The sequence below is a fragment of the Oncorhynchus kisutch genome, linkage group LG29 (assembly GCF_002021735.2).
Source record: "Oncorhynchus kisutch isolate 150728-3 linkage group LG29, Okis_V2, whole genome shotgun sequence".
Lineage (NCBI taxonomy): Eukaryota > Metazoa > Chordata > Actinopteri > Salmoniformes > Salmonidae > Oncorhynchus > Oncorhynchus kisutch.
Window position 1 is genome coordinate 5,743,645 of NC_034202.2, and position 72,089 is coordinate 5,815,733.

General features: G+C 42.1%; 1 protein-coding gene and 1 non-coding gene across 2 annotated transcripts; one reads left to right on the forward strand and one right to left on the reverse strand.

The window, feature by feature from the left end:
• The first annotated feature begins 15,952 nt into the window (after positions 1 to 15,952).
• On the forward strand, positions 15,953 to 52,690 carry LOC109873941 (tumor necrosis factor receptor superfamily member 10A-like). Its single transcript, XM_020465636.2, has 10 exons — positions 15,953 to 16,222; positions 34,649 to 34,820; positions 36,060 to 36,191; positions 39,685 to 39,796; positions 44,847 to 44,980; positions 47,058 to 47,150; positions 47,255 to 47,313; positions 47,624 to 47,929; positions 48,369 to 48,405; positions 49,818 to 52,690. Exons 1-10 carry the CDS (start codon positions 16,190 to 16,192, stop codon positions 50,117 to 50,119), a joined length of 1,380 nt encoding a protein of 459 aa, XP_020321225.1. The 5' UTR covers positions 15,953 to 16,189; the 3' UTR covers positions 50,120 to 52,690.
• A 3,452-nt stretch (positions 52,691 to 56,142) lies between these two features.
• On the reverse strand, positions 56,143 to 56,214 carry trnaa-ugc (transfer RNA alanine (anticodon UGC)). Its single transcript has one exon. It is a non-coding gene; the product is annotated as a tRNA-Ala (tRNA).
• Positions 56,215 to 72,089: the final 15,875 nt, after the last annotated feature.

Below are 72,089 nucleotides of genomic sequence, written 5' to 3' on the forward strand. Positions count from 1 at the left end.
CCTGCAACATCCTCCAGCATGACCAGTTTGGCGGTGGGTCAGTCATGGTGTGGGGTGGCATTTCTTTGGGGGCCGCACAGCCCTCCATGAGCTCGCCAAAGGTAGCCTGACTGCCATTAGGTACCGAGATAAGATCCTCAGACCCCTTGTGAGACCATATGCTGGTGCGGTTGGCCCTGGGTTCCTCCTAATGCAAGACAATGCTAGACCTCATGTGGCTGGAGTGTGTCAGCAGTTCCTGCAAGAGGAAGGCATTGATGCTATGGACTGGCCCGCCCGTTCCCCAGACCTGAATCCAATTGAGCACATCTGGGACATCATGTCTCGCTCCATCCACAAACCCCACGTTGCACCACAGACTGTCCAGGAGTTGGCGGATGCTTTAGGCCAGGTCTGGGAGGAGATCCCTCAGGAGACCATCCGCCACCTCATCAGAAGCATGCCCAGGCATTGTAGGGAGGTCATACAGGCACGTGGAGGCCACACACACTACTGAGCCTCATTTTGACTTGTTTTAAGGACATTACATCAAAGTTGGATCAGCCTGTAGTGTCGTTTTCCACTTTAATTTTGAGTGTGACTCCAAATCCAGACCTCCATGGGTTGATAAATTTGATTTCCATTGATAACTGTTGTGTGATTTTGTTGTCAGCACATTCAACTATGTAAAGAAAAAAGTATTTAATAAGAATATTTCATTCATTCAGATCTAGGATGTGTTATTTTAGTGTTCCCTTTATTTGTTTGAGCAGTGTATATACGTTTGCTATATAAAAAGTCAGTGAAGCCATTTGAAACAAATTGTTTTTCTTCAAGGTCCCTAGCATTGGTAAGGAAATTAGCTTTAGTATGCATATTCTATGGAAATTGAAATAATTGCAGTTACGTGTGTGTCTAACCACACATCTGCCACTCCCAAGGACCGGCGTCAAGTCGCATGCTTTGAATCACTGTACATTTGTGCCTGGTAGAGAGTAACTAACTGCCTCTCGCTGGATCAGACAGAGGCTGACGCATGGTTCCTCCTCCAATGTGTCTGTTTCTCTCTCACACACTTTCTCACTTTCTCTTCCCTATTTTTCCTTGTCCTCGTTATCTCCCTCTCTTCAAATGTTTCATTTTGTTCTTTTTCTCTTTCACACTTTCTTTCTCCCTTTCTCTGCCCTCGTTTTCCTTCTCTGTTCCTTCTCTCTCTCACTCTCCAAATTGTTCTCTTGTCTCTCCATTAAACACTCACATACTGTACATCTACGTACTATGCACAAACACCTGAGAACAGGCTCATTTCCCACCATATTCATGGTGTTAATCCTGTGGTGAGCTGAGGCAGTCTCCCTCTCCTCTGATTGGTTTGGTTAGGGAAAAAGTGTCAGGTGACTAATCAGGCCACATTACTATAATGTTTGATCATGACCTCCTGACTGCCTAGCTCTGAGCGTGTGTGTGTTTGTGTGTGTGTGTGTGTGGCTGGCTGGCTCCTTCCATGGAATCTGCAGAGGTGCCAGGGAAACACCATGATGTCACCGGCCTGCTCCAGGACCCTACAAAGAGAGACACATTCCTCTCTGTCAGATCTGAGCCTTCACCATGTTAACACTGACTGTGCTGCACCGACCGACCGCAGCCAGACTGAACCAGTCAGGAGTCTCCCTCTTACATTCCCGCTCTCGCTCTCTGTCTCTCTCTCTCTATCTCTCTCTCTTTCTTTTACCAGGCCCCAACCCACCTACGCACGCCTGTTTTAGATCTACCGCTTCTGTGTGTGTGTGTGTGTGTGTGTGTGTGTGTGTGTGTGTGTGTGTGTGTGTGTGTGTGTGTGTGTGTGTGTGTGTGTGTGTGTGTGTGTGTGTGCACGCGCTTTCCCCTAACCCGGTGAGCAGCGGAAAGATACGCACTAATCCCCTGCCTTTCCGGCCTTGACCTCCATCTCAACAGAACACACACCCCGACGATCCCTGACCTTTGACTGTAAACAGACTGGTCAGCTTATCCGGTTGTTGCCCTTAAGCTATCTCACTCTGCAGGCACTCCGTGCAGCTCTTAAAGCACCCCTGTCCTTAAAAAAACACTTCCCAATGAGTGTTTGTGAGATAGTCAAGAGAAGAGCTCCTCTAAAACCGTTGTATTGAATTCCTAAATGTGTGTTACAGGTTCAAGAAAAAGGCCCCTTCAAAGGAACAATTCAAGATTTTGGGAATGAAGCCTATTATCTAGTTCCCCAGGGTCAGATGAACTCGTAAATGTAATGTTGATGTCTTGCGCTAAGCTAGTTAGCATTGGCTTGCAAAACTACTTCTAACTTCATAAAAACATAACATTTTTATCCACTAGTACGTTTGATTCTGGCGAAGTAGATAAATGGCTTCATTGCCAAAATCACGAATTATCCCTTTAAACATTGAATTCCCAATGTGTGTTTGTTAGATAATGAAATTCTTCTTCCGTATGCTTGTTGTAATGTTACCAAGAATTGCAGCACTACAAGAGTGTGGAGTGTGGCGGCTGGCTTCCGGGTTAAGCGGGCAGTGCGTCAAGAAGCAGTGCGGCTTGGTTGGGTCGTGTTTCGGAGGACGCATGGCTCTCGACCTTTGCCTCTCCCGAGTCTGTACGGGAGTTGCAGAGATGAGACAAGAACTGTAACTGCCAAATTGATACCACGAAATTGGGGAGAAAAAAGGGGTAAAATAATTTTTTCAAGTGTGGAGTGTGTGTACCACAGGAGGTTGGTGGCATCTTAATTGGGGAGGACGGTCTCGTGGTAATGGCTGGAGCGGCATCGGTGGAATGGTGTCAAACACATCAGGTTTCCATGGTTTCCATGTGTTTGATGCCATTCCATTTACTCCGTTCCAGGCATTATTATGAGCCGTCCTCCCCTCAGCAGCCTCCACTGGTGTGTACACTGACCTCTGTAGTCTGTACTGCAGGGACATGTACAGTTTCTATGGCTGTATTGTTCCGTGTATGTCAGGGTGTTGACAGCCGAAATGCTGTGAATGCATGGGTCATGTGGGTGGAGGCTGGCGTGCACAACTGCTGTGTACTAAGTCATGATCCCACTGTCTGCTTTGTCAGTTTGTCTCTGCCGTCAATTAGTGTCATTGAACAACTCACTCTCACCCAGTGTCAACCCACCCTGACATAGTCTGACAAGATAAACTGGAGGTGACTTATCAACATTGTCATCCTTTCCTGGTGCCTATAAGGTCATTACAATGCTGCATAGGGAGACAACCATGTATACAAATGTTCCTGTCTAAGTCAAGTCTGTCAGCGAATGCTTTGGATGCTGTAGTAGTGGTCACACTTCTGAGAAGGTTACTGTTAGTCTGTGCAGATTGTTGCATCATAATTTGAACCCCAAAAAATGTCATTGTGTACCGGTCACACGTGTTACCACTTAGTGTCTTGTAAAGATAAATCCAAAGGGGATTTAGAAACTAGGGCTAATGTTTCGATCGAAGAACATGATGGAAGTGATCCGATGTTTAGCATTCATGAGGATAAGACAGTTGTGTCCGATACAGGGAACACTGTAAATCAAAGTCTTTCAACTCAGTCTGTTGGAAGAGCAGAGCAGATGTAGTCAGGGGCAATATCATATTTTCATAGAACTGCACAGCCGGTTGTTGATTAGCCCTTGGATACTCTAGAGTACCACACCCTAGCAATTAACATGCGATTACTGCCACATTATCATGTTTAGTGCAACATGAGACATCTCTATATCTGTCTGTTCAATCTGCACAGTAAAGTATTTAATGCAGTAATTCATGCATTTCATGTAGTAGTTAACGCTCAGTAAAACAGAGTATGTGGTGTAGTCTTTCATGACATAGTTAATGCTCAGTAAAACAGAGTATGTGGTGTAGTCTTTCATGACATAATTCATGCACAGTAAAACAGAGTATGTGGTGTAGTCTTTCATGACATAGTTCATGCACAGTAAAACAGAGTATGTGGTGTAGTCTTTCATGACATAATTCATGCACAGTAAAACAGAGTATGTGGAGTAGTCTTTCATGACATAATTCATGCACAGTAAAACAGAGTATGTGGTGTAGTCTTTCATGACATAGTTCATGCACAGTAAAAAAGAGTATGTGGTGTAGTCTTTCATGACATAGTTCATGCACAGTAAAACAGAGTATGTGGTGTAGTCTTTCATGACATAGTTCATGCACAGTAAAACAGAGTATGTGGTGTAGTCTTTCATGACATAATTCATGCACAGTAAAACAGAGTATGTGGAGTAGTCTTTCATGACATAGTTCATGCACAGTAAAACAGAGTATGTGGTGTAGTCTTTCATGACATAGTTCATGCACAGTAAAACAGAGTATGTGGTGTAGTCTTTCATGACATAGTTCATGCACAGTAAAACAGAGTATGTGGTGTAGTCTTTCATGACATAGTTCATGCACAGTAAAACAGAGTATGTGGTGTAGTCTTTCATGACATAATTCATGCACAGTAAAACAGAGTATGTGGTGTAGTCTTCATGACATAATTCATGCACAGTAAAACAGAGTATGTGGTGTAGTCTTTCATGACATAATTCATGCACAGTAAAACAGAGTATGTGGTGTAGTCTTTCATGACATAATTAATGCACAGTAAAACAGAGTATGTGGTGTAGTCTTTCATGACATAGTTCATGCACAGTAAAACAGAGTATGTGGTGTAGTCTTTCATGACATAATTCATGCACAGTAAAACAGAGTATGTGGAGTAGACTTTCATGACATAATTCATGCACAGTAAAACAGAGTATGTGGTGTAGTCTTTCATGACATAATTCATGCACAGTAAAACAGAGTATGTGGTGTAGTCTTTCATGACATAATTCATGCACAGTTAAACAGAGTATGTGGTGTAGTCTTTCATGACATAATTCATGCACAGTAAAACTGAGTATGTGGTGTAGTCTTTCATGACATAATTCATGCACAGTAAAACAGAGTATGTGGTGTAGTCTTTCATGACATAGTTCATGCACAGTAAAACAGAGTATGTGGTGTAGTCTTTCATGACATAGTTCATGCACAGTAAAACAGAGTATGTGGTGTAGTCTTTCATGACATAGTTCATGCACAGTAAAACAGAGTATGTGGTGTAGTCTTTCATGACATAATTCATGCACAGTAAAACAGAGTATGTGGAGTAGTCTTTCATGACATAATTCATGCACAGTAAAACAGAGTATGTGGTGTAGTCTTTCATGACATAGTTCATGCACAGTAAAACAGAGTATGTGGTGTAGTCTTTCATGACATAGTTCATGCACAGTAAAACAGAGTATGTGGTGTAGTCTTTCATGACATAGTTCATGCACAGTAAAACAGAGTATGTGGTGTAGTCTTTCATGACATAGTTCATGCACAGTAAAACAGAGTATGTGGTGTAGTCTTTCATGACATAGTTAACGCTCAGTAAAACAGAGTATGTGGTGTAGTCTTTCATGACATAGTTCATGCACAGTAAAACAGAGTATGTGGTGTAGTCTTTCATGACATAATTCATGCACAGTAATACAGAGTATGTGGAGTAGTCTTTCATGACATAATTCATGCACAGTAAAACAGAGTATGTGGTGTAGTCTTTCATGACATAGTTCATGCACAGTAAAACAGAGTATGTGGTGTAGTCTTTCATGACATAGTTCATGCACAGTAAAACAGAGTATGTGGTGTAGTCTTTCATGACATAATTCATGCACAGTAAAACAGAGTATGTGGTGTAGTCTTTCATGACATAATTCATGCACAGTAAAACAGAGTATGTGGTGTAGTCTTTCATGACATAATTAATGCACAGTAAAACAGAGTATGTGGTGTAGTCTTTCATGACATAGTTCATGCACAGTAAAACAGAGTATGTGGTGTAGTCTTTCATGACATAATTCATGCACAGTAAAACAGAGTATGTGGAGTAGACTTTCATGACATAATTCATGCACAGTAAAACAGAGTATGTGGTGTAGTCTTTCATGACATAATTCATGCACAGTAAAACAGAGTATGTGGTGTAGTCTTTCATGACATAATTCATGCACAGTTAAACAGAGTATGTGGTGTAGTCTTTCATGACATAATTCATGCACAGTAAAACTGAGTATGTGGTGTAGTCTTTCATGACATAATTCATGCACAGTAAAACAGAGTATGTGGTGTAGTCTTTCATGACATAGTTCATGCACAGTAAAACAGAGTATGTGGTGTAGTCTTTCATGACATAGTTCATGCACAGTAAAACAGAGTATGTGGTGTAGTCTTTCATGACATAGTTCATGCACAGTAAAACAGAGTATGTGGTGTAGTCTTTCATGACATAATTCATGCACAGTAAAACAGAGTATGTGGAGTAGTCTTTCATGACATAATTCATGCACAGTAAAACAGAGTATGTGGTGTAGTCTTTCATGACATAGTTCATGCACAGTAAAACAGAGTATGTGGTGTAGTCTTTCATGACATAGTTCATGCACAGTAAAACAGAGTATGTGGTGTAGTCTTTCATGACATAGTTCATGCACAGTAAAACAGAGTATGTGGTGTAGTCTTTCATGACATAGTTCATGCACAGTAAAACAGAGTATGTGGTGTAGTCTTTCATGACATAGTTAACGCTCAGTAAAACAGAGTATGTGGTGTAGTCTTTCATGACATAGTTCATGCACAGTAAAACAGAGTATGTGGTGTAGTCTTTCATGACATAATTCATGCACAGTAAAACAGAGTATGTGGAGTAGTCTTTCATGACATAATTCATGCACAGTAAAACAGAGTATGTGGTGTAGTCTTTCATGACATAGTTCATGCACAGTAAAACAGAGTATGTGGTGTAGTCTTTCATGACATAGTTCATGCACAGTAAAACAGAGTATGTGGTGTAGTCTTTCATGACATAGTTCATGCACAGTAAAACAGAGTATGTGGTGTAGTCTTTCATGACATAGTTCATGCACAGTAAAACAGAGTATGTGGTGTAGTCTTTCATGACATAGTTAACGCTCAGTAAAACAGAGTATGTGGTGTAGTCTTTCATGACATAGTTCATGCACAGTAAAACAGAGTATGTGGTGTAGTCTTTCATGACATAGTTAACGCTCAGTAAAACAGAGTATGTGGTGTAGTCTTTCATGACATAGTTCATGCACAGTAAAACAGAGTATGTGGTGTAGTCTTTCATGACATAGTTCATGCACAGTAAAACAGAGTATGTGGTGTAGTCTTTCATGACATAGTTCATGCACAGTAAAACAGAGTATGTGGTGTAGTCTTTCATGACATAGTTCATGCACAGTAAAACAGAGTATGTGGTGTAGTCTTTCATGACATAATTCATGCACAGTAAAACAGAGTATGTGGTGTAGTCTTTCATGACATAATTCATGCACAGTAAAACAGAGTATGTGGTGTAGTCTTTCATGACATAATTCATGCACAGTAAAACAGAGTATGTGGTGTAGTCTTTCATGACATAGTTCATGCACAGTAAAACAGAGTATGTGGTGTAGTCTTTCATGACATAGTTAACGCTCAGTAAAACAGAGTATGTGGTGTAGTCTTTCATGACATAGTCCATGCACAGTAAAACAGAGTATGTGGTGTAGTCTTTCATGACATAGTTAACGCTCAGTAAAACAGAGTATGTGGTGTAGTCTTTCATGACATAGTTCATGCACAGTAAAACAGAGTATGTGGTGTAGTCTTTCATGACATAGTTCATGCACAGTAAAACAGAGTATGTGGTGTAGTCTTTCATGACATAGTTCATGCACAGTAAAACAGAGTATGTGGTGTAGTCTTTCATGACATAGTTCATGCACAGTAAAACAGAGTATGTGGTGTAGTCTTTCATGACATAATTCATGCACAGTAAAACAGAGTATGTGGTGTAGTCTTTCATGACATAATTCATGCACAGTAAAACAGAGTATGTGGTGTAGTCTTTCATGACATAATTAATGCACAGTAAAACAGAGTATGTGGTGTAGTCTTTCATGACATAGTTCATGCACAGTAAAACAGAGTATGTGGTGTAGTCTTTCATGACATAATTCATGCACAGTAAAACAGAGTATGTGGAGTAGACTTTCATGACATAATTCATGCACAGTAAAACAGAGTATGTGGTGTAGTCTTTCATGACATAATTCATGCACAGTAAAACAGAGTATGTGGTGTAGTCTTTCATGACATAATTAATGCACAGTAAAACAGAGTATGTGGTGTAGTCTTTCATGACATAGTTCATGCACAGTAAAACAGAGTATGTGGTGTAGTCTTTCATGACATAATTCATGCACAGTAAAACAGAGTATGTGGAGTAGACTTTCATGACATAATTCATGCACAGTAAAACAGAGTATGTGGTGTAGTCTTTCATGACATAATTCATGCACAGTAAAACAGAGTATGTGGTGTAGTCTTTCATGACATAGTTCATGCACAGTAAAACAGAGTATGTGGTGTAGTCTTTCATGACATAATTCATGCACAGTAAAACAGAGTATGTGGAGTAGTCTTTCATGACATAATTCATGCACAGTAAAACAGAGTATGTGGTGTAGTCTTTCATGACATAGTTCATGCACAGTAAAACAGAGTACGTGGTGTAGTCTTTCATGACATAGTTCATGCACAGTAAAACAGAGTATGTGGTGTAGTCTTTCATGACATAGTTCATGCACAGTAAAACAGAGTATGTGGTGTAGTCTTTCATGACATAGTTCATGCACAGTAAAACAGAGTATGTGGTGTAGTCTTTCATGACATAGTTAACGCTCAGTAAAACAGAGTATGTGGTGTAGTCTTTCATGACATAGTTCATGCACAGTAAAACAGAGTATGTGGTGTAGTCTTTCATGACATAATTCATGCACAGTAAAACAGAGTATGTGGTGTAGTCTTTCATGACATAGTTCATGCACAGTAAAACAGAGTATGTGGTGTAGTCTTTCATGACATAGTTAACGCTCAGTAAAACAGAGTATGTGGTGTAGTCTTTCATGACATAGTTCATGCACAGTAAAACAGAGTATGTGGTGTAGTCTTTCATGACATAGTTAACGCTCAGTAAAACAGAGTATGTGGTGTAGTCTTTCATGACATAGTTCATGCACAGTAAAACAGAGTATGTGGTGTAGTCTTTCATGACATAGTTCATGCACAGTAAAACAGAGTATGTGGTGTAGTCTTTCATGACATAGTTCATGCACAGTAAAACAGAGTATGTGGTGTAGTCTTTCATGACATAGTTCATGCACAGTAAAACAGAGTATGTGGTGTAGTCTTTCATGACATAATTCATGCACAGTAAAACAGAGTATGTGGTGTAGTCTTTCATGACATAATTCATGCACAGTTAAACAGAGTATGTGGTGTAGTCTTTCATGACATAATTCATGCACAGTAAAACTGAGTATGTAGTGTAATCTTTCATGACATAGTTAACGCTCAGTAAAACAGAGTATGTGGTGTAGTCTTTCATGACATAGTTCAAGCACAGTAAAACAGAGTATGTGGTGTAGTGTTTCATGACATAATTCATGCACAGTAAAACAGAGTATGTGGTGTAGTCTTTCATGACATAATTCATGCACAGTAAAACTGAGTATGTAGTGTAGTCTTTCATGACATAGTTCATGCACAGTAAAACAGAGTATGTGGTGTAGTCTTTCATGACATAATTCATGCACAGTAAAACAGAGTATGTGGTGTAGTCTTTCATGACATAGTTCATGCACAGTAAAACAGAGTATGTGGTGTAGTCTTTCATGACATAGTTCATGCTCAGTAAAACAGAGTATGTGGTGTAGTCTTTCATGACATAGTTCATGCACAGTAAAACAGAGTATGTGGTGTAGTCTTTCATGACATAGTTAACGCTCAGTAAAACAGAGTATGTGGTGTAGTCTTTCATGACATAGTTCATGCACAGTAAAACAGAGTATGTGGTGTAGTCTTTCATGACATAGTTCATGCACAGTAAAACTGAGTATTTTCAAGCATGAGAGCACTGAACCACATGAGGTCTCCCCTGGAAGTAAATTTCTAAGTGAGTCCTCCAGCCAGGTGCAAAGAGAACCACTGTTCCCCCCCCCCCCCCCCCCCCCCCCCCCTGTTCTCAACAGGCAAACTGGGCATTATACCAACATCTCCCGTCCAAGCTCAACAGCCCGAAGAAACAATACGCTGCAGGCGTCACAAGATAAGTTGTTGACGCTCAGGAAGGTTTTCCTTCCCTTTATTTTTGGTCCCCTTTCCCTCCACAGGTCAGTGCTGGTGTAACAGCCAACCCCTCTCCCCTCCTCCAAGTGGAGTCCTCCTCTATCTGACTTCCCATCCGCCCACACAGGAAACACAAGGTTACCACGTCAACTAATGAATCTAATGGAATCACTGTATGAAAATGGTATTTATTCACGAAATTGAGGTAGATAAGGGGTTGGAAATGTATATTACTGTTCAATAGCAGACAGTAATGGATGATTTTGAGGTGAATTCTTAAAAAATAGGAGCAGACATGCAAACAGTGCAAGTTTTTGAGAGCTAAAATTAATTGAGTACATACAGTTCCATCTCCTGTGGCCAAACTAGTCGGTGTGTAACAACAACTTCAAGCTCTATCAGGAGAGGCCAGAGAGGCTTGTAAACAAGCCTATCACAACACTTCCTGTTGTTGAGCACGTCGTCAAATGGCCTCACCAGCAGCACCAGAAGCAACACAGGAAGTGATCCGAGTGGAAGAAGTGGTCGCCAATTATTTCCTAGATAGTACAAAAGCTGAAACACATGTTTATTTTATGTGAAATGTTTTGAATGGGGATGATGCATCTGTTATTTAACTTGAACTCTTTTGCCATGCCAAAATTGTGTTAGGTTACGTCATGTTTATATCTTTAACCAAACTATGGTAGTGAGAAATGAGGGATTTGGCAGAGAGTTTAGACCTAAGAGAACTAATGATGGAAAAATATTATTTTCAACACTTCCTTTTAGTATTATGCTGTGAATGGACCCAGTGCACATTATTACTCTTTTCTCTTTCCCTCTGAATTGCAGTGTGGATTTCATTACTAAAGCCAAATAAAGCGGTAGTGTGAGTAAACTGCATCTCTATGTAAAGAATGAGATGTTTAAATTCGCCAGGATTAGGGTTTCCAAAGGCAAGCCACAAGAATGAGTCACGGTCCCGTGTCAAGCCCTCTACAGTTTGATGGTTACCCACAAGTCTCACTACAGTGTTTTTCTACTTTGTTCCTTTTCACAACAGAGGTCAAAATCAAATAAAAGTTATTGGTCACGTACACAGATTTAACAGATGTTATATCGTGCGCAGCTAAAGGATTTTGTTAATAGCTGCTAACAGTGCAGCAAAAATGTCAAACAAGTACACAAATAATAATCAAAAACAAGAAACAAGACTGTCAGAATGAATACAGTTGACAACCCAAACAACAATGTGTCAGTAATCTGGATGTAAATACACCAAAAAGATACACTTGATATGTACAGCAGTAGATGTATTACAGTGAGCTATGTCGAGAATCCATTGTATACATTTACAGTGTACCAAAATACAAAGTACAGTAGTAGATACATTACATGACCAAAAGTATGTGGACACCTGCTCGTCAAACATCTCATTTCAAAGACATGGGCATTAATATGGAGTTGGTCCCACACTTTGCTGGTATAACAGCCTCCACTCTTCTGTGAAGGCTTTCCACTAGATGTTGGATTATTGCTGCAGGGATGTGCTTCCGTTCAGCCACAAGAGCATTAGTGAGGATGGGCACTGATGTTGGGGGATTAGGCCTGGCTCGCAGTCAGCACTCCAATTCATCCCAAAGGTGTTCGATGGGGTTGAGGTCAGGGCTCTGTGCAGGCCAGTCAAGTTCTTCCACACTGATCTCAATAAACCGTTTCTGTTTGGACCTCGCTTTGTGCACGGAGGTGTTGTAATGCTAAACAGGAAAATGCCTTCCCAAAACTGTTGCCACAAATTTGGAAGTGCAGAATTGTCTAGAATGTCATTGTATGCTGGAGCGTTAAGATTTCCAGAACCATGAAAAACTGCCACAGACCATTATTCCTCCTCCACCAAACTTTACAGTTGGCACTATACATTGGGGCAGGTAGCGGTCTCCTGGAATCCGCCAAACACAGATTTGTTTGTCGGATTACCAGATGGTGAAGCTTGATTCACCACTCCAGGGAGCTTGTTTCCACTGCTGCAGAGTCCATTGGCGGCGAGCTTTACAACACTCCAGCTGACACTTGGCATGGTGATTTTAGGCTTGTATGCGGCTACTCGGCCATGGAAACCCATTTCATGAGGCTCCCTACGAACAGTTATTGTGCTGACATTGCTTCCAGAGGCAGTTAGGGTCTTGGTGGAGAGTATTGCAACCTGAAATAGCCAAATCCAGTCATTTGAAGGGGTGTCCGTCCACATACATTTGTATATATAGTGTACAGTACATTAGAATGAGCTATGGGAAGAATACAGTATATAAATACACATTGTGAAAAACAGTATAAAAGAAACAGTCTAGTGTTTTATGTCTCTATATACATGGGGCAGCAATGCTGATTGTGTGTGTGTGTGTGTGTGTGTGTGTGTGTGTGTGTGTGTGTGTGTGTGTGTGTGTGTGTGTGTGTGTGTGTGTGTGTGTGTGTGTGTGTGTGTGTGTGTGTGTGTGTGTGTGTGTGTGTGTGTGTGTGTGTGTGTGTGTGTGTGTGTGTGAGTCGGCATTGATGCATCTGTACTTTCTCTTTCTGCTAGATGGTAGTGGAGTGAACAGACCGTGACTCGGGTGGTCCTTGATGATCTTCTCGGCCTTCCTGTGACACTGAGAGCTGTAAATGTTCTGGAGGACAGGCAGCATGCCACCGTTGGGCTGACTGCAACACCCTCTGTAGAGCCATTCGGTTGAGGGCTGTGCAGTTGCCGTACAAGGCAGTGATGTAGCCCAACAGAATGCTCTCAATGGTGCATCTGTAGAAGTTTGTGAGGGTCTTAGGGGTCAAATGTCTTCATCCGCCTATGGTGTCAGTGTGGTGGAACCATTTCAGGGCCTAAGTGATGTGCACTCTGAGGAACTTGAAGCTTTTGACCCTCTTCACTGCAGCACCATCAATGTGGATGGGCTCCCTCTTCTGTCTCCTGTGGTCCACAGTCAGTTCCATTGTTTATTTTACATTGAAGGAGAGGTTCCTCCCTGTAGCTGTCTCGTTGCTGTTGGTAATCAGGCCTACCACTGTCATGGTTAAAAGGGAGTACAAGAGGGGGCTGAGCACACACCCCTGGGGGCCTACGTGTTGAGGATCAGCGTGGCGGAAGTGTTGTTGCCTACCATGACCACCTGGGGTCAGCCTGTCAGGACATCAAGGACCCAGTTGCACAGGGATGTGTTCAGACCCAGTGATAAGCTTGGAGGGCACTAAGGTATTGAAAACAGAGCTTTAGTCGATGAACAGCATTCTCACATGGGTATTCCTCTTGTCCAGGTGGGATAGGGCAGTATGCAGTGCAAAGGCAATTGCGTGGATCTGTTGGGGCGGTGATATGATACTTGACTCTCAAAGCACTTCATGATGACAGAGGTGAGTGCTACCGGGCACTAGTAGTCATTTAGTTCTGTTTCCTTAGCTTTCTTGGGTACGTGAACAATACTGGACATCTTGAAGCAAGTGGGGACAACAGACTGAGATAGGGAGAGGTTGCAAATGTCAGTGATGGCCATATTTTACCAAAGAGAACCGTTTTAGTCAGAGAGTATAAGTGGTCTTAGTTTGTGTAGTGGGTAACAGGACATTCCTTCACTCTCTCCATGTCTTTTGTCTATGGAGCATAGTTGGCATACCAGTTGTCAACATGGACCCAGACACACTCATACATATGCTGCACAACTCAGGCAAAACTGCATGCTACATACAATACGATGATCAAGCTGCAATATAGTCTTGTTCACCATCTGGTTAAGTTATCATAGAGAACCTAGCCTAGCAAGGGAGGATGTCAATGTGACCGATATTAACTCTGTAGACCTGTTGCATCTGGTCATTCACATAGGAGTGAAGTTTGGAGCCTACAGTGTTCTAATCATACCTACAGATGTGGCATTACCCGTGGAACTACAGCTCATTTGCATCTTGGGTTGCTTGACTAAGCCTTTACCTTATTTGACACCCAAAACACATGTCCAATGGAAGCCAGAGTTTATCCAATGGTATTGAATTATACAATTACACCATTCTGGAGATGGACTGTAGATCTCCATTTAATTGAGAGTCGTAGTAAGTCCTGTGAGGTGTAAAGTTAATTTCACACAGAAAGGGCGATTCAGTGCTGTGCTGTTTTTTTTTCTCCAGCTGTGCAGTGCCAAAGCCTGGCACTTTAAATATGGTCTCAGAAAACCTGAAACACTTTACCTTGACACTAAATATGAGAAATTCATAGACATAAATAGGTTGGAATTGTTTTTAAATATGTGACAATTTGCAATATCAACCAATTTTGAGAGTCTTTCTCATGGAAATACTGTTCAAACAGATTCATTTAAATTACTGTTAAGTTAAGTTTCACTTCTTTTATTTTATGGTCAAAAATACTTCACAGACAGATAAAAGGGAAGTAAGCATAGAGGCTAGCCAGTGAACTGACCTAGTAATTCCTAATTCTTTACGCTGTACTTGAGTAAAGTCACAGGTTTGCTGATTGCACAATATCACTGTTGCCTCACTGTCTGGCACTGGCAGAATGGATCCTACGATTTAAAGGAAAGGTCTCATTTCAAAAGTTCATATTCTGTTAACTCATACCCAATTAATGTTGTTGACTCATCCTATACTGCTAATTGTGGCCAAAGCATGAATTGGAGAAAAAAACATTTTTTTAATCCCACCTCAAACAGACCATTTCAAAAATGGACTTCCTCATAGAGGACAATGTCGTCCTCCTGACGAGGATGAGCTGGCCAATCAGCGGTCGACACACGTGAATATTTTTGATGACCAGTATACGCCCACACCATTGTTGCTGGGGTACGGTCACACCATTGTTGCTGGGGTACGCCCACACCATTGTTGCTGGGGTACGGTCACACCATTGTTGCTGGGGTACGCCCACACCATTGTTGCTGGGGTACGGTCACACCATTCCAAAACAGAAAAGCTGCTTGTTAATGTACATGTACTTAATATGAAAATTTTATGGAAGGAAAACAATTTCACTCATATTGTACTTAATTATTGATTATATTTCATAGAAATCTGGAAACACTGGACAGTTACTTTAAAGAAGCAATCAAGTGTTGGAATTCCCCAGGGTGCAATTGTTTACGCCTCATGAATCAGGTGATCGAGAGCCCTATATATGGCGTATTCAGGTAGGCCTACGTTACAGAAGGTTCAGATGTAGTACACTTAATATTATTGCCAAACATTGTGATCCGCAATATATTTAACACAAAATGTTGAAATGAATGAAGTACATGGCAGGTACCCTCGTGGTTAAGAGTGTTGGGCCAGCAATTAAAAGTTATCCGGTTTGAATCCCTGAGCCGACTTGGGGGAAAATCTGTTGATGTGCCCTTGAGCCAGGCACTTAACCATTATTGCACCTGTAAATTGTTCTGGATCAGAGCGTCTGCAAATGACTCAAATGTAAAGATGTAAAAAATACTCTATCCAACGTGCATAAAATATTATTTTTATTTTTATTTATTTTATTTTATTTTACCTTTATTTAACCAGGTAGGCAAGTTGAGAACAAGTTCTCATTTACAATTGCGACCTGGCCAAGATAAAGATAAATATTGATGTCAACCTACTTCTAAGTTAACTCTTGGGAGTGACATTCTTGTTTTTTTCACTCCAAATGAAGTTATGTGATTGGTGTATGGGCATGACGTCAATGAGTATAGAGTACTGACTTTGAAAGACGTATGCCATTGGTCGTGGGACTGTCCCAAGTGAGAGTGCTCAAGGCTGACACCTCTTCAGTATCTTTAAAAAAAATGAATAACTAAATGTATGGAAACAACCGGATGTTTTAATAGCGGATTTTTTATTTACAATGTTTTTATTTTGTAAGTAGTCGTGTTTTAGAGGAAGTTTTAGATTTCATAACGAGGTTGAATTTCGGATGATAGTCGCTTGAGTTCGGGGGTTCCAAGATGAACTTCAATCTGACGTTCATCAAAAGTTCGGTAAGAAAATAAAATATTGTACAGTGCCACATAGTAAACTATGTTGTTCTATTATGTTTTGATAACACCGAAATGTGTGAGACGTGCAATCACTTTATTCGATATGTGTGTCGCCGATGATTGCAGCCTATAGCCTGTCAAGACCACTGGTTGAACTGAAGTGATTAGTTCAAGTATGAACAATACAAAGTATTTTTTATTTATTTTTACTCCGGCTGAAATAGTAGCCAATGGATGCTATGGAGATTAAATACTTTATATAACCTGTTACAAACGAAGACTTTACCCGAAGTGTATAACTTGCTCTCGGGCAAGGGGCCACGCTCAGGCAGCGGCTGCGCCTGCTGATCAAGAGAAGCAATAGGCTACTGCAATCTCAGCCATCCATTAGATAACATTTCTCAAGACTTATTGGTTAAACTATAACTTTCGGGAAGTGTCTCAAGTTGTAGCCCACGTGGAGTTGAACACCATGGCGTGATAACTGCTGCGCATTTCAAGTGGTGTGTGTTTGTTTACTGGGACACAGTATTGGAAGTTTATACTGTAGGCTACTCTACTGTACATAATTTCGAACCCTTCCCCCATTGACAACAGTCACCATCTGGTGCTGAACATGATCCCACGCTATTAATTCAGCCCCCAGGCATCAGCACTGTCTTTGGACATTGGGTCAAACAAACCAGACCCTGCTGGCATCTTCTAAATTAGTGTCTTATAACAGTTTGAAACATTGGCTAAATGGCTGTCATGATTTAATTATATGATTGTATATTATATTTTTTATATTCATGTATTGGCTAGTTATTACCTTGATGTCACTGGGGGTACGCCTACTTACGACTTACACAGCTAACTACAGTATAGCCGAAGCCTACTTTTCAATGTAAGCTACCATGTCGATCGAAACATGGTTTAGCACCTCTCTATTAGAAGTCTCAAAGTATACAGAGCCCTTGGTATGCAGAGAAATCTGGAACTGTCCTGGATTCCTAGGTCACACATGCACACAGACAGACAGAAGCGCGCGCACACACACACACACACACACACACACACACATGCCTATATATTTAATTTAGAGTTGTAGTAAGTCCTGCCAGTGTAAAGTTGATTCCACACAGAAAGGGCCATTCAGTGCTGTGCTGTTGTATTTTCCAGCCGTGCAGTGCCAAAGCCTGACACTATAAATATGGCCTCAGTAAAACCTGAAACACTTTGGATAAAAGACCATTTGGGTTTGACACTAAATATGAGAAATTCATAGACATCAATACGTTGGATTGTTTTTAAATGTGTGACGATATGGAATATCAACCCATTTGTGTGTAATGTTCATGGAAATACCATTCAAACAGATTCATTTATTGCCACACAACCATTGGTTGGAGGTATTTGCTATTTTATTGTCAGTTGGTTAATGGTTATTGTCAGTTGGGTAGGGGTAGGGTTAGGGGTAGGGGTAGGGGTAGGGGTAGGGTTAGGGGTAGGGGAAGGGGTAGGGGTAGGGGTAGGGTTAGGGGTAGGGTTAGGGGTAGGGGTAGGGGTAGGGGTAGGCAACACAAAAGGACATCACTTTTCCATTTCTACAAGTCAGCCCCAGGGGTTGTTTTGGACAGAATAGCCTAATCACCAGATCCAAGTTTGAAGTCATGCATTGCTCCGCTACTTAGACAAAAATGACTTTGCTTTCTGGTGTGGCGATGTCATTGTTTATCGTTCCTGTAAACTACAGAAACTTCTGGAGTCTTCTCACCAGTCAGTGCTTGTTGCTAGGGGACTATGGCGGAGGACTTTCAAACCCCCTTAACCCCTCTCCATTGCAAAGGACTGCAGTGTATGTGCATGTCCCTTTAGTAAATACCGATTTACGGATGGTCAGTGGCATCAATCTAGTCGTGCCCAGCCCGAGATGTTATCTGGGTTCACACAGGAAATCTCTGAGGTCAACAACAAAAGAAGACAACCATCAAGGAGTTATAGGCCTACTTACTACTTCTATATTAGTAGAAGAACAAGTTCAAGGAGTTATAGGCCTACCTACTACTTCTATATTAGTAGAAGAACAAGTTCAAGGAGTTATAGGCCTACCTACTACTTCTATATTAGTAGAAGAACAAGTTCAATGAGTTATAGGCCTACCTACTACTTCTATATTAGTAAAAGAACAAGTTCAAGGAGTTATAGGCCTACTTACTACTTCTATATTAGTAGAAGAACAAGTTCAAGGAGTTATAGGCCTACCCTCTACTTCTATATTAGTAGAAGAACAAGTTCAAGGAGTTATAGGCCTACCTACTACTTCTATATTAGTAGAAGAACAAGTTCAAGGAGTTATAGGCCTACCTACTACTTCTATATTAGTAGAAGAACAAGTTCAAGGAGTTATAGGCCTACCTACTACTTCTATATTAGTAGAAGAACAAGTTCAAGGAGTTATAGGCCTACTTACTACTTCTATATTAGTAGAAGAACAAGTTCAAGGAGTTATAGGCCTACCTACTACTTCTATATTAGTAGAAGAACAAGTTCAAGGAGTTATAGGCCTACCTACTACTTCTATATTAGTAGAAGAACAAGTTCAAGGAGTTATAGGCCTACTTACTACTTCTATATTAGTAGAAGAACAAGTTCAAGGAGTTATAGGCCTACATACTACTTCTATATTAGTAGAAGAACAAGTTCAAGGAGTTATAGGCCTACTTACTACTTCTATATTAGTAGAAGAACAAGTTCAAGGAGTTATAGGCCTACTTACTACTTCTATATTAGTAGAAGAACAAGTTCAAAAGTGTTGCTTAGGTTATTGGTCAACAGAGTGATTGTTTCTGCTACTTCACGGTAGATATTGGTCACGTGGAAAACATAGGCCTATTTTCTGGAACCGCATTTTAGAATATGTCTCTTTAACACGAGAACCGCTGGGCCTAGAGGGACCCCCCCCCCTTCAAGCTAATGAGCAGTCATTCTGACTGCGAAAATTCTAAGAGTGTAATAAATGTCATATATACTGTGGCAAAAATAATCATTTGGTTGTGTTTCTGAAGGTAACACAAAAGCATTTAAGGATTGTATTTTTGAATACCATCTCTGGTATAGTGAAATAGAATGGTACCAGGCTGGCACCTCTTACATTCCACTGCAAGCACCTGCATGGATAAAGTAGAGAAGTCACATGCAGACTACAGCCTACATTACAATGCAACCCCAGTGCAAGCATTGTAATAAGAAGGCAGGTGTCAACATTCACTCACACGTCTCTCTGTTCTGTTGTCAATTAGAGTTCATATCAAACCTCAGAAAGTAAGAGGAAGGATGTGGGGAACAGCTGTGACGGTGTCAAATGTCATTTCACACTATAATTTCTTTCACCAAGGACCAGAACAAAGGAAGTGATGCTTTAATATTTACGCCATTGAAGAGACATTCTACCTACTTTTGAAATTCATTCTACGTTACTCAAAATTCCTAATTCAAAGTTGTTGCTAAGGAGTAGTGAAGGTGACATGTTCCTTTATTGACTCAACCACGGGTTCCAGGCCGTCAAAGATCTCAGCCACTTAATAGCCTTTGACAAAGACTTGTTTATCTGTTGTAAATGTTAGATTGACGTCATGTGTTCACCAAGATTTATCAGGAAATACACCTGTTGCCCACACCTTATGTATGACTCAGTTTCCTGTGTACTGTAGCTCCTGTAGACACATAGAGCAAGAGAGAGAGACAGACAGACAGACAGACAGACAGACAGACAGACAGACAGACAGACAGACAGACAGACAGACAGACAGACAGACAGCTGGCATTTATGACACCCGCTCAAGCTGAGGAACATGCCAAGACGTGTTTGATGTATTTGAAGTTGCTCTTATATTCTAAAATTGCCTTCACTACAGTAGACCGATTTGTTTGATGCAGTTGTCATCCACCAATGACCTGTTACTCAGGATACATACACTGGCCAATTTATTAGGTACACTCATCTAGTACCGGGCCGGACCCCCCTTTGCCTCCAGAACAACCTGAATTATTTGGGGCATGGAAACGTTGCTCAATCAAGGTAACTAACGTGTGCCAGGAAAATGTTCCTCCATACCATTACACCACCGCCACCAGCCTGTACCGTTAGCACCAGGCAGGATGGGGCCATGGACTCATGGCTGCTTACGCCAAATCCTGATTCTGCCATCAGCATGACGCAACAGGAACCGGGATTCGTCTTGCCATTCTCTACCTCTCTCATCAACCAGCTGTTTTTGCCCAGAGGACTGCCACTAACTGGATGTTTTTTGTTTGTCGCGCCATTCTCAGTAAACCTTAGACACTGTCATGTGTGAAAAACCCAGGATGCCAGCCATTTCTGAGATACTGGAACCTTGCGAGCCTGGCACCGACAATCATGCCACGCTCATAGTCGCTTAGGTCACTCGTTTTGCCCATTCTAACATTCAATCTAATAGTAACTGAATGCCTCAATGCCTGTCTGCCTGCTTTATATAGCAAGCCAAGGCCACGTGACTCACTATCTCGAGTAGCAAACCATTTTCGAGAACGGAATGGTGTCCCTAATAAACTGGCCTCTGAGTGTAGTTAGTGAACCTTGTACTTTATTTCATGGTACATCAGTTACCAGGTATTTATTAATAAATAACATAGTCAAATGGAAACTACGTGGTTTGTTTCTTTGGGGATTCATTTACCATCACAGTGCTTTACAGTGTAAATAACACATTTCTCTGACTGTATTAGTAAAGTATAGATCTTCTGAACTAGTAAAGTAGCCTACTAGTTCAAACCACAGCTGAATTCAAGAAAACTCAGTTTGTGATGACAGAATTATGGGAGGGCATATGCCATCATTGACAGTGGCCACACTTCTGTTTAAAATTTGAGTTCAAACTGTCTCAAAGGTGTCTCGCAACCCTGTCATAGTTCTCTATGTATTTTTCCCTCCTAGATCTTAGACCCCAAAAATGCTCAAATGTTCAGAGGATGTTGAATGAGACCCAACCTTTGTTACTTGGGATAGTGTTTACAAAGACATAAATCACACGTTGAGATAGTCACTTAGGCCCTGTAGATCTGTTGGCCCAGACACATAGTCTGAATTTTTCCTCTGATGTGTTTATGGAGAAGACTATAAAGTGTCCAGGGGCTTCAAATAGCTTTTTACTTGGAGACACCCCTGTTAAGGAGCTAATGTGATTGTCTTTGGAGCAAGTTAATGGATTCTCTAAAGAGATTTCTGAGTGAGTCACTCTTCTCTTTCTCTCCGTCTTCCCATCTTTCTCTCTCTCGCGCCGCACTTTCAACAGCCTACCTATATCTGTGTCATTCCTTTCGAACTCGGACAAATTTGATATTACACGAGTTAAAAATAACATAACTCTGCTCTAAAATGAAGGCAAAAATGGGTCAACTCAGTCTAATAGGTTGAGTTGGCTAAGTATGGTGTTACCGCGAAGCTAGTTTCACAGAAAGTCCAACTCTTTGTCCGTAAAGAGTAGTTAACTCTATGGAACACCTGTTTGAGTCTCCTTACCACAACTCTTAGACATTACAGTGCACTTCTTTCTCACACTTCATCGAGTCAGACTTCTTGTGGTCACTCAGAGTCTCATTGTCAGTCATGTCACCAACCACAAGTGTTTGGCTTTGAGCAGGAATTTCGTCATAACTAACGTCACAAATGTTGTTGTTTACACCTCGCACTGAGGTGAAAGCCAACTAACCAACTAACCTAACCTGTCACTCACTGTAACCCAGCGTCACACACCCAGCGTCACTCACAGGCACACACAAACACAATGTGCTATGGTACAGTAATCAATTAACCCTACCCCCATGAGAAAATGTTGTGTGTGTGTGTGTGTGTGTGTGTGTGTGTGTGTGTGTCTTCCCTGAGTATAAATAACTGCCGGAGCGGATACGGCCCAGTGGCTCTTGGGCCCGGCCTTGACTAGAAGGACTAGAGAGAGGGAGAACGAGGGAAAGAGAGAGAGAGAGAGAGGAGCTGAACCCGGCATGAAGCCTCTGCATTGTCTGGGCCTTCCTGTACTCCCTGGGAGGAGGGGGCCCCACCGTTTCACACGCTCCCTACTGATACGCTGTGCGTGTGACTGGGGAAACTGAATGTGTGTCATTGTATTTTGCCGGCTTCGTGTAATGTTTTTTTGTGTGTGTGTGTGTGTGTGTGTGTGTGTGTGTGTTGTGGTTATTGTTGTGTCTTTTTGTTAGCTTTATGTTCTGCTCCATATTTGTCTGTGCTGTTTCTCAAAAAACTAAGTCAAACTTCCACCCCCCCCATATGTCTTTGTTACACTCTTAGAAAAAAGGTGCTATCTAGAACCCAAAAGGGTTATTTGGCTGTCCCCATAGGAGAACCCTTTGAAGAACCCGGTTCTACATGGAACCACAGTCGGTTCTACATGGAACCCAAAAGAGTTCAATCTGGAACCAAAACGGGTTCTTCTATGGGGACAGTAAAAGAACCATTTTGGATCCCTGTTGTCTAAGTGTCTGATGAAGAATAGCTGTGGTGGATGAGTAACTTGTTCTTAATGATACAAGCTGTGATGTACCATACCCCAGACCCCTACCACAGAAGAGGTATGCGTAACGCATACAGAATATCACCTGGTTTAGTACTGAAAGACATAACCAGAGCATGTCTTTTCCTCCCAGCTTTAAAAGAAAAGCAGGATTTATCTCTCAAGTAGAAGACCAGTTCACTTTCAGCATCTTGCCAGGGTTATCTATGTGGGTTTGAATGGCAAAGTAGTTTAGTATGAGCTTACTCAGAGTGACATGAGTCAATTAAATACACTCACATTCAGGAATTTCCAGATTTAAAGGAGGAGAGAAACTAAAGTAAAGGAGTGGTGTGTCATCAAAACATGAATGGATGAATTTCTTAATTCTACACTGCCATGAAAAATGTTGCTAGTGTACGTGTGTTCTCAGTCAAACGTGTAATTGATATACGGTATTGTACATTTGGCTACAAGGCAGTGTTTTGTAATGGTGTTGAAGGTTACCTAATGTTTCCATGGATTTATAGGTAGAAAAAAATAAGATAGCAAGGGTCTGAACTAGAGGTCGACCGATTATGATTTTTCAACGCCGATACCAATTATTGGAGGACCAAAAAAGCCGATACCCGATTAATCTGCCGATTAAAAAATATATATATTTGTAAAAATGACAATTACAACAATACTGAATGAACTCTTATTTTAACTTAATATAATATATATCAATCAAATACATTTAGCCTCAAGTAAATAATGAAACATGTTCAATTTGGTTTAAATAATGCAAAAACAAAGTGACGGAGAAGAAAGTAAAAGTGCAATATGTGCTATGTAAGAAAGCTAACGTTTCAGTGCCTTGCTCAGAACATGAGAACATATGAAAGCTGGTGGTTCCTTTTAACATGAGTCTTCAATATTCCCAGGTAAGAAGTTTTAGGTTGTAGTTATTATAGGAATTATAGGACTAATATCATCAACCATGTGTAGTTAACTAGTGATTATGATTGTTTTTTATAAGATAAGTTTAATGCTAGCTAGCAACTTACCTTTGCTTACTGCATTCGCGTAACAGGCAGTCTCCTTGTGGAGTGCAACGAGAGAGAGGCAGGTTGATGTTGTGTTGGACTAGTTAACTGTAAGGTTGCAAGATTGGATCCCCCGAGCCGACAAGGTGAAAATCTGTTGTTCTGCCCCTGAACAAGGCAGTTAACCCACCTAGGCCGTCATTGAAAATAAGAATGTGTTCTTACCTGACTTGCCTAGGTAAATAAAGGTATACAAAAATATATATTAAAATCGGCTATACCGATTTGTTATGAAAACTTGAAATCGGCCATAATTAATCGGCCATAATTAATCGGCCCTAATTAATCGGCCATAATTAATCGGCCATTCCGATTAATTGGTCGACCTCTAGTCTGAACAGACCCAGAACAAGATGTGGTTTGTGTCCTGAAGAACAGTCAAACTGAAAACCCGCAACAAATACCTTGTTTTTGTTGTTGCCTTTTAGTTTTGGTCTTTCAGTAATTCAAGACACAAACCACAAAGGGTCTTGTTCTTAACCAGGTACTTTGTTTAGGGGTGACTGGGATGAGTAATACTTGAACGTTGTGTCGTGTGAAGACTTATAATATAGGTCCCCAGGAAGTTGTAAAACTTGCCTAATACAGTGATTATAAGCAATTAACCCACAAGACACCATCCCTCATCTATCTATTGGCACATTTACAATGGATAAGGGACTGTTTCTGTCCAACTATATCGCAACCCTAAATAAATGGGGGTAAAATAGACACTGAATGAAATTAGGGAATTTAGACAGTTCTTATTCGTTTGCTATTAGGACATAGCTATATCTACATAAAATATGGCATGGGACGCAAACTCCTCTTGACATCACCCCGTAGCACTCACTTCTGTCAACATGAAGTGCTTTGAGAGACGAGTCAAGGACACCTCTACCTTACCTGTCGCACTAGACACACTTCCATTTGCTTACCGCCCATGCAAATGAATTCCTTCAAAATCATACAATGTCATTTTCTGGATTTTTGTTTTAGATTCCGTCTCTCACAGTTGAAGTGTACCTATGATAACAATTACAGACCTCTACATGCTTTGTAAGTTGGAAAATCTGCAAAATCGGCAGTGTATCAAATACTTGTTCTCTCTCCCCCCTGGACATAGACTTGAATTCACCACTTTAATAAATGGAACACTAGTCACTTTAAAATTGTTTACGTATCTTGCATTACTCATCTCATATGTATATACTGTATTCTATACTATTCTACGGTATCTTAGTCTACGCCGCTCTGACATTGCTCATCCATATATTTATACATTCTTAATTCCATTCCTTACTTAGATTTGTGTGTATTGGGTATATATTGTGTAATTGTTAGATATTACTTGTTCGATATTACTGCACTGTCGGAGCTAGAAACACAAGCATTTCGCTACACCCACAATAACATCTGCTAAACACGTGTATGTGACCCATACAATTTGATTTGATTTGACATCGACTTTTGCGATTTCGAAACATCTGTCAAACAATAATTTCCATGCGAAGTGTCCCTTTAAGTGTCTCTCCACTTTCTGTGTCTCTTCATCTCAGCCTACCTTCCTCTTAGCAATACTTTCCTTGACTAATCGGAACCTCCGTAACAGGGCCTGTTTCCTCCATCCGCCTGTCCAGTTAATCTGAGCGGATGGGTGTTCCGTATTCCCACTGTCACGTATTTCCCTCCCAGATAATAGATGGGAGAATAGGCAAGGCTAATGGGAAAGGCATGATTGGGATACGGAGGAGGGTCAGGGTCCCAAATCTCCCACTCTCCGGATCCAGGGGCGTAATGAGGTACAGCGTGCTGCTCCTTATATCAGATACGGCGATGATTGAAATCATCTGTCCTGTATCAAATAAAGTACATTCTCCCTTGGCCCTTCTACTGTGAGTGCATGTGTGTGTACACTGTGCTCACTTGTGTGTGTGTGTGTGCGTACGTGTGTGTCTTTCCCTCGCTCTCCCTGAGATAATGAGGCTCACTGTACGACCCACAGGAGGGGAATTAAACCCCTGTAAATGCCACATTGATAACTTGCTCCACTGAAAGGGGGTCCTGTCATTCAGCAATAAATACAATCTCAGTGTACACGGTGGCATGTGTTGAATGTGCCAGGGCAATTTGGAAGTACCCGAATGCAGTGACAGGAACTGGTTGAGAGTGCGGCTCAATGATGCTCAGATAGGCTACAGTCAGTTCATTTTCTCTCTCTCTCTCTCTCTCTCTCTCTCTCTCTCGCGCGCGCTCTGTCTGCCATGTGCAGGGCAGGATGTCTGTACAACACTAGAGTATTTAGTATTGGTGGGCTGCCAGAGGCAAGGGATTGTGGCTTTAGGACTTGGAGGGCTCTCTCTCAACACTGAGGTTGAGGTGGCCACTCTGGTCCTCTTCCTTACGAAACATATACCACATTGCAGCTGGTCAGTGTGTGTGTGTGTGTGTGTGTGTGTGTGTGTGTGTGTGTGTGTGTGTGTGTGTGTGTGTGTGTGTGTGTGTGTGTGTGTGTGTGTGTGTGTGTGTGTGTGTGTGTGTGTGACAGAGAGAGAGAGAGAGAGAGAGAATGTGGTGGAGGGGTCATTGATGTGTGTGCTGTCTAGTGTTTAGATAAGTGTATGGTGAGGGATAATGTCTTCTGCAGCACTTAGCCTTATTAGCCATTATACCAGGGTACTGTAACTACAAGGAAGTAACCAGTGTGATATGAAAAACACAAAAATATGTGTGTAAAGTGGTAAGGCCTGTAGGAAAGAATAGCTTTGTAGCTGTAATGTTGGTCGATCAGGTTTTGATGTCTGCATTTAGGACTTTATGTACTGTACAATGTGTCAGTCTACTGTCTACTCAGTTTCATACCAAGTGCTTACTGTACTTGTACAGAAGTGATTTTGTGCAGAATACAGATGTTTTCCAGTGGTGTAAAGTACATAAAAATACTTTAAAGGGGTATCTCTACTTTTCTATTTATATTTCTGACTACTTTCATTTTTACTTCACTACATATTCATAAAGAGAATATTCCATCCATTTGCCTTGACACCCAAAAGTACTCGTTACATTTGGAATGCTAAGCAGGATATGAAAGTGGTCCAAGTAGCCTAGTGGTTGGAGCGTTGGACTAGTAACCGAGAAGTTGCAAGATCGTATCCCTGAGCTGACAAGGTACACATCTGTCGTTCTGCCGCTGAACAAGGCAGTTAACCCGCTGTTCCTAGGCTGTCATTGAAAATAAGAAAGTGTTCTTAACTGACTTGCCTAGTTAAAGAAAGGTAACATAAAAAAATAATTCCCGCACTTATCAACAGATCATCCCTACTGCCTCTGATCTGGCAGACTCACTAAGCAGAGAACATCTCTTATCATCCCTACTGCCTCTGATCTGGCAGACTCACTAAGCACACATGCTTCATTTGTAAGTCATGTTGGAGCGTAACTCTGGCTATCCGTAAATTAAGAAAATAAGATAATGGCTTTGTCTGGTTAATATAATGCACCTGAATTTAACATTATTTTTACTTTTACTTTTGAGACTTAAGTCAATTTTAAACCAAATATAGACTTTTACTCAGGTAGTATTTTACTGGGTGACTTTTACTTTTACCTAAGGCATTTTCTATGAAGGTATCTTTACTTTTACTCAAGTATGACAATTGGGTCCTTTTTCACCACAGCTTTTCCCCAATTCAACACTTGAGCAGCACACCTCAGACACACAAGAAACTCTCACTCTCTGATGGCCATGGCTCAATGGGAAAATTCCATTGCTAGATATTCCTCCTCCCCATAAAGTGAACTTTCCCCTCTGTGGGGCGCCTATAAACTGCTGAGAGAAGAACAGGTTTGTCTGTGAGGATGGGATGGCTGCTGAATGGCGGAATCTAGTGATCCACAGGCCCAAGAATGCACCCAGACAGGAAATGATGTCACCGTTCAGCAGCCCTGTGTGTGTGTGTGTGTGTTCTTTCCAGTATAGACAGGCCACCTGGCTTTTGATTGGGCACATAACCATGGTTACCCTTCTAAGCAAGCCTGATTACTGTCTGTGGGATTCGCCATGGTTACAGTACTTATTTTTATATGATGTGGTTCCAATGCATGGCTCAAGCTCTCCTCTCTCTTTCCCTGGTTGTGTTTTTCTCCTTTTTTCCTTCTTTCCCTCTCACAAATTTCAGAAAATGAACACATACACTGTCATTTCCCCCACTTGCCTTCGTTTTCACACGGCCTCAGTCACACACCCAACTCTTTTACTCCCTCTATACAATCTTACAAGCTGTTATAATCCTCTCTCCCCCTCTCGCTTGTTCTCTGTTTGTGCCTGCAATCTCTCTCGCGCTCTCGCCCTTCTCTCTTTGGCTCTTCTCTCTCACAATAGCCCTATTCCCACTGCGAGATATGAAGAAGAGTCTGTGGAGTGGAGTGGTAAAAGAGATTCCCCCCACCACCCTGGGACCTGTGGTGCCACCTCTGAAATCATCATACATTGTTACAACATATCCTATTTGTATGATCTACATTTGACATGTTTTTGGTGGGGATGGGCTTCCATAGTTTTACGTGGCTCAGTGTAGCCGGCAGCTACTGTGGCAATTTCAGAATGTAACAGACTGTTACTGTAATTTCAGGTAAAAACTCAATAAAACAAGTCTTGAATGTTAGGAAAATGTAAACATTTCAGCTATTTCAAAACCATTGCTCTGCTGTGACCATTTATACTGTAGGGGTGTTGGCTCAACGAGACAATTCTGTTCACAGTGCCCTGCTCCAAAGCAAACTCCGGAGGTAGTGACCGATGCCTAGCAAGTATGCAAGTTTACATTTGAGTAATATGTGCAGTTGACTGTATTTATAGGAAAAGTGTAGTAAGTGTGAAGAGGCTCTGTGTTTGGATAAAGCTAAATGGTGTGATTGTGAGTGCTCTGCCGGTCGTCGGCCCCTCCGCTCTGCCTCCCTGTGTCTGTGGGAAGTCTGACATGAGCAGATAGAACAGGGAGAGTAGGTGGAAGGGGGGAGAAGGAGAGAGCCATCAAGAGGCGTGATGGCTGCACAGTAGGGCTGCACCGGCCAGGAAACTCCCTGTGAACAACAAGACATGACCACCTTCAAGAGAACCAAGTGAGGAGCGACAGGAGCTTAGTCAGGAGTCAACTCTGTTGTCAACATCAGCCTGTCAGTCAGGAGTCAACCTCAGTCTGACAAGAAGCAACTCCAGTCTGTTAGTCAGAAGTCAACTCCAGTCTGTTAGTCAGAAGTCAACTCCAGTCTGTTAGTCAGGGGTCAAAACCCACTAGTGTTCCAGGAATGCCCCTGGTTCACCCGGAGAAGATTGACCCCAAGAGACACATGTAAGAATTGGTGTGTTGTGATGAGCTTCTGTTGGTTGTCATAGACAAAGTGGAGTTTTTATAATACCATTGCAACCGTTGCTACACACAGGGGGAAAAAAGTGTCAGGGTTCTAAAGGGTTCTTTAGCTGTCCCCATAGGAGAACCCTTTGAAGAACCCTTGTTGGTTCCAAGTAGAACTGTTTTGGGTTCCATGTAGAACACAGGGTTCTACGTGGAACCAAAAAGGGTTGTCCTATGGGGACAGCCAAAGAACCCGCTTGGAAGCCTTTTTTCTAAGAGTGTATGTTTCTCCAGCATCTTCGTTTACCAGCTACTGCCCGTGCACACACAGACTTATGTTTCTCCAGCATCTTTGTTTACCAGCTACTGCCCGTGCACACACAGACTTATGTTTCTCCAGCATCTTCGTTTACCAGCTACTGCCCGTGCACACACAGACTTATGTTTCTCCAGCATCTTCGTTTACCAGCTACTGCCCGTGCACACACAGACTTATGTTTCTCCAGCATCTTCGTTTACCAGCTACTGCCCGTGCACACACAGACTTATGTTTCTCCAGCATCTTCGTTTACCAGCTACTGCCCGTGCACACACAGACTTATGTTTCTCCAGCATCTTCGTTTACCAGCTACTGCCCGTGCACACACAGACTTATGTTTCTCCAGCATCTTCGTTTACCAGCTACTGCCCGTGCACACACAGACTTATGTTTCTCCAGCATCTTCGTTTACCAGCTACTGCCCGTGCACACACAGACTTATGTTTCTCCAGCATCTTCGTTTACCAGCTACTGCCCGTGCACACACAGACTTATGTTTCTCCAGCATCTTCGTTTACCAGCTACTGCCCGTGCACACACAGACTTATGTTTCTCCAGCATCTTCGTTTACCAGCTACTGCCCGTGCACACACAGACTTATGTTTCTCCAGCATCTTCGTTTACCAGCTACTGCCCGTGCACACACAGACTTATGTTTCTCCAGCATCTTCGTTTACCAGCTACTGCCCGTGCACACACAGACTTATGTTTCTCCAGCATCTTCGTTTACCAGCTACTGCCCGTGCACACACAGACTTATGTTTCTCCAGCATCTTCGTTTACCAGCTACTGCCTGTGCACACACAGACTTATGTTTCTCCAGCATCTTCGTTTACCAGCTACTGCCCGTGCACACACAGACTTATGTTTCTCCAGCATCTTCGTTTACCAGCTACTGCCCGTGCACACACAGACTTATTCACAAAACTGTAACTCTATCGTTTTGAGGAAAGTCTACCTACTATTGGTACTATACAACAAAAAATAATTATAGTACCCAAAATTGTATGTTTACATGCACACTGATAATTCAATATTAAACTAATTATGTCAGTAGGCCGAGAATGGAAATAGTCATGTAAACACCTCACATAGCTTATCTTTATCGGCATACGGTCAAAATCAAAGTAAGCTCATGCCGATTAAAATTCCTGGTTTTCGAAACAATCGTTCAAATTATTAGGACATATAAACAGTTTAAATGGCGTTCCAGTGGTGTATTTGATCTGCAGCTGTGCCTCAACGGCAACACAAGTCTCCCTGTTATGCGCAAATTAGGTGAGTTTAGAGAAACTGAAAGCATCTTAGAAATAGTTTTCACACAGAAACTTTATATGTCCGATCTCAGAATCAAATTCACAAAAAATAACATGGTCACTGTGGTAGAATGTTTATTTTGATTAGGCAATTTTCTGCATTAACAAGCGTTTTTGATTTCAGACCATGTCCATGTAAACAGGATTATTAGGGAAATTGTTGTTCTTAAAAAAGCACGTAAACATTTTAAACAAACTATTAGATTAATCTGACTATCCACAATAATTCAATTATTCTGTGCATGTATCTGTGCTCCGTGACTTCCATATATCTGTGATTTAATTTGACCATTGGAAAAAAAAAAGAGCTATTGTGTAAAAATGATGGGTTCGATTAAACTGAGCCCTGTGTGCGAGGTATGGGGGTCGGAGGGAGGTTGGTTGGACAAGGCGGGGTACAAGAGAGGAAAAACTAGGCCGCTCATTTACATGGGAAGGTTCGCGTTACGTCCGAGGCGGTTCGTGGTGGTGTCGCATGTCAGCCCAGTCAAAGAGCCCGGCTTTAAGAATGTGGGTCATTTGAAGTACAGGGACTAAAGCGTGTTGTTCGGCCGTGAATAGGGCCTTCTCACGATGAAAAGGTGTGTGAACAAACACCCGTGCCCGGGGGACACGCTAAAGTCCTCCGTCGTATTCTTTTCTGTCCCTCCATCTATGCAAGCCCTGTTATTATCTAGCACATGAATGGATTTGCTGGGATGATGGGAATCAATCTGTTATCGGCAGCAAAGTGCTTTAGCTATATATCTCCTTACTAGGGAGGATCATGGTCGTCCAAGACAATAGGTTTAACCAATATGACATTTTGAATAGGTTGAAATGGTTTGGATGAGACTTGAACTCTCATAAGCGTCTGTTTGACTATGCGGGGGAAAAAATATTGGTGCAAGGAGACGGAAGCAACATTGTGACAAATGCAATCTGTTTTTAACTCCCTTCATGTCTTTCTTCTCTGAACACCAGAACAGTGATGCCACCAGGCCATTCAACATTGCCAGAATTCTACTTCAACTGTACTGAATGACTCATGCACTCCGCACTCCACACCTTAATTTAAGACCAGTACATGGTGTAAACCTGCCAGAATCCTACTTCAACTGTACTGAATGACTCATGCACTCCGCACCTTAATTTAAGACCAGTACATGGTGTAAACCTGCCAGAATCCTACTTCAACTGTACTGAATGACTCATGCACTCCGCACTCCACACCTTAATTTAAGACCAGTACATGGTGTAAACCTGCCAGAATGGACAATGACCCCAAGCATACTTCCAAAGTTGTGGCAAAATGGCTTAAGGACAACAAAGTCAAGGTATTGGAGTGGCCATCACAAAGCCCTGACCTCAATCCCATAGAAAATGTGTGGGCAGAACTGATAAAAGCGTGTGCGAGCAAGGAGGCCTACAAACCTGACTAAGTTACACCAGCTCTGTCAGGAGGAATGGGCCAAAATTCACCCAACTTATTGTGGGAAGCTTGTGGAAGGCTACCCAAAATGTTTGACCCAAGTTAAACAATTTAAAGGCAATGCTACCAAATACTAATAGAGTATTTAAATGTCTGACCCACTGGGAATGTGATGAAAGAAATAAAAGCTGAAATAAATCATTCTCTCTACTATTGAAAAACTGAATTGAAATGTATTTGGCTAAGGTGTATGTAAACTTCTGACTTCAACTGTATATACACATTTGCGCTCATCTCAGTAAATTAATCCATTGCGGAGGCCTAGGCTAAAAGCCATTGTATGCTTGATCCGAAAATGTGGATCGGAGGCATAGGCATACAGAGGCCAAATCGAGCTCTGTACCGCATCGCCATGCTCCTCCCAAATTTTATAAACATAATTTCTAATCTACAATGTTTGTTATATTGGTTATGGTAATTTCTGTTATTACATTCAGTATTATAATTCCAGTCTTCCCATTATCATTGTCGGAGTGGACATGTTGTTTTGCAGAGTGCACAACCTATGCTACACTTGTGAGACATACGTTTTGGTTTATGTAATTCCATTTATGAGTTTTGGCAATTTTGCCATTGTATTTTATTTGGAGGACTCCTGTCAATGTTGAGTAAGGATGTGCATGTATAGAAGTAGACCTATAGGCTACCTAGCCTGCGCGCAAATGTAAGTATATAATTGTGCCCATTTGGGGATCTGATAGTATTTCTGATTGGCTTAACTCACCTCCACTAATGACTTGTGGAGCTTCTCAAAGTAAGGTTTTCTTCACCTCAAACAGCAAGAAAATATCAGTTTTTACATTCATTGGGAATTATCTCCTCAATGTTTTTGAAAAACCTTTCCAGCTCTCTTCCTTTCGATAACCACTCGGGGTGAAAGGGAAAAATGTCATACCCGATCCAGTGGAAACGTCATAAAATTGGCCTACCTTATTACTTCTTATCAGTACTTGACTTGGACATAAATAGGTTCCGGTACTCATTTTGGGTGCTGGTGCTGTTAATATTTAGGTGCAGGAGCTCAAGCAGTAGAACATTTGAGGTGCTGGTACTCAGCTCCAGTGAGCTTCTGCCTAAGTCAAGCACCGCTTCTTATTCCTTGCACAAATAGCCTACAGCTGTGTCTGTCCCGAGGTCACTGGGTGGAAAACTCTTGAGGGCCCAGAATATTTTATACAATTTTGCAAGTTCGCTAGGCAAGCTTTGGCTGTACCCAATATAATAGTTGAGACAATGTTTCAAGTTCATTGCAGACAGGCCATGTGTAGCCAATGTGATTTATAGGATATTTCTTTTTATCAGGATATTTTCTACCTGCAGGCGCCAGTGTTTTTATTTGTTGGCTTTATGTAGGCTATTTTTGCACAGTTGGCAATGGCAATAGAAGTAACCTTTTCAGTTTTGTATCTTTTTCATTTAGATTTGGATAGAATTTTGATTAACCACATGACAATGGTTTTGAGATATTCTAAATTAAATTAAACTGTTTCACGAAAATGTGCATTTGAAAACCATAACTGACACGCAGATCGGTAGAAATTGTAAGATAAATTGGCATTCCACATGAGAAAGGTTGCCGACTCCTGGTGTAGCCTGTTACCGCCAACTTCAGGAGAGTAATGGCAGAATCTGCGAAAGCCAGTAGGAGAGGGAGGAGTAGTTGGGTATCTAGATCTCTGGCGGTGTCTTGAGGCATTTGTCTTATTTCATCAAACTGTAGCTTAAAGCATTAGATAAGCTCAATGCATATAGTTGATTTAATTAAAACACATAGGGTGTGTCTATATATGGAAAAATACACGTTTAAAAATGTAGACCAATCGATTGGTTGAAAGGACAGAAGACTTCGGTCGCCCACGATTTTCTGTTGTCAGGGACAGCCCTACTGTGTACATACACATGTTATGTTGTTCTGTCTCTGTTTTCTAACTCCGGCTGGCTCTCCTAATTGGCTTTCCTGTACAGATGTTCAGACCAGATAGTTCAAACAAGGGTTCTTATGAGAACATATACAGTCCTCTCTCCTCCCGCTCTCTGAATGTGGGTGGATGGGTGAGTGTGAACCTGGCAATGTGAACCCCTCCCCCCCTCCCTCCCTCCTGTTCTCTCTCTCTTTCTCTCTCTCTCTCTCACTTTCTCTCTCTCACTTTCTCTCTCTCACTTTCTCTCTCTCACTTTCTCTCTCTCTCTTGCTGCACTGGCAATCACCTCTTTCCAGGCCATCATTGTAAATAAGAATGTGTTCTTAATTGACTTACCTGGTTAACTAAAGGTTAAATAAATAAATAAAATTCTCCCCTGTCTCCCCCCTCCATTTCTTATTCACCTCTTTCTCCCCCAATCCCCTTCTCTCTCCCTCTCTTGTCTAGGTGGTGGTGTTCCTGCTGTGCTCTTGGCTGGTGTGCTGTGGGGCAGAGCTGAATGGCGTGGTGGCGACCCAGTGGTCCGGCGATGACAGGAACCGGACGCTGCAACACAAAAACTGTGTGGAGAACCAGCAGTACCTCCACCAGGGCCTCTGCTGTCTCAACTGCCAGGCTGGTAAGGAGAACCCAGTCCCAAAACCTGATCTAGAACCCAAGTGAGGATGTTGGTCTTATACACTGCCAGGCTATCAGTCAAGTCCAGACGAATCTGAGTTTCTAAAACCTGAGCCCGGAACCAGAACTAGAACCACCCCTTATGAACAGAACCTAGAACCCAATATAGAACCGGTCCTTATGATAAATTATAAGCAGGCATTCCAGAGAGAAGGTAACTCAGACTGGGTTTACAGCTTCTTTAACATGGTTCCTATTAGAGTCTGTGCCTTGGGACAGGGTCTTATAGAGTCAGAGTAATGCCAAATATGTGAGGATAGCAGAGCAGAACCCATGCCCAAGCTAGCAGCTGGGAACCCAATCCATGCTTTTTAACTAAACCCAGTAGTAAACATTCAAGGAGTAGGGTTTGTTTTAAAAGTGGAAGTAGTCCCATTAAAACCGAACCACTGCCTTACTGCTGCCAGCGCTGTGGAATGAGCCAAGGACATTATATTCTTGCTATTGCTAGGAAGCTATTGCTAACAAGCTATTACTATTGCTAGCATTAGCAAGCTAGCGAATACTTTTCTGATTAGATGACCTGTTTTGACCTTTTGGGTCAGTCAGATAAGAACAGGCAGACAGACAGATAGAGAAAGAAAGAGACAAGCCTAGGTGTAGAGATACACCCACAGTTGAAATATGTACACTAGTAAATTAGCTGCAATAAGATAGCATTTTGTCGCTAACTGCGCTGCCTCTATCTGTAGCTAGTTAGTCAGAAATGCCAATTACCTTTTCAAGCTTTCCTCTGTATATTTCTCACGCTCCCTCATTCCCTCTTTCACTCTCTTTCACTCTCGTTCTGGTGTGATAGTATATTTTCTCTGAACACATGATAATAAGGTGCCTAAAGCATTGCATGCATGAACAGAGCACAAAAAATGCAAATGTTACATTACAACAAAGAAAGTAGACACAAAACCACTACCGTAGTATTTAGTTTACATATGCCATGCCAGTTAGCAAACACACACACACACACACACACACACACACACACACACACACACACACACACACACACACACTACCATCTCAACACACACATACATAAACACACCACCCTCTGTGTTACTATGCTACAGGCTAAATGTGTCCTAAATTTGGTTAAAGGGTAAATAAAACAATTAAAAAGGCAGAGTATTTTTATTTGTGTAAACATTTTTTATTAATTGATTGGTTTATTGGTCGACAGGTACATTCATGCAGAGGGCGTGCGACCGGGACATGGAGCAAGGGACGTGCATGCCCTGCGAACATGGCTTGTCCTACACAGAACACTCCAACGGGATGAACCGCTGCCTGCCCTGCACCCACTGTCGCATGGGTAATGGAGTCCTCTGACTTTTATTTGTAGTCCTGTAACTGTTGTTTGTTGTTTTACCTTTTATCTGCCCTCTTTAGCTGTCCTTAAAGGATTGTGTCGTTGTAAGAAGAGACTCTCCATTTCACATGAAGTTAGCTATTTCTGGTCAATCAAGCAGAGTGACCCTCTCTTTTGTCTGTTGCCAATTCATAAACTATTAACCAAGGTAGACAACCATTCCAGAAGTCTTTTCATGGAGCATTGGGCAATCACAGTTTAACTTGATAGACTTCCAGAGAGGGCAGAATAATACATTGTGGCATTCTCCCTGTATGGTAATATGATCCAATGGTATTACATGGCATATGTGGGTGGGTCTTTGTTGTTTTGTTTCACACACACTGAAAGCAGATTGTTTGTTACCTGTCTCGGGAGAGTCATGTGTGTGGTTGCGTTACCTTGCACAGCAGTTGGATGTGGTTGTGTTGTATTGTCTCCCACACCGTGTGTCTTTGTGCCAAAATGAAAGGCCTGACCCAAAGAAAAGAGACTATGGAGACTACTGTTACAGGAGATTGGCATGTTTTGTTCTTCCCCACTGGGCAAAAACTAGTTGAAGCAACGTTGTTATTTCAATGCTAAAAATCAATGTGATGGTGTGGAAAACTAATTGGATTTGCAAAAAGTAATCAACGTAAGGGCTTTTGGTCATTTTTCCACTCAACTTTTAACCTAAATCCAATCACGTGGAATTTGTCTGTCGATTTCTTGTTGAATTCACGTTAGGTGACAACTCAACCAAATGTAAATCAAAACTAGACGTGAACTAACGTCTGTGCCCAGTGGCTAGTCACTGAGGTGTTGAGAAAGAGCATTATTATGTGAGTGCATCAGTGCATACACACATCAGAGTCCACACTGTAAACAGACAAATCTTTGTCTTAAAACTCTCGCTCAAAAGCACAATTGTATTAAGTTGTGGTGTAAAAAATGATGTTTCAGAAGGCTTTCATCAAATAATCTCTCACGCCGTATACAGAGAGAGCATCTAAGAAAAGACCGATTTAAATCAAACTAAGAAAATGTATCCTCCAGCTACTATATCATCTTGTTAGTCTTTTTCGTTAGCCAGCTATATTACAAAGTTACTTTCTGCAGGATTACTTAGAATTCATTTTCTTATCATTCACATGTTGTGAAATTGTTTTTATGGTTCTTGTTGGGTCATTGTTTTAATAGATTTTATGAGCGCACTATGATCTTTTGAGTAACGCAGTCAATTTAGTGGCTATTTTTGACCTTGGCATCGGTTTAGTTTATCGGTTTCGTTTATTGGTCCGACTCATGTAAAACAGTACCCTAAATTTTATTTTTCAAAATGCCTGATAAGGATATTGCAAGGTAATTAAATAAGAATAACTTAGTGATATATAGTGCCTTCGAAAAGTATTCAGACCCCTTGACTTTTTCCACATTTTGCAAGGTTACAGCCTTAAATAGTTTTTTCCCATCATCCATCTGTATACAATAGCCCATAATGACAAAGCAAAAACAGGTTTGTAGAAATTTTTACTAATACGTTTTTTGTTGTTGAAATATCACAAATATCAATAAGTATTCAGACCCTTTACTCAGTACTTTGTTTTTAAAAAAATGTTTTTTAAATCGTTAGTTTTACTCCCTTTTTCTTATTGGTAGTTACAGTCTTGTCCCATCGCTTCAACTCCGGTATGGACTCGGGGGAGGCAGAGAGCCGTGCGTCCTCCGAAACACAACCCAACCAAGCTGCACTGCTTCTTGACACAGTGCCCACTTAACACATAAACTGTATGTGTCGGAGGAAACACCATGTACGTGGCAACTGTGTCAGCATGCACTGTGCCCGGCCCGCCACAGGAACCACTAGTGCGCTATGGGACAAGGACATCCAAGCCAGCCAAACCCTACCCTAACCCGGACGACGCAGGGCCAATTGTGCGCCCACCCCATGGGTCTCCCGGTTGCGGCCGGCTGCAACAGAGCTTGGACTCTAACCCAGAATCTCTAGTGGCACAACTAGCACTACGATGCAGTGCCTTAGACCACTTTGCCACTCGGGAGGCCATTACTTTGTTGAAGCACCTTTGGCAGTGATTATGGCCTTGAGTTTTCTTGGGTATGACGCGACAAGCTTGGCATACCTGTATTTGGGGAGTTTCTCCCATTCTTCTCTGCAGATCCTCAAGCTCTGTCAGGTTGGATGGGGAGCGTTGCTGCATAGCTATTTTCAAATATTTTCAGAGATGTTCAATCGGGTTCACGTCGGGGCTCTGGCTGGGGCACTCAAGGACATTCAGAGACTTGTTCCAAAGCCACTCCTACGTTGTCTTGGCTGTGTGCTTAGGGTCGCAGTCCTGTTGGAAGGTTGAACCGTCACCCCAGTCTGAGGTCCTGAGCGCTCTGGAGCAGGTTTTCATCAAGGATCTCTCTGTACTTTGCTCTGTTCATCTTTGCTTCGATCCTGACTAGTCTCCCAGTCCTTGCAGCAGAAAACATCCCTGCAGCATGATGCTGCCACCACCATGCTTGACCGTAGGGATGGTGCCAAGTTTCCTCCAGACTTGACGCTTGGCATTGGCATTCAGGCCAGAGAATCCTGTTTCTCATGGTCTGGAGGAAGAATCCTGTTTCTCATGGTCACTCCATGCAGGCTGTCGTGTGCATTTTACTGAGGAGTGGCTTCCGTCTTGCCACTCTATCATAAAGGCCTGATTGCAGCAGTTCTGGAAGGTTCTCCCATCTCCACAGAGTAACTCTGGAGCTCTGGCAGAGTGACCATCGGGTTCTTGGTCACCTCCCTGACGAAGGCCCTTCTCCCCCGATTGCTCAGTTTGGCCAGGTGGCCAGCTCTAGGAAGAGTCTTGGTGGTTCCAAACTTCTTCCATTTAAGAATGATGGAGGCCACTGTGTTCTTGAAAACCTTCAATGCTACAGAAGTTTTTTGGTACCCTTCCCCAGATCTGTACATCGACACAATCCTGTCTCTGAGCTCTATGGACAATTCCTTCATCCTCATGGCTTGGTTTTTGCTCTGACGTGCACTGTCAACTGTGAGACCTTATATAGACAGGTGTGCCTTTCCAAATCATGTCCAATCAATTGAATTTACAACCGATGTACTCCAATAAAGTTGTAGAAACATCTCAAGGATGATTAGTAGAAACAGGATGCACCTGAGCTCAATTTCGAGTCTCATAGCAAAGGGTCTGAATACTTATGTAAATAAGGTATTTATTGATTTTTTTATACAAATTAAAAACCTGTTTTTGCTTTTTCATTATGGGGTATTGTGTTTAGATTGCTGAGGACATTGTTTTATTTCATCCATTTAAAAATAAGGCTGTAACGTAACAAGATGTGGAAAAAGTCAAGGGATCTGAATACTTTCCGAAGTGTATACCAGCTGAAAATAAACTGCTACCTGTATTATTGAATGTAGACTATATTAGTACTCTCTCCCTCTCTCCCTTCACAGACCAGAGCCAGACAGTGCCCTGTACCAGTACAGCAGACACCCAGTGCCAGTGTCAAGCGGGCACCTTCTGTGTGCCAGAGCAGGCCTGTGAGGTCTGCAAGAGATGTGCCAAGTGAGTGCCAGCTTAAACATTTACACCCAGGCCTCTAAATAAAAACAAATCAAAGTTAGGCACACAACATAACATTTAGGACCACATGAAATTGTACAAAATTGATTGAGATACAGGTTATATTGGGCCTATAAGTATTCCAGCTACTTTTGAAGCACGTTTTAGATGCGAATATGTAATGAATACGTCTGTAAAGACGTGTTTATTATAAAGCTGTTGATACAAATACCTGTCATTGAAATTACAGTCATTTTTGGGAAACTGTGAAAAAAGCACTATTTCCTATTGAGATTGTACACGGTTTCTTTAAGATAGTCAAGCTAGTGAGTGAGTGAAGACATGCAAGAGATCTGTCAGAAGCTTCTTTCTGTTCCCCATAACGTTTGGATATGCTGGTAAATTACCAGATTGTTAGCTACCTAGGTGTTAATGGTTAATGTTCCGTGAGTAGTTTTAGAACGGCCAATAACATGGTTTATGAATGTAATATCGGCCGCCTAAAGCTAAAGATGGTAGAAAAAAACCGTAGCGCTGGTAATATGGGTAGAACTTTTGAACGGTTTGGGCTAGGAAACAATAAGTTTTCTTAGGCTGGGCGGCGAAACCATGTTTTACTATACACTGAGTGTACAAAACATTAGGAACACCTTCCTACTATTGCGTTGCACCCCCTTTTGCCCTCAGAACAGCCTCATTTGTCGGGGCATGAACTCGAATAGCTGTCGGAAAGGATGCTGGCTCCAATGCTTGCCACAGTTGTGTCAAGTTGGCTGGATGTCCTTTGGGTGGTGGATCATTCTTGATACACGGGTAACTGTTGAGTGTGAAAAACCCAGCAGCGTTGCCGTTCTTGAGACACTCAAACTGGTGCACCTGGCACTTGCTACCCCGTTCAAAGGCTTTTGTCTTGCCCATTCAACTTTTGAATGGCACACATACACAATCCATGTCTCAATTGTCTCAAGGCTTAAACATCCTTCTTTAACCAGTGAAACAGTGCAGTATCACTTCAGTTTAGAGGTCGACCGATTATGATTATTCAATGCCGATACCGATGATTGGAGGACCCCAAAAATATTTTATATATATATTTGTGATAATAACGATTGCAACACTGAATGAACAATGAACACTTTTATTTTAACTTAACCTAACTAGGGTAGGGGGCAGCATTCAGAATTTTGGATGAAAAGCCAAGAAGCTAGGATATGCATATAATTGGTAGATTTGGATAGAAAACACTCTAAAGTTTCCAAAACTGTTAAAATAATGCCTGTGAGTATAACAGAACTGATATGGCAGGTGAAAACCTGAGGAAAATCCATCAATGAAGTGCTTTTATTTTGAAATTGTGTTTTTCCATTGAAATCCTATCCATCATACAAAGACTTATGACGCAGTTCACTATTCCTATGGCTTCTTCTACATGTGGCCAGTCTTTAGGCCTTGTTTCAGGCTTTTACTATGAAGAATTAGGTTCAAAACACCACGTTCAATGAAAGGACAGTGGAAATTTCCAGACACGAGTCCAGATTGTGACCGGGAGCGCACATTTCTTGTTTTTCTTTTCTATTGACAAAGCTTTTGTCTGATCGAAATATGATTGATTATTTATGACAAAAACAATCTGAGGATTGATTATAAATATCGTTTGACATGTTTCAACAAACCTTTATGGTACTTTTTTTGATTTTTTTGTCTGTCTGTTGTGACCGCGCTTTGTTCCAATGGGTTACTGAACAAAACGCACCAACAAAACGGATGTCTTTGAATATAAAGAGGGACTTGATCGAACAAAACAAACATTTATTGTGTAATATGGAGTCTTGGGAGTGCAATCATATGAAGATCATCAAAGGTAAGTGATCAATTTGAATGCTATTTCGGACTTTTGTTACTCCTCTTATTTCTGCTAACTGTTTGTAATGATTTGTCTACTGGGCGCTGTTCTCAGATAATTGCATGGTTTGCTTTCGCCAAAAGGCCTTTTTGAAATCTGACACAGCGGTTGGATCAACAAGAAGTTTATCTTTAAGCTGGTGTATAACATTTGTATCCTTTATGTATGTTTATTATGAGAATTTCTGTTTTGTTGAGTTTCACGCTCTGCAATTTCACCGGATGTTGTTTGACAGTGTTTTACTGAACAAAACATGCTAACAAAACTGAGGTTTTTGGATATAAAGAGGGACTAAATCGAACAAAACAAACATTTATTGGGTAACTGGGAGTTTTGTGAGTGTAACCATATGAAGATCATCAAAGGTAAGTGATTAATTGTATCGCTATTTCTGACTTTTGTTACTCGTCTACTTGTTACTGTTTGTAATGATTTGTCTGCTGGGCTATGTTCTCAGATAATCGCATGGTTTGCTTCCACCGTAAAGTATTTTTGAAATCTGACACCGTGGTTCGATTAACAAGAAGTTAATCTTTAAAAGATGTATAACACGTATTGTTTCATGAATTTTTATAATGAGTATTTCTGTTTTTTGAATTTGGCAATTTCACTGGATGTTGGCCAGTGGGACGGTAGCGTCGCACACCCCCTAGAGAGGTTAATATAATACATCAATAAAATCTATTTGGTCTCAAATAAATAATAAAACATGTTCAATTTGGTTTAAATAATGCAAAAACAAAGTGTTGGAGAAGAAAGTAAAAGTGCAATATGTCCCATGTAAAAAAAGTTCCTTGCTCAGAACATGAGAACATATGAAAGCTGGCGGTTCCTTTTAACATGAGTCTTCAATATTCCCAGTTAAGAGGTTTTAGGTTGTAGTTATTATATTATATTATATTATTACTATATTATTGCTAGCCTAATCTCGGGAGTTGATAGGTTGGAAGTCATAAACAGCGCTGTGCTTTAAGCATTGTTAAGAGCTGCTGACAAACGCAGTAAAGGGCTGTTTGAATGAGTGCTATCATTTGGAAAACAAAACGTTTATTCTTTCAGTGAAATACGGAACCGCTCCATATTTTATCCAACGGGTGGCAACCCTAAGTCTAAATATTGCTGTTACATTACAACCTTCAATGTTATGTCATAATTATGTAAAATTCTGGCAACTTAATTTCAGTCTTTGTTAGGAAGAAATGGTCTTCACACAGTTCACAACGAGCCAGGCGGCCCAAACTGCTCCATATACCCTACCCTGACTCTGCTTGCAGTGAGCACAAGAGAAGGGACACAATTTCCCTAGTTAATATTGCCTGCTAACATGAATTTATTTGAACTAAATATGCAGGTTTAAAAAATATATACTTGTGTATTGATTTTAAGAAGGGCATTGATGTTTATGGTTAGGTACATTGGTGCAACGATTGTGCTTTTTTCGCAAATCCGCTTTTGGTAAATCATCACCTGTTTGGCGAAGTTGAAGTAGGCTGTGATTCGATGATAAATTAACAGGCACCGCATTGATTATATGCAACACAGGACAAGCTAGTTAAACTAGTAATATCATCAACCATGTGTAGTTAACTAGTGATTATGTTAAGATTGATTGTTTTGTATAAGATAAGTTTACTGCTAGCTCGCAACTTACCGTGGCTCCTTGCAGCCACAAGGTCCTTTTGATGCCTTGTGGATTGCAATTTAATCGGCCATAATCGGCGTCCAAAAAGGCTGATTACCGATTGTTATGAAAACTTGAAATCAAAATACCACAGTCGACTGCAATTACTGCACATTTACTGCAGTTTCAAAACTGCTATCTTTTTTTGTAAGGGTGATGATGAACCGGTTTAGATTTTCTGACTTTACTTTACATACCGGTATTTAAATGTCTGGTTTGTTTAATATTAGATACAGAGTGCCTTCTGCAGGTGTTAGAAAGAGCTGGAGATACAGTGGGGCAAAAAAGTATTTAGTCAGCCACCAATTGTGCAAGTTCTCCCACTTAAAAAGATGAGAGAGGCCTGTAATTTTCATCATAGGTACACTTCAACTATGACAGACAAAATGAGAGAAAAAAATCCAGAAAACCACATTGTAGGATCTTTAATGAATTTATTTGCAAATTATGGTGGAAAATAAGTATTTGCACAATTGGTGGCTAACTAAATACATTTTTTGCCCCACTGTAGATGTAATAACTGAGTGATGAAACTCTAAATAGTACTAGACTGGTAACAGTTGAGAACTGCTAATTATTTTACAAGGGCTTCGGGTTTAGCACATGTACTTTTCTTTCTATGAATATTGCCTTTGAGGCAGCGCTGGCACGCTAGAAATCAGTCCCTTGTGGCTAAAGTAGGAACTGCCATTGAATCCATTGAAAATACATGGTTATAGATGAGAATAATAAATAAGAAAAAGAAGTGACTAATAGAGGCATACAAAGACAAAACAGATGTGGGAATTATAACAAATGAATGAAGGAAATCCAGAAATGTAAAAAGTTATTTTGGGTTGAAGTTTGATTCAACAGTATAAAACACAGAGAGAAAACCCTATTAAAACCACTTACAATGTATTTGTTGTCCACCCTAGGATCATCCACTACTCATTAAGCATATTTAGAGCTTGTATTATTCAAAAACATAAAATACTGTCAAATAGCATCATCCCGTAAAAAATGAGAAAAATATATTGTGATATGATATCTGGCCATATCGCCCAGACATATTTTCTCTGCAGTATAGTATTGGTGCAATCATGACGGTCACGAATCTGCACTCGCTTTTTTCTCTAGGGCACTTGGAAATAGTGGTACAGCGACAAATAAAAATTCCAGGTCGCACAGAAAAATATTTAGGAGCATATACAACCACAATTGTCACAATTTAGAGCCCTGTTTACACCTCCAGACCCCAGTCCAGAGATCACACCACTAGGCATACTTAACAGTAGTCTGGTCCCAGATCTGTTTGTGCTGTATAGCCAACTTCTATGGTCATTGGCATGACCATAGGAGTTGGCAAGACCACACAAACAGATCTGAGATCAGCACTGTCATATTTGAGCTAATTCTCTACTGAAGTAACACTAGCCCCATCAAAGAATAAAATACTAATTCCTCTATCTCTTTTCTTGTCTTCCCAGGTGTAAAGTGGGGGAGGAGGAGGTGAAGAAATGCACCCCCATCTCCAACACTGCGTGTAGGAAACGAGACATCTCCACTACCCTCCACCCGATTGTCATCCCCACCCCCGCCCCCATCTCTGCAGAGACCATAGGTAGGTCTATTTAAGCAGTGGTGGAAAAAGGACTCAAAGCCATACTTGAGTTTTAAGTAAAGAAACCTTAATAGAAAATGAAATACTAAAGTATTTGGTTTTAAATATACTTAAGTATCAAACGTAAAAGTATGAATCATTTCAAATTCCTTATATTATATTATATATATATAAACCAGACGGCACAAATTGTATTTTATTTCTTATAGCCAGGGGCACACTCCAACACTAAGAAATGAATTTACAAATGAAGCATTTGTGTTTAGTGAGTCCGCCAGATCAGAGGCAGTAGGGTTGACCAGGTATGTTCTCTTGATAAGTGGATGAATTGGACCGTTTTCCTGTCAAAATGTAACAAGTACTTTTGGGTGTTAGGGAAAATATATGCAGTAAAAAGTACATTATTTTCTTTAGTAATGTATTGAAGTAAAAGTAAAAGTTGTCAAAAATATAAATAGTAAAGTAAAGTACAGATATCCCAAAAAACTACTTAAGTAGTACTTTACAGTATTTTTACGTAAGTAGTTTACTCCACTGTACATAAGTCTTTATCGCTCTGTTTTATAGGCTCTGAATCATTTTTATTGAGGACCAATCAAATAAAGAGAATGAACAGCATACAATTGATGTCATATGCTCATCATGATGAGACATGATTCTAAATCGGTGGTATTCAAACTCGGGGTTGCGACCACTAGTGGAGTCTCGGGGGAATTGCAGTGGGGTCGCCCCAAACATATTTGTATTATTTTATGTACACCAAATTAAGAGTACAGATTATTGTATGGGATAATATGCAAACGTTTTTGAGAAAGATAATTTGAAAAAATACAATTATATTGAGTCAATGTATTTATTGTTTTCTTTTCATTTTGATAAGAGATAAAATGCAATGAATTGAAGGTAATTTGTTGATTTAAAATCTGAATATACAGATTTAAAGTTGTGTCATTAGATTTGGGTTGGGGTCGCAAGAAATTCTTGTCGAAAAAATGGGGTCCCCAGAATTCTGGCGGAAAAAATGGGGTCCCCAGAATTCTGACGGAAAAAATGGGGTCCCCAGAATTCTGGCGGAAAAAATGGGGTCCCCAGAATTCTGACGGAAAAAATGGGGTCCCCAGAATTCTGACGGAAAAAATGGGGTCCCCAGAATTCTGGCGGAAAAAATGGGGTCCCCAGAATTCTGACGGAAAAAATGGGGTCCCCAGAATTCTGACGGAAAAAATGGGGTCCCCAGAATTCTGACGGAAAAAATGGGGTCCCCAGAATTCTGACGGAAAAAATGGGGTCCCCAGAATTCTGACGGAAAAAATGGGGTCCCCAGAATTCTGACGGAAAAAATGGGGTCCCCAGAATTCTGACGGAAAAAATGGGGTCCCCAGAATTCTGACGGAAAAAATGGGGTCCCCAGAATTCTGACGGAAAAAATGGGGTCCCCAGAATTCTGACGGAAAAAATGGGGTCCCCAGAATTCTGACGGAAAAAATGGGGTCCCCAGAATTCTGACGGAAAAAATGGGGTCCCCAGAATTCTGACGGAAAAAATGGGGTCCCCAGAATTCTGACGGAAAAAATGTGGTCCCAGAATTCTGACGGAAAAATGGGTCCCCAGAATTCTGACGGAAAAAATGGGGTCCCCAGAATTCTGACGGAAAAAATGGGGTCCCCAGAATTCTGACGGAAAAAATGGGGTCCCCAGAATTCTGACGGAAAAAATGGGGTCCCCAGAATTCTGACGGAAAAAATGGGGTCCCCAGAATTCTGACGGAAAAAATGGGGTCCCCAGAATTCTGACGGAAAAAATGGGGTCCCCAGAATTCTGACGGAAAAAATGGGGTCCCCAGAATTCTGACGGAAAAAATGGGGTCCCCAGAATTCTGACGGAAAAAATGGGGTCCCCAGAATTCTGACGGAAAAAATGGGGTCCCCAGAATTCTGACGGAAAAAATGGGGTCCCCAGAATTCTGACGGAAAAAATGGGGTCCCCAGAATTCTGACGGAAAAAATGGGGTCCCCACTGAAAATGTTTGAATACCAATGTTCTAAATGGTTGTTTCCTCATTTCCCCTTCCCAAAAGTTACGCCATTGGTCATTCTGCTCTTGCTCTTCCTCCTCTTCATCGGGATTGGTGTGTGGCTTTGGATCAAGAGGCCATGTACATTTCGGCCAGGTGAGTAACCAAAATAAATGTTCCTTGCCACTCCTGTGTATTGAAATACATATTGATTCAAAATATTGTAGATTGGTTCTCTAATAGTTCTCTTTGTGTTTTAGTTTGTCTCTCAGGTTCAGACAGTCGCTGTGACTCCAGTGACATTGTGAAGATTGCCATTGTAAGTTTTCCCATCTCTATCCCTTTATGCTATTGGGGTTATGTTATATATCGTCAGTATAGATCAATATATGTCTGTTGGATTGATATGAATCTCTGGTGGTGAATTTTTTTAATTTGTCGTCTCAGAGTGTACTTTGATCTGCTAAGTGAACTCTCATGCTTCACACTCGCTCTCCATGCCGTCTCCTTATTTCCCTCACCACCTCTCTCTCTCTCTCTCTCTCTGTCTCGTCCTCTCTTTCTCTCTCTCGTGTGCTCTCTCTCTCTCTCTCTCTCTTACTCCCTCTCTTTATTTATCTCTCCCTCAGGGTGAGAGTGGACCCACAGCAGAGGAGAGACAGAACAGCCAGAATGCTGGCCTGGAGGGGGAGGGGGGGGAGGAGGTCCGTCCCGAGTCACGTCCCCTGCTGCAGGAGACCCAGGGCGGCCTGATCAAGGCCTCCCCTCCCCTGGGATTGGGAGAGGACGAGGACCGGGGCCTGGGCGACAGCCTGCCCAACACCACCAGCTCCTCCCAGACCAGCCTGTCGGCCCTGCCCACCGCCGGGGCAGCCTCGTCGGGCAGCTCCCCCCGACACAGCCCCTCCGCCCAGAGACTGCAGCCCACAGCCAGGGTGAGTGAGGCAGGGGTGATGGTTGGGGGTTGTGAGGTAGGAGAGCTTGAGGGATATGGGGGCAGAGGAGGTTAGACGAGGACCAGAGCCAGAGAGGGGGGAATGTAGGGGATACAGTTATAGCAGGAGGGGGGAACAGAGGGCAGGGACCCTGGGGCTAGGTTTGGCCTAGGACACAAAACCACACAAACCCTACGTGCACCAGATCATGTGAGCACAACTTCAGTTCTAGAGGGCAGAGACTGGAGTTGTGCATTCCTGCAACAGACACGTCCTAAGAAGTGGAATAACATCATCAAAGTTTTCGGTATTTTAACCAAGGCAGACTTTCATAATACTAATACTGTTTCTACACAGATAACAGATTTTTCCCTGGTGGCCCCTGGTGGTTTTAGAAGGGCTGTGGTTAACTCTTGTTTTTCCTTCTGTTGCGTTTCAGGATGATCCTCTGCAGAAGAGACTGGTGTCCCTGATAGGTAAGAGACCCCACACAGAACTGGAGGGTGGGCCGGGTGCTAGTAGGGAGGGGTTCCACACACACACCATAAACAACACATTCATCCTCTCCTGACTGGGGTCTGTTTAGAAGAGAGAATTTTTACTGAACGGTCAGATAGAAATCTATTGGGTAGAACAAATACTGTGTGATTGTCAGGTAAATAGGGTGTACTAGTTTACATTTCTATATGCAAGGTTTGGAGCGTTTCACCTCACTGAATACACCCCATAGAGATGGAATACCGTTGAGTCAAAGTTAGGCCTCAGAAAATCAAATCAATCATGAATTTGATCCATTATTTAATTATGGATTTTATATGTGGTCCTTTCATCCTACGATTTTAATTGGATGAATAGAGACTCCTATAAGGTATTTAACTAGTAGAGTGTGTGCTACTGAACTATATTAGTATGTAGTCAATGTAGCTTGGCTTTGTTTGTTTCTCTCCCTGAAGTAAATTCTGTGTGCTTATTTACTGACGGCTCCACGTTTAAACCTCGTTACCTTGTGTTCAGTGGTTGATTGCTTTATGAGTTAACTCTCCGGCACTATAAGGTTAGCAACAATTTACAATTTGGACCCTAACAAGGAGCTCTTTTGTAAGGCTGAGAAAATGGACAAAATGTGACAGGGGAAGCACACTGCCTGAACAGACCCCTACAGATAAAAAAATAAATACAAGTTTTTTATTTAACCTTTATTTAACTAGGCAAGGTAGTTAAGAACAAATTCTTATTTACAATGACAGCCTACACTGCCCAAACCCAGACAACGCTGGGCCAATTGTGCACCACCCTATGGGACTACCAATCACAGCTGGTTATGATACAGCCTGGATTTGAACAAGTGTGTCTGTAGTGACGCCTCTAGCGCTAAGTTGCAGTGTCTTAGACCACTGTGCCACTCAGGACCCCAATACACAAATGTACAGATAAAAAGGACAACTTAACATTCCACAAACATAGACCCAAAACTAGACATGACATTGGCTGGGACCAAACTTCAACATAAAGAAAAAAGATGAATAAAGACAAAACCACCAATTTACATTTCAACAAACATTATTGACCGCCACAGATTCTTAAATAGATAATAAATAATAAATAATAAAAATCTTATTGTTGTTTTTGCTGCTTACCTTTTTTAAAATGTATTATTTAAAGGGCAATAATAATTCAAAGGAAATATCATGATAAAGAGTTATGTTTTCTAAGACAATGGGTGGGAGTTTTTTTCCTGATGACTGGTTCAGGAAAAAAGTTTGAACCTTAGTTAGTGTCTATAACTAGAGCCCATATTTTCTTGGTGGTCAGGAAAAGAGGAAAAACTCCCCTATTTCTGATATCAGCAACAATGAACCAAGGTACCATTTCTCCTTTCTCTCCCCAGGGGATGAGACGTCCCTGAAGAAGAGCTTTGACCTCTTCGATGAGTGCCTGGACGTGCGGATCCACAACAAGTTTTTTCGCTACATCGGCGTCCATGACAACCACATCAAGATGGCGGAGAGTGCCCCCCCTAGCGACAAGGTGTATGACCTGCTGAAGAACTGGATGCAGAAGGAGGGCCTGAAAGCGGACATCAACTCCCTGCTCCAGGCCCTTCTCAGTCTGGACCAGAGGCGCTCCGCTGAGAGCATTGCGTTCGCTGCCATCCAGAAGGGCTACTACAAACATGCAGACATGCCCTGACTTCCCCAGCCCACTGGGGGGCGCTGCCTCAGAGACATGTGTGGATTGAGATTAAATAAAAAAACATTGATGAAAGACAACGTCAACTCTTATCGGCCTACTTGGCCTGATGTATTCTGCCTATATGCCTGTGCCTCTAAAACAACACCAATGGAGGAGTTGGAGATAAACAATGTTGTCTTTTGAATATCTGCCAATATGGTCTGGTGTATTTGGCCTAAAGGCCCGTGCTTTCTGAAACAAAATGTAAAAAAACAAAATGGAGGATTTGGGGATAAACCTTGTTTTCTTTTGAAGATAGCATTATTGGCCTGGTGTGTCCGGTCTTCATGGTGTTCTAAAACAAAAACAGAAAATGGGAGAAGAGTTGGATGTTGTTGATGGATGTTGATGTTTTCCAGTGGGTGGGTCTGGAGCTCAGCTTTGAACTCCATGATTTTACGCCCCACCCCTTCTCTCTGAGCGACTGACATGGCTTATAGGCCAATACCGAACCCTGGGACAGGGACATACACTGGTTTGTAGGAGTGGCATTAGCTTGTGCGTTCCTATGCCCAGGCGTTGCTGACGCCTGCCAGATATTACAATGCCTGGATAGGTATTTTAAGTATCAGCAAATCACAACATATGTTATACCAATCTGTCAGTCGATGACACAGTTGATGGCGTGGCACGCAACCATTGGTTGGTGCATGTAATGTCTGAGCAAGGGAACGCAACCACTATGTCACTGATACTGCGTCTACTTGATGTACTGGCCTCTGGCACGTGTAGGGTTTAGAGATACAGGTAACAAATGCCCATATTAGGCAGAAGGTTATATGTTTGAAGTACAGGTAGAGATAGGCCATTTAAGCATAATGCTGTTAAAAATTACAGTAAAATACAGACCATATTGTACTATGTTAGTTTAAAATGCAGGTTGGTATGAGTCATGACCATATTAGAAGTATTTTAGCCAAAGTTAGATATGGTCCATTTGAATATTTGTGTGTAAATAGTCCATTACTGTTACTGTTTTGTTTTTTGAAGTTTCAGAATTCGTTTATGATTTAAAACGTGCCAGAGGCTCATTTAAAGTGTATAAGTGCAGGCAAGGGCGAAGATTATTTCTAAACTGAATGTTTTATAGACTGCGTTTTTAGTTATTTCGTTTTCAGTGTTGATGCGTTCTCACACAGCACTTGTTGGAAGGAGTTTCCGTAACTATTTCTTTTGTTAGTCAAATGTTTCTCAAACATTTCCCACAAACACTCAGAGCCCTCAAGGTTTCATAGCTGTTTTATTTATTGACATATTTATTTAAAACGGATAATTACGTTTCATTATTTATTCGATTACCAACACAGCAACCCTGGAAAACTAAAGAGGGCAGTAATGTGTTGCTACGTTATCATGACTACATTTATCTAGAGGGCAACATGACTGAGATCAAATAGACAGACAGGAGTGGCTGACCTGCATTTGGGGTCCTGTCCTGCTCGATGGCGCCCCACTGATCAAAGACTATGTTCAGTCAGTGCACATACTGTCAAAGAAGTTCATAGTTACAGTATATATGCCATTTCTGGACATTATTCAGTCAAGGTGGTCATCATAAGGTCACTTTTGTAATTATGCTTAACTCAACATTTGTGGACTATTGAAAACCGTTTTTCTCTCTGCCTGATTCACACTGTACTTTTCACATTGTCCAGTATAGCTCTGCTCGGGTTTGTCTCAGTAGTGTGAAAAGGGTAATAATGTATTGATAAAAAGTTGGACTCCTTTATACATGTCAACAAAGACATGAATATACAGGTACGCAAAGCACGTTGTTTCTCATTGTTTGGCTCTGTCAAGAAGATGAAGGAAAGCTTTTCTGGGTATTTAAATCCAAGTTCTTTTTTATTTTCGGAAAAGTCCAAGTTTATTTCCTGTAGCATCCTTTGTACATACATTACCAAGAGTGGTTTTATGTGCTTCACATTATATATATATATATATATATATATATATAGAGAGAGAGAGAGTTTTATTAACAAAAAAGAAAAGCCTTAAAGGAATACTACTATATGATTACTAAGTATGAGCACATTAAACTTGGTTTAGCCCCTTTTTCCCTCTAGTCTAGTGGCTACACTTATGTAAAAGAGCGAAGAATCCTTTTTAATTTTTTTTTTTAAAGCTGACAGATTTGAAGCTACAGTGCTGGCACTGCCATCTATTGACGGACAATGAAAAAACAGCCTGCATCAATTTCTATGGACCTTTATTTTTTCTAATTCTTCTTAATGCTTTTCTACCAACATTTTTTAACACACCTCTTCCATTATAATATTACCTTTGAGACGGCTTTTGGCTCTTTTTTTCATGAACTTTTAGGAGTTAGGATTATACATTGGCGTTCATATCATGTTTGCGCTGTGGCGGTCTCACACCTCACTTCTGTTTATTTAGTTGCATAGCTCAAAAAACATTTTCTCCCTTCGATAATTGTTTGCTAGTGTCTGGATTTCAGATAAGAATGTGTCAAAGCCATTGTGTTTGTTTAATGTCCGTTTGAAATAAACATTTTGTACAAATATCCCATCTTTGCCTTATGTATTGAATCTTGTATTAAAGGGATAGTTTACCCAAATTATAAAATGACACATTGGTTTCCTTACCCTATAAGCATAAGCTATAACAGCAGTTCATGCTTTGGTTTAGTTTCCCTGGCAATATTTCCGCATGCTAACATTTTAGCACTTGTGGCACAAATCCCATTCAAGTCATTGGACTTGAAGGCATGGATTGCTGTCTTACCTTGTCCATAGACTGCTTACAGGGTAAGGAAACCAATATGTAATTTGCATATTTTGTACTTCAAAACTGAATAATTTGAATAATTAATTCCAAATGATTTTAATACTGCACTCAGTGGTTTTGTATATTATACAACAATTTGTGAAAGAATGGCGTATTAAGTATTTAAGAATATTGTTATATACTGAGAATTTATGAACTATTTGTTTCATAATTTCAATAAACTAGCTTGCTATTGTGTACTTGCTGGCGGCACAAGCAACACTGGTTAACATAATGTCCTGGACCAGCGTTAGTGTGCCAAAGAGTAAATTGAGATGGTGGGCAGATAAGATTGTCCCTTGACTAATATTTTTTTTTTTTTTGTGTGTGTGTGTGTGTGTGTGTGTGTGTGTGTGTGTGTGTGTGTGTGTGTGTGTGTGTGTGTGTGTGTGTGTGTGTGTGTGTGTGTGTGTGTGTGTGTGTGTGTGTGTGTGTGTGTGTGTGTGTGTGTGTGTGTGTGTGTGCGTGCGTGCGTGCGTGTGTAACCCCTCCCCCCCAAAAAAGCTAATACCTTACTGTTGTACTTTAAGACATGGTCAGTCAATCCGGAAAATTTCAAGAACTTTGAAAGTGGAAGTGCTGCAAACAATTTAGCTTAGAATTCTTTACACCATACACAGATGGGAGCTGTGGGTCTGATTGCAACGGATTCAAATGCATTTCAAATTGATCTTTACCACACAAGACAATCTTAGGGTCATCCTCACTGTAAACCGTCTGAGCATTAGACTCTTCAATCAAACAGAACAGTTCATCAAATGCACACAGACCACTAGTTGCCTGGCAGGGAACAAGCCTTTTGTCCACCACGATGTAGTAGTTGTCCAATCTTGCTCCGTCTTCTTCCGACGGCTAGAGGGTAAGGCTGTCGACCATCAAGATGGTCAACAAGATGGTCTACAATGCTGCAGCATGACTGCAACACAAAGGTTATTTTAAGTCACTCTCCACATGTTAAGACAAAGAGACAACCCAAAATAATGAATTACACACCAATTACTGTATCATCTTACCTTATGAAAGTGCACTAGCCTGCCCACAGCATCACTGATCTTGGTCCTCTTCCCTCCTGCTGGTGGTGGTGGGAGATGCAGCAGCAGCAGGGAGGACATATCCTTGTTCCAGTCTGAGGGCAAGAAAAGGCAAAACACCCCAAATCACAAAACAATATCACTGAGTTTGAAACATTGTGCTACTCACGAGATAATCCACTTACTGGTTTCCCTGTCATTCTCTGGCAGTTTTTCTGCAGACTTCAGGAGGCGACGCAAATCGGTGGTCATCGTCAGGGATTTTGTCTCATGTTGAGTACGACACGTTATGAACAGCAGATCAACACTTTTTTTGACCAAGAACCTGGAGAGTGAGTGACGCACAATCTCTGTTTGTCGACAGCGTTACCACTAGATCTAACTTCGGTACAATCTGTCCCATGTAGTGTTCACCAACTTGATTGAGACTCATAGGAAGACCTCAGGCCTCAGAGAATTTTCCTGTGTGGAACATTCAAACACCTAACTTTGGCACAAAATACCCTTTTTCAAATGTTGGAGAGGTGAAAATGTCTTGGAAATGACTAACAGTATGTATCAAAATGAATCCTTCTCTCTAAAAATCAGAAATGTCATATAATTTGGTAAAAGTGGGTGGAGTTGTAATGTGCTAAATTTATTTTTTTCCAGCCTCGTACTAAAATACCAATTGATGCACTGTGAATTAAGGGTAATTCACAATGAATATTGCAGTGATTCTGCAGGAGTGTGAGAGATGCCTGGGCGAGGCAGCACGAAACAAATGCTTCAAGAAAGATGTCCCCCTTGGGGAAGTGGTCAACAGTCTTATCAACCACAGTTTGATAACGATAACTGAACTTCTTTCAAGCCCCTTCATGCGCTCACCCAGGCTTCCATATGAGGTCACCCCACTGCTGACACAATTGCAGCAATTTGGAGGCAGAGTGTGAGACATCTGTGGCTAATGGTCTTATCAACGCCAAGATCTCATCAACATACTGTTGCTCATAACAAACCATACTCATTGTCGTCATCACTGTCGTCGTTATCACCATCATCGTCACCATCATCATCATCACTTTCTCAATGTATTAAGATCTCTCACCCAGGTCACTTCCAGACATGAGCCCATTTAACTGCCTATGTAACTTGTCCAAGAAAATGAGGCGCGCAGGTTTTTCTTTTTACAGATTCTCAATTTACTAAATGTTTAACCGGTTTGGTACAGCAGGATAATAATCCTGCAGCAACAGGAAATGTGAATTATTATGTGGATTATAATTAATGGACATTTTTGTAGGGGTTGATATTTTTCGTAAGGGAAAATCAAGTCTGAAATTTCAATGTGGAAACTTAAGAAGCCTTTTAAACCCCAGTACGACCAAGGAGCTGATCTTGGACTGCAGGAGAAAGAGGGGAGAGCACGGCTCCATCAACATCGACAGGGCTGTAGTGGAGTGGGTGAAGAGGGCAGGGCAGCGCCTCTTCCCTCTCATGATGCTGAAAAAATACGTATAGCAAATGCACTGCCCTTGACCGCAAAGCGCTACAGAGTGTGGTGCGGACAGCCTAGTACATCACTGGGGCCGATGTCCATCCAGCACCTCTTTATCAGGCGGTTTCAGAGGAAGTCCTGAAAATCTGGCAAAGACTCAAGCCATAGACTGTTCACTCTGCTACCCTCCGGCAAACAACTTCTATTCGTAAGACTTCTAAGTAGCCATAAGACTGCAAAATAGTTAGTTAAATGGATACCAGGAGTATCTGCACTGACCCTTTCTTGCACATACTATATGCACACTAAACTGACACTCACACAACCCCCCCCACACACACACACGCAAACCAACACAACACAAACACATAAACACGCACACAGATACACACAGATACACACACACACACACACACACACACACACACACACACACACACACACACACACACACACACACACACACACACACACACACACACACACACACACACACACACACACACACGTACACACACTTTTACACTCACCATATACTGCTGCTACTCTGTTATTTATTTTACTCTTATTATCTATCCTGATGTCTATGTATTAAATAAAAAATAAAACTAATGTTAAATGCACAATCGAAATATTATTTGCGAAATTATAAACTAAAGGAACCTTATTTTGGGGAAAAACTTTTATGGAGATGCCGGGGATTGAACCCGGGGCCTCATACATGCAAAGCATGCGCTCTACCACTGAGCTACATCCCCTTCCACGTAAATGACGTGGAATTAAGGCAATATAAATATAAGCCCACAAATAGGTAGACTAAAAGAATAATAAAAATATCCAATAATCATTCAAACTGTATCGCTTTTCAGTTGCTATTTCCCCCCACACCCCTCCCAGATATAATTAGTTGCCTACGGACGAAAACGGCAATTTTCCACAACCTTCTCCACAAGATGGCAGTAAGGCCGTTTTCTCCATACTAACGTTACATAACAACCTCAAAGATGGATTTCACCAGATATTTTACATCGGTGTTATCAAATCTTTCTGGTTAAATCAAACTATGTTTCTTCTCTTCCTCTCTAAATATATAACACAAACGTATTGTAGAAGGTGGGAAAGGTTTCTTTGGTTATTTCACTTTTAGAATGTAGAAGCCAAATGTTACCTAGTTGACCATTATTACATCACATCAATCAGGCAAATGTATTTTTATGTATTTATTTCACCTTTATTTAACCAGGTAGGCAAGTTGAGAACACCTTTATTTAACCAGGTAGGCAAGTTGAGAACACCTTTATTTAACCAGGTAGGCAAGTTGAGAACACCTTTATTTAACCAGGTAGGCAAGTTGAGAACACCTTTATTTAACCAGGTAGGCAAGTTGAGAACACCTTTATTTAACCAGGTAGGCTAGTTGAGAACACCTTTATTTAACCAGGTAGTCTAGTTGAGAACACCTTTATTTAACCAGGTAGGCAAGTTGAGAACACCTTTATTTAACCAGGTAGGCAAGTTGAGAACACCTTTATTTAACCAGGTAGGCTAGTTGAGAACACCTTTATTTAACCAGGTAGGCTAGTTGAGAACACCTTTATTTAACCAGGTAGGCTAGTTGAGAACACCTTTATTTAACCAGGTAGGCAAGTTGAGAACACCTTTATTTAACCAGGTAGGCAAGTTGAGAACAAGTTCTCATTTACAATTTTGACCTGGCCAAGATAAAGCAAAGCAGTTTGACACATACAACGACACAGAGTTACACATGGAGTAAAACAAACATACAGTCAGTAATACAGTATAAACAAGTCTAAATACGATGTGAGCAAATGAGGTGAGAAGGGAGGTAAAGGCAAAAAAGGCCATGGTGGCAAAGTAAATACAATATAGCAAGTAAAACACTGGAATGGTAGATTTGCAATGGAAGAATGTGCAAAGTAGAAATAAAAATAATGGGGTGCAAAGGAGCAAAATAAATTAATAAATTAAAATTAAATACAGTTGGGAAAGAGGTAGTTGTTTGGGCTAAATTATAGGTGGGCTATGTACAGGTGCAGTGATCTGTGAGCTGCTCTGACAGTTGGTGCTTAAAGCTAGTGAGGGAGATAAGTGTTTCCAGTTTCAGAGATTTTTGTAGTTCGTTCCAGTCATTGGCAGCAGAGAACTGGAAGGAGAGGCGGACAAAGAAAGAATTGGTTTTGGGGGTGACTAGAGAGATATACCTGCTGGAGCGTGTGCTACAGGTGGGAGATGCTATGGTGACCAGCGAGCTGAGATAAGGGGAGACTTTACCTAGCAGGGTCTTGTAGATGACATGGAGCCAGTGGGTTTGGCGACGAGTATGAAGCGAGGGCCAGCCAACGAGAGCATACAGGTCGCAAAGGTGGGTAGTATATGGGGCTTTGGTGACAAAACGGATTGCACTGTGATAGACTACATCCAATTTGTTGAGTAGGGTATTGGAGGCTATTTTGTAAATGACATCGCCAAAGTCGAGGATCGGTAGGATGGTCAGTTTTACAAGGATATGTTTGGCAGCATGAGTGAAGGATGCTTTGTTGCGAAATAGGAAGCCGATTCTAGATTTAACTTTGGATTGGAGATGTTTGACATGGGTCTGGAAGGTTTACAGTTTACAGTCTAACCAGACACCTAAGTGTTTGTAGTTGTCCACGTATTCTAAGTCAGAGCCATCCAGAGTAGTGATGTTGGACAGGCGGGCAGGTGCAGGTGGCGATCGGTTGAAGAGCATGCATTTAGTTTTAATTGTATTTAAGAGTAATTGGAGGCCACGGAAGGAGAGTTGTATGGCATTGAAGCTTGCCTGGAGGGTTGTTAACACAGTGTCCAAAGAAGGGCCAGAAGTATACAGAATGGTGTCGTCTGCGTAGAGGTGGATCAGAGACTCACCAGCAGCAAGAGCGACCTCATTGATGTATACAGAGAAGAGAGTCGGTCTAAGAATTGAACCCTGTGGCACCCCCATAGAGACTGCCAGAGGTCCGGACAGCAGACCCTCCGATTTGACACACTGAACTCTATCAGAGAAGTAGTTGGTGAACCAGGCGAGGCAATCATTTGAGAAACCAAGGCTGTCGAGTCTGCCGATGAGGATGTGGTGATTGACAGAGTCGAAAGCCTTGGCCAGATCAATGAATACGGCTGCACAGTAATGTTTCTTATCAATGGCAGTTAAGATATCGTTTAGGACCTTGAGCGTGGCTGAGGTGCACCCATGACCAGCTCTGAAACCAAATCACATTTTATTTGTCACATACACATGGTTAGCAGATGTTAATGCGAGTGTAGCGAAATGCTTGCAGAGAAGGTATGGTGAGATTCGAAATGGTCGGTTATCTGTTTGTTGACTTGGCTTTCGAAGACCTTAGAAAGGCATGGTAGGATAGATATAGGTCTGTAGCAGTTTGGGTCAAGAGTGTTCCAATCTTTGGGAAAGCAGCTGCGGTCATCCCCCTCTTCAAAGGGTTTGCTGAGTTCTAGAATGTGCACGGGTGACATTGAAGGTCAGGAGGAACCGTCTGCTGCAAGAGGTATTCAAATGTTTTGCTGCTCTAAACAGTCCAAATACTCCAAGAAATGAGTATACATGACTAGATATCATTTTATGAAGAATCCTCTTTTTCATATGTTTACTGCTTGGTTTATACTTCTTGTAAAACACAAGATCAGGCAGTGTTTAGGCCCAACCAAATGGTCAGCAGAAATTGATTTCACTGACGACCAGGGGCAGTTGGGCCCAAGGACCACTGATGAACCATTCACCATGAAGGAGATAACACAAGGTGCAGATATATTAGTCTACATGAAGACTAGCCTATTTGCATACTCACTAAGTGATTTATAAGCAAAGTCATACTAAGGATGGATGATATACTGTATATTATAGGTGATCTGGTGCTTTGCCAAACATTTACATTTGTTTATTTTTTATTTAACTAGGCAAGTCAGTTAAGAACACAGTCTTATTTACCATGATGGCCTACCAACAGGCAAAAGGCCTCCTGTGGGGACGGGGCCTGGGATTCAAAATAAAAAATCTATACAATACTGTATAAATATAGGACAAAACACACATCACAACGAGAGACAACACAACACTACATAAAGCGAGACCTAAGACAACAACATAGCAAGGCAGCAACACATGACAACACAGCATGGTAGCAACACAACATGGCAGCAGCACAAAACATGGTACAAACATTATTGGGCACAGACAACAGCACAAAGGGCAAGAAGATAGAAAAAAAAACACCTATTTACCATTTAAAGTTTTAAAATTTCTTCCTGAAACAGGATCAAAACAGAGAGAAGAAGAAATATTACAGACACTTGAAGGTTGGACGAATCAAATCAAATCAAATTTTATTAGGTCTCAAGCGCTGAATACAACAGTGAAATGTTAACTTACGAGCCCCTAACCAACAATGCAGTTTTAAAAAATACGGATAAGAATAAGAAATAAAAGTAACAAATAACTAAAGAGCTGCAGTAAAATAACAATAGCAAGACGATATACATGGGGTACTGGTACAGAGTCAATGTGCGGGGGTACCGGTTAGATGAGGTAATATGTATATGTAGGTAGAGTTATTAAAGTGACTATGCACAGAGAGTAGCAGCGGGGTAAAAGGAGCAATGCAAATAGTCTGAGTAGCCATTTGATTAGGTGTTCCAAAACAGGCATAAAAAAGCCAGACTACGGTTTGCAACTGTACATCGGGACAAAGATCATACTTTTTGGAGAAATGTCCTCTGGGCTGATGAAACAAAAATAGAACTGTTTGGAGGAAAAAGGGGGAGGCTTGCAAGCCGAACAACACCATCCCAACCGTGAACCACGGGAGTGGCAGCATCATGTTGTGGGGGTGCTTTGCTGCAGGAGGGACTGGTGCACTTCACAAAATAGATGGCATCATGAGGGTGGAAAATTATGTGGATATAATGAATCAACATCTCAAGACATTAATCAGGAAGTTAAAGCTTGGTCGCAAATGGGTCTTCCAAATGGACAATGACCTCAAGCATACTTCCAAAGTTGTGGCAAAATGGCTTCAGGACAACAAAGTCAAGGTATTGGAGTGGCTATCACAAAGCCCTGACCTCAAACCTATAGAAAATGTGTGGGCAGAACTGAAAAAGCGTGTGCGAGCAAGGAGGCCCACAAACCTGACTCAGTTACTCCAGCTCTGTCAGGAGGAATGGGCCAAAATTCACCCAACTTATTGTGGGAAGCTTGTGGAAGGCTACCTGAAACATTTGACCCAAGTTAAACAATTTAAAGGCAATTCTACCAAATACTAATTGAGTGTATGTAAACGTCTGACCCACTGGGAATGTGATGAAATAAATAAAAGCTGAAATAAATCATTCTCTCAGCAGTTGTTCTGACATTTCACATTCTTAAAATAAAGTGGTGATCCTAATTGACCTAAGACAGGATTAACTGTCAGGAATTGTGAAAAACTGAGTTAAATGTATTCATTTAAAGGTATATGTAAACTTCCGACTTCATCTGTATACAATAAGAAGTTTGAGTCTGGGAAATCACTGAATGCTGAATTCATCATGTTCGCTCGATATAACAAGAGGTGTGTGGTTGCACTGCTCCAAGTGAGGATAAATCATGCTACATTATGTTTATACATCTGCTCACAGAAGTTTTGGGAAAGATTTTTGAGTTTACTTATCAAAATATGGAGGACAGGAGTGCTTCCATCAGGATGGAAACATGCTGAGGTTTTGCCTTTTGTGAAGCCTGGTAAAGATCCATCCAGTCCTGCTTGTTATAGACATTTTTATTTATTTATTTATTTACCTTTATTTAACCAGGTAGGCAAGTTGAGAACAAGTTCTCATTTACAATTGCGACCTGGCCAAGATAAAGCAAAGCAGTTCGACAGATAAAACGACACAGAGTTACACATGGAGTAAAAACAAACATACAGTCAATAATGCAGTATAAACAAGTCTATATACAATGTGAGCAAATGAGGTGAGAAGGGAGGTAAAGGCAAAAAAGGCCATGATGGCAAAGTAAATACAATATAGCAAGTAAAATACTGGAGTGGTAGTTTTGCAATGGAAGAATGTGCAAAGTAGAAATAAAAAAATAATGGGGTGCAAAGGAGCAAAATAAATAAATAAATTAAAATTAAATACAGTTGGGAAAGAGGTAGTTGTTTGGGCTAAATTATAGGTGGGCTATGTACAGGTGCAGTAATCTGTGAGCTGCTCTGACAGTTGGTGCTTAAAGCTAGTGAGGGAGATAAGTGTTTCCAGTTTCAGAGATTTTTGTAGTTCGTTCCAGTCATTGGCAGCAGAGAACTGGAAGGAGAGGCGGCCAAAGAAAGAATTGGTTTTGGGGGTGACTAGAGAGATATACCTGCTGGAGCGTGTGCTACAGGTGGGAGATGCTATGGTGACCAGCGAGCTGAGATAAGGGGGGACTTTACCTAGCAGGGTCTTGTAGATGACATGGAGCCAGTGGGTTTGGCGACGAGTATGAAGCGAGGGCCAGCCAACGAGAGCGTACAGGTCGCAATGGTGGGTAGTATATGGGGCTTTGGTGATAAAACGGATTGCACTGTGATAGACTGCATCCAATTTGTTGAGTAGGGTATTGGAGGCTATTTTGTAAATGACATCGCCAAAGTCGAGGATTGGTAGGATGGTCAGTTTTACAAGGGTATGTTTGGCAGCATGAGTGAAGGATGCTTTGTTGCGAAATAGGAAGCCAATTCTAGATTTAACTTTGGATTGGAGATGTTTGATATGGGTCTGGAAGGAGAGTTTACAGTCTAACCAGACACCTAAGTGTTTGTAGTTGTCCACGTATTCTAAGTCAGAGCCGTCCAGAGTAGTGATGTTGGACAGGCGGGTAGGTGCAGGTAGCGATCGGTTGAAGAGCATGCATTTAGTTTTACTTGTATTTAAGAGCAATTGGAGGCCACGGAAGGAGAGTTGTATGGCATTGAAGCTTGCCTGGAGGGTTGTTAACACAGTGTCCAAAGAAGGGCCGGAAGTATACAGAATGGTGTCGTCTGCGTAGAGGTGGATCAGGGACTCACCAGCAGCAAGAGCGACCTCATTGATGTATACAGAGAAGAGAGTCGGTCCAAGAATTGAACCCTGTGGCACCCCCATAGAGACTGCCAGAGGTCCGGACAGCAGACCCTCCGATTTGACACACTGAACTCTATCAGAGAAGTAGTTGGTGAACCAGGCGAGGCAATCATTTGAGAAACCAAGGCTGTCGAGTCTGCCGATGAGGATATGGTGATTGACAGAGTCGAAAGCCTTGGCCAGATCAATGAATACGGCTGCACAGTAATGTTTCTTATCGATGGCGGTTAAGATATCGTTTAGGACCTTGAGCGTGGCTGAGGTGCACCCATGACCAGCTCTGAAACCGGATTGCATAGCAGAGAAGGTATGGTGAGATTCGAAATGGTCGGTAATCTGTTGGTTGACTTGGCTTTCGAAGACCTTAGAAAGGCACGGTAGGATAGATATAGGTCTGTAGCAGTTTGGGTCAAGAGTGTCCCCCCCTTTGAAGAGGGGGATGACCGCAGCTGCTTTCCAATCTTTGGGAATCTCAGACGACACGAAAGAGAGGTTGAACAGGCTAGTGATAGGGGTGGCAACAATTTCGGCAGATAATTTTAGAAAGAACGGGTCCAGATTGTCTAGCCCGGCTGATTTGTAGGGGTCCAGATTTTGCAGCTCTTTCAGAACATCAGCTGAATGGATTTGGGAGAAGGAGAAATGGGGAAGGCTTGGGCGAGTTGCTGTTGGGGGTGCAGTGCTGTTGTCCGGGGTAGGAGTAGCCAGGTGGAAAGCATGGCCAGCCGTAGAAAAATGCTTATTGAAATTCTCAATTATGGTGGATTTATCAGTGGTGACAGTGTTTCCTATCTTCAGTGCAGTGGGCAGCTGGGAGGAGGTGTTCTTATTCTCCATGGACTTTACAGTGTCCCAGAACTTTTTTGAGTTAGTGTTGCAGGAAGCAAATTTCTGCTTGAAAAAGCTAGCCTTGGCTTTTCTAACTGCCTGTGTATAATGATTTCTAGCTTCCCTGAACAGCTGGATATCACGGGGGCTGTTCGATGCTAATGCAGAACGCCATAGGATGTTTTTGTGTTGGTTAAGGGCAGTCAGGTCTGGGGAGAACCAAGGGCTATATCTGTTCCTGGTTCTAAATTTCTTAAATGGGGCATGTTTATTTAAGATGGTTAGGAAGGCATTTAAAAAAAATATCCAGGCATCCTCTACTGACGGGATGAGATCAATATCCTTCCAGGATACCCCGGCCAGGTCGATTAGAAAGGCCTGCTCGCAGAAGTGTTTCAGGGAGCGTTTTACAGTGATGAGTGGAGGTCGTTTGACCGCTGACCCATTACGGATGCAGGCAATGAGGCAGTGATCGCTGAGATCTTGGTTGAAGACAGCAGAGGTGTATTTAGAGGGGAAGTTGGTTAGGATGATATCTATGAGGGTGCCCGTGTTTAAGGTTTTGGGGAGGTACCTGGTAGGTTCATTGATTATTTGTGTGAGATTGAGGGCATCAAGTTTAGATTGTAGGATGGCTGGGGTGTTAAGCATGTTCCAGTTTAGGTCGCCTAGCAGCACGAACTCTGAAGATAGATGGGGGGCAATCAGTTCACATATGGTGTCCAGAGCACAGCTGGGGGCAGAGGGTGGTCTATAGCAGGCGGCAACGGTGAGAGACTTGTTTTTAGAGAGGTGGATTTTTAAAAGTAGAAGTTCAAATTGTTTGGGTACAGACCTGGATAGTAGGACAGAACTCTGCAGGCTATCTTTGCAGTAGATTGCAACACCGCCCCCTTTGGCAGTTCTATCTTGTCTGAAAATGTTGTAGTTTGGAATTAAAATGTCTGAGTTTTTGGTGGTCTTCCTAAGCCAGGATTCAGACACAGCTAGAACATCCGGGTTGGCAGAGTGTGCTAAAGCAGTGAATAGAACAAACTTAGGGAGGAGGCTTCTAATGTTAACATGCATGAAACCAAGGCTATTACGGTTACAGAAGTCGTCAAAAGAGAGCGCCTGGGGAATAGGAGTGGAGCTAGGCACTGCAGGGCCTGGATTCACCTCTACATCGCCAGAGGAACATAGGAGGAGTAGAATAAGGGTACGGCTAAAAGCTATGAGAATTGGTCGTCTAGAACGTCTGGAACATAGAGTAAAAGGAGGTTTCTGGGGGCGATAAAATAGCACTTACATCAAATCTCTGTAAATTAATGGAAAAGTTGATTGTAGGAAGATGAATCTTTTAGCTGGTGAATATTTTTTTAACTAGGGAAGTCGGTTAAGAACAAATTCTTATTTACAATGACGGCCTACCCTGGCCAAACCCTAACGACGCTCAATCACAGCCGGTTGTGATACAGTCTGTAATTAAACCAGGGTCTGTAGCAACGCCTCTAGCACTGAGATACAGTGCCTTAGACCGCTGCACCACTCGGGAGCCCAAACAAAGGGGTCTATTAACTCCATACCAGAGTGTATTCAGAAAAGGAAGGACTACCCTTGATGCATTAGCTAAAGTTAGTACTGAGGTGACCAAAGGGCAATGAAGGAAGTGGGCAATGAAGGAAGTGATGTCAACGGTATATTTTGATATTGAAAAAGCATATGATACAATGTGGCAGGAAGATCTACTGAATAAAGTGAATGGGTATTGGTGGGAGAATGTATAGCTGGATTATGAATTTCTTGTTTGACTGAACCTTCCAGGTCAGGGTGGGATTGGAGTTATCAAGAGAATATGAGGTGGAAAATGGAACTCCACAGGGTAGTGCAATTAGTCCTATCTTATTCATGTTGACGATTGATGATATCGGACAGGGTATAGGGGCGGCATTATATGCAGATGATGTTGCCATTTTTCCAATGGTCCTTATGGTGGGGTTTCAAGTTATCTTTATTTAAATCTCGCCTCTGTCACGCCTTGGTCTTAGTATTTTGTGTTTTGTTTCGGGTTGTCATTGTTTCGGGTTGTCATGTTCTATCTTTCCTGTCTGTTCCCTCCTGGTCTTGTGTTCTTCTTTCCTCTTAAATATTGCTTCCTATGCGCAAAGGTTGCTGAGGTCTGGGGAGGAGGAGGTTGGTTGGTGCAGGTGGAGGTGTGAACACATAACCCCTCATCAATTTGGGACGCAGAGGCTGTGTCAATTTGGGACGCAGAGGCTGGTATGTTGTTCCGTGGTCCTTGTTGGTCCCCGGTTTTATGGGGGGGAATGTGACGACCCTCCCACTCTGTCTGCCGTATTATGTCTTTGTTCTTGTTTCCTTATTAGGATGCCGGTGGGCGGAGTTGAGAGGGTCGTCAGCTTCATGGGAAACACCTGGGCCAGGTGTCTCCCAGGATAAATAGACCTCTTCCACATTTATGGAGGAGACTCTCTCCATGCAGACACACCTGGGCCCAGTGTGTCCCAGGATAAATACACCACTTCCACATTCATGGAGGAGACTCTCTCCATGCAGACACCTTTGTAGATTGTGTTGTGGTTCTTGGTGGCCTTTTGTTTGTTTGCTTTGGCACCTTTCAACACCCTGCATTATCACATTCATGCATGCAAAACACTCACTTACACTACTGATTACTGATTACACACACCATTGTATATTTTCCTTAGTGGCTTTAGTTAATAAATGTATATTTTGTTACTCCTTATCTCCACGTTGTCTCCCTTTGTTACGGGCTTTGAGCCGGTTCGTGACAACTTCTCACGAAATATATCTTGTCACGAAATACAACTTGTCATGAAATATATCTTTATTAACTAAAGCAACTAACTAGGCTTTTTAGGTGAGCTCTGATGCTGCTCTGTGATGAACAGCGCCCACTTTGTCAAAGGTAGGGGCACCAAATATTTAGCTTGTCGATTACCAGCGTGCCCCTCCAGGGTGCTGTTGGAGAGACTCATCGCTGCGGCTCTCCACCCACATCCCCTCAGAAAATCATCTAACATAAATCATGCTGCAGATCGAGTATGTGGCGTGATTGTTCCTGTCTTTGTGTTTGCACCAGATAGGGCTGTTTCGGTTTTACGTTTATTGTTTTTTTTTGTAAAGTTCGTGTTTCGTTATTTAATAAACATGGATTGCAATAGCCACGCTGCATTATGGTCCGATCCTTGCTACACCTCCTCGTCCGAGGAGGAGATAGAAGAAAGCCTTTACAGAATCACCCACCACACCCGGACCAAGTGGCGTGGTAACAGGCAACAGCAGCAGCAGGAGCAGCAGCAGCTGCAGTGGGAGAGGTTGCACCACCTGGAGAAATGGACATGGGAGGAGGAACTGGACGGTAAAGGACCCTGGGCTCAGCCTGGAAAATATCGCCGCCCCAAGGAAGGACTGGAGGCGGAAAAGCGGAGCGGCGCTGGTATGAGGAGGCAGCACGGCGACACGGATGGAAGCCTGAGAGTCGGCCCCAAAAATGTCTTGGGGGGGGGGGGGCTCACAGGGATTATGGCTATGCCAGGTAGGAGACCTGCGCAAACTCCCTGTGCTTACCGGGGGGCTAGAGAGACCGTGCAGGCACCGTGTTATGCTATGGAGCGCACAGTGTTTCCAGTGCGGGTGCATAGCCCGGTGCGGTTCATACCAGCTCTTCGTATTGGCCGGGCTAGAGTGGGCATCGAGCCAGGTAAGGTTGGGCAGGCTTGGTGCTCAAGAGCTCCAGTGCGCCTGCAAGGTCCGGTCTATCCAGAGCCACCTCTACACACCAGTCCTCCGGTGGCAGCTCCCCGCACCAGGCTTCCTGTGCGTGTTCTCTATCCAGTCCCACCAGTGCCAGCACCACGCATCAGGCCTACAGTGCGCCTCGCCTCTCCAGCGCTGCCGGAGTCTCCTGCCTGTTCAGCGCAGCCAGAGCTGCCAGCCTGCATGGAGCAGCCTGAGCTGCCAGCCTGCATGGAGCAGCCTGAGCTGTCAGTCTGCATGGAGCAGCCAGAGATGTCAGTCTGCATGGAGCAGCCAGAGCTGTCAGTCTGCATGGAGCAGCCAGAGCTGTCAGTCTGCATGGAGCAGCCAGAGATGTCAGTCTGCATGGAGCAACCAGAGCTGCCATTCTGCATGGAGCAGCCAGAGCTGCCAGTCTGCCAGGATCTGCCAGTCAGCCAGACTCTTCCAGATCTGCCAGTCAGCCAGACTCTTCCAGATCTGCCAGTCAACCAGACTCTTCCAGATCTGCCAGTCAACCAGACTCTTCCAGATCTGCCAGTCAACCAGACTCTTCCAGATCCGCCAGCCAGCCAGGATCTGCCAAAGCCAACTACCTGCCTGAGCTTCCTCTCAGTGCTGAGCTTCCTCTCAGTACTGGGCTTCCCCTCAGTGCTGGGCTTCCCCTCAGTGCTGGGCTTCCCCTCAGTGCTGGGCTTCCCCTCAGTGCTGGGCTTCCCCTCAGTGCTGGGCTTCCCCTCAGTGCTGGGCTTCCCCTCAGTGCTGGGCTGCCCCTCAGTGCTGAGCTGCCCCTCAGTCCCGAGCTACCCCTCAGTCCCGAGCTGCCTCAGTCCCGAGCTGCCCCTCAGTCACGAGCTGCCCCTCAGTCCAGTGGGGTTCTGGGTGAGGACTATTAGGCCATGGTCGGCGGCGAGGGTGGATTATCCCAGGACGCGAGGGGGAGGAACTATGACATTTATGGAGTGGGGTCCACGTCCCGAGCCGGAGCCGCCACCATGGACAGACACCCACCCAGACCCTCCCTATGGTTGAGGTGCGTCCGGGAGTCCGCACCTTAGGGGGGGGTGTTCTGTCACGCCTTGGTCTTAGTATTTTGTGTTTTCTTTAATTATTTGGTCAGGCCAGGGTGTGACATGGGTTATTGTGGTGTGTTTTTGTCTTAGGGGTTTTGTGGGGTGTCTAAGTAGTCTAGGGCTGCCTGAGGCGGTTCTCAATCAGAGTCAGGTGATTATCGTTGTCTCTGATTGGGAACCATATTTAGGCAGCCATATTCTGTGAGTGTTTTCGTGGGTGATTGTTCCTGTCTTTGTGTTTGCACCAGATAGGGCTGTTTCGGTTTTCACATTACGTTTATTGTTTTCTTTGTAAAGTTCGTGTTTCGTTATTTAATAAACATGGATTGCAATAGCCACGCTGCATTTTGGTCCGATCCTTGCTACACCTCCTCGTCCGAGGAGGAAATAGAAGAAAGCCGTTACAGCCACATGTCGTTCGCTAAGAAAGATTAAGGAAGATGTCAGTGTTCAATTATATGGAGAACGAATGGAAAGGGTAAAATAATTTAAGTATTTCGGGTTATGGTTTGATGAAAAGTTTACAGTACATGTAGACTTCAAATTGCATGAGACTAAATGTAAGAAAGTATTTAATCTTCAGAGAACATTAGCTGGGCATGATTGGGGGGCAGATAGGCAATCTTTACTGAATATTTATCATACTTTGATGAGGTCGTCCATAGATTATGGGTGCTTTGTATATGGTTCTGCGGCTTTTACATCGCTGTTGCGCGTTGATAGGATTCAGAACTTTAATGTCCTCAGAGAGACATTTGGCAGCAGTCATAAAACATATCACATATGAAAATATAAATATATTTTTAAGCATACAGGCAGGGTAGTTTTATAGTGCAAGTGCTAAGTGCAATTAGTCCAACATTTTGTGAAGTTGCAGAATTGCATTCAGAATAAAAGAGTACTTGGCCCACTTTTTTAAACCTTAGGGCGTCTGTACCTGAGGGAAGGAAATGGAATTCAGAGTGGCGTGGGTGGGAAGAGTCAACCACTATTTTATTCGCCTTCTGGAGTGTTCTGCCCAGGTGGATGCAAGCGAGGGCACTCAGGATGTGCAATCGTGCATTTAAAACTACACTGGTTGAGGCTTTGCAAGTAGATAATGGGGAAATGCCACTATCCCTTAGAGTTAAGCTAGCCCTGGCATACTGGGCAAGACTGAAGGGTAGTAGGGTAGACCATCCTACACTGACAGTTTTGTGTAGTTTAAGATCTGGAATGTCAGAACATGAGGATTTGTGGTTAGACATAATGATGCTGTTGTTGGGGTTACAAAGAAATGGTATTGAAATTCAGTTCTGTTGGATGCCGGCTCATACAGGTGTTTATGAAAATGATATAGTAGATATAATAGCAAAACGAGCGGTGAATATACAGGCGCAGTTAAAAGGGAAATTAAAACATAGAGTCTGAAAAATGGGTTGGATTGCTGACAGAGACAATGGGATGAAAGTAGTAAGGGCATTTTTATAGTACAAGGAAATCTGTACAGGAGATAGTGTCATATAATGGTAACAGGAGGGGTTATGTTGTGTAGGATGAGATTAGGTCATATGGGATTTAATTCATCTTTGAAATTGATAGGGAAACATGGTACTGGATTGTGTAATTGCTGTATATAGAGGAAATGGTTAACCATATTTTTGTGAAATGTATGAGGTAAAAAAGGGCCTCTCCCTTTTCGAATGGAGCTAAATACAGGCAAATCCTTGATGAGAACCTGCTTCAGAGAGCAAACGACCTCAGACTGGGATGACGATTTATGTACCAACAGGACAATGACCCAAAGCAACGCTGGAATGGCTTCAGAACAAGAATGTGAAAGTCAATGAATGACCCAGCCAAAGCCCAGACTTGAATCCCATAAAAAATCAGTGGAAAGAATTGAAGATTTGCTGTTCACCGCCTCTCCCCATCTAACAAAACAGGGCTTGAGAAAATCTGCAAGGAAGAATGGGAGAAAATCCCCAAATCCAGATGTGCAAAGCTGACACAGACATACCCAAGACGTCTAAAAGCTGTAATCGCTGCCAAAACTGCTTCTATAAAATATTGACTCAGGCTAGTGAATACTTATGTAAATTAGATTTCTGTATTTCATTCTCAAAACATTTCTAAAACTTTTCTAAAAACATGTTTTCACTTTGTCATTATGGGGTATTGTGTGCAGATGGGTGAGAAGAAAAATCGATCTTATCGATTTTGAATTCAGGCTGTAACAACAATGTGGCATAAGTCAAGGGTTATGAATACTTTCCGAAGGCACTGTTCTCCATTTGAACACTGAGCATAATATATGCAAGCACAGTACCCTCTGGGAGTTTCTCCCATTTCTTCTCTGTAGATCTTCTAAAGCTCTGTCAGGTTGGATGGGGAGCGTCGCTGCACAGCTATTTTCAGGTCTATCCTGAGAAGTTTGATCGGGTTCAAGTCCGGGCTCTGGCTGGGCGACTCTAGGACATTCAGAGACATGTCCCGAAGCCACTCCTGTATTGTCTTGGCTGTGTGCTTAGGGTTGGTGTCCTGTTGGAAGGTGAACCTTCGCCTCAGTCTTAGGTCCAGAGCGCTTTGGAGCAGGTTTTCATCAAAGGATCTCTCTGTACTTTACTCCGTTCATCTTTCCATCGATCATCCTGACTAGTCTCCCAGTCCCTGCCACTGAAAAACATCTGCACAGCATGGTGCTGCCACCACCATGCTTCACCATAGGGGTGGTGCCATCCGGGATCTTTGAACTATTGGTTTGGGAGACCGTGGAGGTACGTGTTTGGTTTGCATATTGAGTTTGATAGGCCCAGTATTGGTTGCCTGTGTTGTTTGGTTTGTGTGCTGCGTTGGAGAGATAATGGTGAGTTTCCAGGCCCTGCCTAGCCTGGAAACTCTTGTTCTACTTTCTGTTGGGAAGTCAGTCTGAGGAGGTGAGTAAATCGGCTGTGTACCTCGGTAGGAGATTTGTGTAGGGTAGTGGAACTTGCTACCGGGAGCTATAGCCTTTTTCCCCTGATAGGCTTAGCGACGTGTTTCAATTTTGGACATGTTGGGCATGGTTAAATGTTTGTTATTTTTGTGTGGTGTCTGTGGACCTAGCAGTTGTCTCAGGGGCACATCCGTGGCTTGGTGGAATTTGCCAGCATGCTGGGGAGTTCTATTTCCTTGCCAGCGGGCTACAGTGCGTAAATACCCACCGCAAATCTGCACGAAGACTAGGGTTGAGTTATTGTAGGTTTTGGGTAAGCTCCGTATCTCATCTCTCTTCTGTGGTGCTCAGGGTGATTGTCATTTCTCTGGTTGTGGTCTGATGTGCTCAGCAGAGGGGTTGAGCAAGATTATTTACTTATGACTATGGTGTCTCATGTATACAAGTTCATTCGCTTTCCATCAGAGGACCTGTTAGAATTATGTACTAAAGAACAGCTGTTGAAGATCGCTGAACACTACAAGGTTAAATGATTGAAATTAGTGAAATTCTGTTTCGTTGGAAGTGACTATGAATCGTTGGAAGTGACTATGAATCGTTGGAAGTGAATATGAATCGTTGGAAGTGACTATGAATCGTTGGAAGTGACTATGAATCGTTGGAAGTGACTATGAATCGTTGGGAGTTGTAAAAATTAAGAAGGACCCTGATGTTCTTTTCGTTAGAGTTTGTAGCTGTTGGTCTTTTGTGCCATGTTCCTGAATGTTTACGTGACTGACCATTGTTTCGGGTTGTCATGTTCTATCTTTCCTGTCTGTTCCCTCCTGGTCTTGTGTTCTTCTTTCCTCTTAAATATTGCTTCCTATGCGCAAAGGTTGCTGAGGTCTGGGGAGGAGGAGGTTGGTTGGTGCAG

Bases quoted from the DNA above. Each gene is read 5' to 3' on its own strand.
- LOC109873941 (XM_020465636.2), top strand. From the start codon at position 16,190: ATGAACTTCAATCTGACGTTCATCAAAAGTTCG. The intron at 39,797-44,846 runs GTGAGTGCCAGC...TTGTCTTCCCAG, and splicing joins GTCTGCAAGAGATGTGCCAA to GTGTAAAGTGGGGGAGGAGG. The intron at 47,151-47,254 runs GTGAGTAACCAA...TTTGTGTTTTAG, and splicing joins GCCATGTACATTTCGGCCAG to TTTGTCTCTCAGGTTCAGAC.